The 72,089-nt window shown below is 37.4% G+C and overlaps 2 protein-coding genes and 1 pseudogene across 3 annotated transcripts; all 3 read left to right on the top strand.

Moving 5' to 3' along the window:
- The first annotated feature begins 9,369 nt into the window (after positions 1-9,369).
- LOC113749770 lies at positions 9,370-20,038 on the top strand. Of its 2 annotated transcripts, none has more exons than XM_027293609.1 (9): positions 9,370-9,656; positions 10,288-10,409; positions 14,172-14,379; positions 14,465-15,038; positions 15,115-15,366; positions 15,453-15,644; positions 15,716-15,790; positions 15,889-18,306; positions 19,366-20,038. In XM_027293609.1, exons 1-9 carry the CDS (start codon positions 9,490-9,492, stop codon positions 19,660-19,662), a joined length of 4,305 nt encoding a protein of 1,434 aa, XP_027149410.1. In that variant the 5' UTR covers positions 9,370-9,489; the 3' UTR covers positions 19,663-20,038. The 2 variants fall into 2 exon arrangements, with proteins under 2 accessions (XP_027149410.1, XP_027149412.1); XM_027293611.1 differs by lacking the exon at positions 19,366-20,038 and adding an exon at positions 18,593-19,056.
- Positions 20,039-32,752: 12,714 nt separating this feature from the next.
- Positions 32,753-33,169, top strand: LOC113750517. Its single transcript, XM_027294485.1, has one exon. The coding sequence runs from the start codon at positions 32,753-32,755 to the stop codon at positions 33,167-33,169; it is 417 nt and encodes a 138-aa protein (XP_027150286.1).
- A 5,530-nt stretch (positions 33,170-38,699) lies between these two features.
- Positions 38,700-41,107, top strand: LOC113750518 (annotated as a pseudogene).
- Positions 41,108-72,089: the final 30,982 nt, after the last annotated feature.

A 72,089-nucleotide genomic window follows, 5' to 3' on the forward strand; every position in this document is an offset into this window, starting at 1 on the left:
ATTAAACCCAACATGCATAGTGGAATGTTCTCGAGAAACAGGAAATTAAAAGGAAAAAATGCACTTTTAATCCCTAATGTTTGGGATGTTAGATAATTTTATCCCTAAAGTTTCACTTAAAATACATTTCATCCTCATAGTTTTATAATTTTGATTAATTTCATTCCTAAAGTTTCATGCAAACATATTTCATCCTCATAGTTTCATAAATTTGATTAATTGAGAACAATTGATGAATTGTCAAGTAATTTGAATAGAATATCATCACTTGACCATGTCCATTTGTAAAAAAACACTGAATCAACAAAAACCTTAAAATCTTTTTTTAAATTCACTTTCTCCTTTTAGAACCAACAAAAAGGAAAACTAAGAAAATTTTAGCTACCATTACTCTCTTCTTAATTACACATCAAACAAGAAGATCGAAAAGAAACACAAAGTCGTGGAAAAGAAATCCCATGATAGCCAATTGGAGAAATATTTCAAACAATCCCATTACAACCAATTGGAAAAAAATATTAATGTGAAATATGATTATTTTGATTGTTATTTATTTGCAAAATTTTGTTTTGTTGCATCATATACACGTTTGTGTAATTTAATCAATAATTGAATTAATAATCATTATTAATAACAATACATGCAGATCATATCATGATATTTTGTCCAAATTGATTAGCAAGTATTCAATTGTCCTCAATTTGTGAGAACTCGCAAATTTACCTATTTTAAACTCCTATTACTATCTTATTTAAATATTTAATTGGTCGTTCGCTCCGAATATTTTATTCCAACCTTCTTAGACCCAATTACATGGATCTATGGCTTACATGTATTTTTAAAATGACTTGTTACAAAATTTAATTTTGGGGAAGCTCGTTAGTGAAAATAGTGAATGCGCGTGTGGAGTTAATAATCGATTTGAGAGTACAGTGAACTTGAGATTGAAGACTCACACATTAGTCTTAAAATAGTTATTTTTATGTTTAAGTACTCAAGTATTAGTTAGTAATACTATCGTTGTGAGAATAGAATTTCTTAGAAATTTCACTTTATCGCGCACAAATCTGAAGTTCACATTTTCGCGAGCGCGATTAATTGAGGGACTTGAGACCTTTATTTTTAGACTATTAAGAGTGAATAATAATAGTATGGATGGAAGTGCATTAGAGGTTTAGTGCATAAGTGAAACAAACCCGAGAGGAAACGCGCGCGTACACGCACTATTCTTAGTCGACTTTTGGAGTAATTTTGGCCACAAACTCTTAAAGCTTCTCAAGGAAGCTTCACTATCAGTAAAACACTCTCTCATTTCTCTCTCATAGCAGCCGAAACACCAAGGAGGAAGAAGACCAAAGCTCTTCATCATCTTACTTCATCTCTTGCTCATTTCACTTCAAATTCCTATCACACCTTGCAAATAACTTGGAGATCAACTTGAGCTAGGAAAGGAGCTTCATTCTCACGGTTTTCTTGAGCTTCTTGTGGCCGAAAATTCTGGTCTTCATCATCTAAGAAGGTAGCTAATCATCCAACCCTTGAATCTTAGCTTTTGTAAGTTAGATTGCACTTAGAAGCTTGTAGTTTCATGTGGGTAGCTTTGGATTATTGAAAATCATGTGAGTGGGCTCTATGAAATCCCACAATGGACTTGACGATCTGACTTGATGAATTTGGATGTTATTTGTGTTGATTAAGTGTTAGTCTAGTGGATTTAAGTTGAAAGAGTGAAAAGAAAATCAAAGGAAGTGATGCATGTTGAAGGGCCGAATCTGCCCTGTTCTTGCCGTGCCTCTTGGTGTGATTTTTTGTGGTTAAATTGACTTGGTTTTGATGTAGATATGTTGTATAGGTTGTGTGGAAAGTTTCCACCAAAAATCACTTGATTTGGTTGGCCAAAAGTTGAATTTTCGAAATGGTTTCATGGCTGGAAAACGTGTCCAGAGTTGCTCTGAATTTCAAATGACTATAACTCTTTGCTCCGACTCAAAATTGAGTGCCATTTATGGCATTAGAAACTAGACACTTCCAGTTTTCTAATAGTATAAAATGCATCCCCTGATTCCGCTTGAGTGAACCGTACTAGCCTTTCAAAATCACCTGTCCTGTTTCTCGGCTGTGTTAGAGAGCCTGTTAAGTACTGCGATTTGTTGCTTGAATATGAGCTAGTTATGAACAGAATTTTAAAACGATTCCTTCTGTGAAATTGTATCCGTATGAGTATATTTTTGAACGCCATCAACCATGCTCAATTCTAAGTTGAATTGAGTGAGTTGTGGCCGAATTACGAAACTATCTCAGTGATGGAAAACCCTCTTTTTGGCTAGTTGAATGCCTTAATTTGAATTGGGACTTGTTATTTTGAAATTCTTGGTGTTAACCATCTACCAAATGTATTTTGGATGTTCTTAGACCTTGTCTTCATAAATGAACCGGATTTGAGTCGATTTCATTGGCAAAAAGTTAGAAAAAGGAAAAAACGGAAGTACAAGGCAGATTTGCCTTGGAAATTCTTGGAACTTTAGTGGCTTTGTTAACTGACCTTCCGTACGAATTTTTTTGCATGAAATTTAACAGAGGAATAGCCCTTATATGGTAGGGTAATACTATCAAATTTGGTGCAATTCCAAGTCTATTTCGATGCTCAATCAAAGTCTTAAATTTCATGTTTTAAATTTGGAAAACCCTTGTTCAGTGAGAAAATTTCAGCAACTTTGAGCTGCTATATCTTGGTGCTCAAAACTTTGATTCTTGTTCCACTTGTTGTGTTTTAAACTTTGATTGCAATTCTAATTGAGTTTCAAATTTCAAAGACTAGTTCACATTCTGTGAATTTGCCGAATTTCCAAAGTTGGCCAAAAACCAACCTCGAAACTGTCTTGGTATTCCAAAACGGCAACTTGAAGCCGAAATTTGAATGTATTCCATTTGGAATCATGAAAAAGTACCTTTTAAGAACTTTTAGTACTCTAGAAATAGTTTCCAACGGTACCAAGTTTTTCAATTTTGGACTTTCAGAGAGTGAGTTATGATTTTTCAAAGAATGCCCTCAAATTCGATATTTCTTGACCAATTTAGAAAATTTTCGTGCGGGAAAGTTTTCAAAAAATCCGGCTGTATATCCGGCTAGTTCTTGGCCGGATTGGTAGTGAAAGTTGAAAAAATTTTTGGATCCCTCTCTGCCTTGAATCCGGCTAGATATCCGGCCAATTCTTGGCCGGATTGTGACGTGGCTCTTCGAAGTCCGTCTTCGATCGCTCGTTTGAAAAATGATTTGTACGATTTCATACCTACTTGTTTCCGTCCAATAATTTTAAAGATGAAAATCAGATTTTTCTTGTGTTTTTAAACCCACTTTTGAGTCTCGATTTACAAGCAATTAAGGCTTATTTTCATGATATTTTTCTAGATTGTACAAGTGTGCAATCTTCCGTGATAATTGGGGTTTCTAAGTGATAGTTCATTATTAATTGCTCAAACACTCAAGAGGACCTTCAAGAGGATCCCACGGTGGACGCCTGAACCCTCAAGTGGGCATTACTTCTTTGTTTTGATTAGTAAGTGTCAAGTGTATGCGAACTTGACACCTGCTTAACTGCTATTAATGATTGAATATTTTGAAAATGGAGTCGAGTGTGTACTTTATTACACTCGTTCTCATTTGAAATGAATGACTCATGATTGAATTGATTGAAATGAAATGAATGAATCATGAATGACTTGATTGAAATGAAACAAATGATTGCATGAAATGAAATGGTATGCTGTGGCCACATACGTCGTTGGAGTGAATCTCCTTGATTGTCAAATGTTACATAGGGAATGCCCAAACTCATAGGCCGACCTTGGAACTCGAGCCGGCATGGGTTTGGTTGGGAATCTCGGTGAGTCATGAGAATAACATGATAAGCTTAATCTATTGGAGAGATCTCGCTTGACATACTCGTGGAGTATCGCCTTATAAATGTCGTGCGGGCCTGGTGCGGTGTACGGTGGATGGACATGAGAAGTAAGTGGAGTTCTACGGATTGGAAATATCGACCCGGTTGACGGAGAGTCATCACGGAAAGGTATACGAATGAGATTAGCAAGCAAGTGGAAATTAGCTCCTGAGAGCTACCATATCTTTGAATTGTTTCTGTTTAAATTTCACTGGAATTGTTAATTACTCGAATATTATTGTTTTACTTGTTAATTGGGATTGGTACTTGGACAACGTGCTTGCATGTATATTCTTGGCCTCACGAGCAATTGTTCATCTCGTAAATTTGTTTTTCCTTAATAGGAACGGACTTGGATTGAGACTCGAAGAAACTCTTGGGATGTACTTTTGTATTAGGGTTTCAAATGTAATCGACTAGATCTTTTGACAGTTGTATATTTTGGAAATTGATGCATTTTGAACTTGTGGTGTGAGATCGGATATTATTTATAGAAGCTTCCGCACTTCCTTACTTTGTCTTGTCTGATTGGTTACTATTGTATTAAGATTGAACGGGAATTGTCTTGAGTCCTGGCGAGAGCTGGCAGGCGTTCCGCGGATACTGTGACGACCCCACTTCCCCCTAAGGCGAACCAGAGGGTTGGCGGGCCGTCTGCCCAACTCTCGCCAGGACTCACGCACGCACACTAACCCGGATCCTTCCGAAGAATAACCTAATCTGTTACAAAACAACTTTTCCCATATAGGATCATCCTTAAATCTACATTAACTTCAGAGATAGCAGTAAAGAAGATAGCCAGTCGACGGCTCTTATACATCTCACGCGTTACCTCTAAGGTATAAGGTCGTACCAATCCGGATATATACTGTCACACACCACGATTACAACCATACAAGCCAAACATAATAATTAGGGTTTAAACATTTTCCAGCTTCAAGTGGCAATCCAAAATAACCAATACGTTTTTCAATTCACAATACAATACAACGGTAAACTGCAGTCTTAAGATTCAAGTACAAATTAAAAGAAATCAGCACTGCTCAGATTTCTCAAACTTCAAGACCTGTCAAGGAAAACAATTAAACGTGGGGTGAGCTAAAGCTCAGTGGTGCCCCAAAAACATGCAATCAATTAAAACAATTAGCACGTATTGATTCGACTGAAGTAAACAAATAGGAAGGCGATAATACCCAAGTGTACCTTAGACTGGTCGAGGGATTCACCCAACGACGTTACGTCCTGAACTTACATTATTATTATTGACTCGTCGAGGGATTCACCCAACGACTTTACGTCTAGCACTTGATTTACTATTATTGACTCGTCGAGGGATTCACCCAACGACTTTACGTCTAGCACTTGATTTACTATTATTGACTCGTCGAGGGATTCACCCAACGACTTTACGTCTAGCACTTGATTTATTATTATTGACTCGTCGAGGGATTCACCCAACGACTTTACGTCTAGCACTTGATTTATTATTATTGACTCGTCGAGGGATTCACCCAACGACTTTACGTCTAGCACTTGATTTATTATTATTGACTCGTCGAGGGATTCACCCAACGACTTTACGTCAAGCACTTGGATTCACAAAAAAAATGCTTTACACAAGTCACCACTCGAACGACTAGTGTGGTAAAGTACACACCGCTCACTTCGATGGATCAAAACCAATTTTTGCGATTATCACACTTAAATTCAAGGAAGCACTTAATCATGTAAGAATAGAACAAACAGGGACACTCACCAAGAGTGAAGTTCAGATGTCAAATTGGGATTCGAGTTCCACTTCCTCACGATACCCTAAAATAACAAATATTGAAACTATAAGTTTTTACTCCGTTTTTAAGCTTATAGACATTGAGGTATAATTACATACTACTAATTCACTTTCCCTTAGGAAATCAAGAGTCCCTTGGGTTAATACGTGACAAAGTAGAAGGATTGTTTCCTATACTTTTCATTAAGATACTTTTCCTGAAAAAAATAACTTGTATTACTTTCTTGAAATAAATCGACAAATCTCTTAATATCCACGTTAGGAAGTTACTTTGAACATTTCTTTAAAGCTATGGTTTTTGCAAAATTATTACTAAACTATTTTACCTAAAAATAAGGTTTCTTGCCGAGTAAGTTTCTCAAGCTTTTCACTAAAATTAGTAAAACTCGTATTTTGGGACTTTTCCTATAGTTAACTATCCAAGTGCAAAGCTTAAGGAAAGAAAAGGAGTTAAAATAAGACTTAAAGTTTTCAAAAGCTATAGAACTTATTTACTATAGCTATCAAGGCTAGTTTGAGCTAAAGGAAATTATCGAGTTGGAAAATTTTTAGGCAAAGCACTAGATATGGAGTTTTATAATATAATACTAGCTGGAAAAATATTTTTGATTAATTTGACCACAGTTACTCGAGTTCGCTAAGTCGATACAACTTCCACAGCTCCGATTCCGTTTCGAAATCATAATATGAATCAAAATGTGGTAAAAATCACATAACAAATTACTAGGACTTCGTCAATCATTAGCCTTAAATTTCAACAAGTGCATTTCCGAATAAACTAAAATGATCAACCAAGGCTTCATCAATCATTAGCACTTGGTCTCAGCAAACCCAACATAAGCAAGTAAAAGTAAAAGTAAAGCTTCCAAGACATTCCAGCAATTCACTTTCATCACACCGTGGTACTTATAAAGTCATTCAAATGGCCAAGGGCTTCATCAATCATTGGCCCTTGACGACATTAGTTACTTCCAACCACAATTGAATCAAGAATTTGAACCACAAGTAAGATAAAATCTCAATCCAAATTCAAGTTTAGTTTCTCAAAGAAACAGGATATTCATGCAAAACAGTCTACTTTAAACATTCACAGACAGCGATACACATGGAGGAAAAATACGAAATCTCTATAGGTCAAAGGCCTATGATTCTAGTTTCAAATACCACTGACGGCGCCTTAAACGGATTTTCCTACACCAAGATATAAACATTTTATCGAGACTGGTCAGGGACATCCGAAAATCTGGAGTTTCATTTTCCACTAATGAAAAACTCCTTTTTTTTTTCTTTTAACACCAACATGTTTTTATTTCAAACCGTCCATGCATTCCTTATAGATTCCCAAACAACATATTCCAGGCATTTTAACCATTATATTTTCAAGAAAATTTCCAGAATCCAAGTTGATAATTCAACTCAATATTCGGCAATCACAAGAGAATTTCCAGCAATTGTATACTAGCGTTTTTGGTTCCAACTTTATATGTACTAATTGGTTCGTTGCTAAACAAATTGTATATCTTGAAATTTGCATCTCTTATGAAATTCTGAGCCACCATAATCCAAGGAAATAAAATAAATTTCCAGAAACAAATTACAATTTTCCCAACGATATTGAAATTCTGGATCATACCCCTTCGGCTATCACCCAAAATTTCCAGCAACCAATCTACTTTAGTTCGAATTTTTCCTTGGTTTAAGTATGGTATTAGGTACTCAATTCAGCGTTTAAACACTTAGCTAACTAGTTGACATTTTTAACTCAAAAATTGAATTCAATTAGCAACTACAAATTTCCCAAAAATCCAGAAATTCTCCCATGAGCCTCGGTGATCATGCATGAACCACTTTCAAATTTTCCTTTTTATTTTTCTGGTTTAGGCCATCTCATTGCTACATGCACAGCTTAACTGATTAGTTATTGACTAATTAAGCACAGGGATCAATTCAGAGGGTCACATTTAGGCAAGTTAAACTTACATTTTCTGCTCAAGCTCACGGCAACATTACTACATCAAAACAGAATTTCTTATGTTCCTTGGTTCATCATCCGAAAGTTCCAAGTTCCCATGCAAAGCTTTGAACAATTTAATTAGTTAGTGATTAGTTAATTAAACATCACAACAAGCTCAGAATAACAGAGTTTGATCATCTAAGGTAGCATCATTCCAATCAGTCTCGGATGAAGCACTATCGCACATCAGAAAATTTTTGCTGTTTTTGTAACTACCATCCGAAGTCTAATAATCAACATGCAAGATTTTAAGTTAGCTCCAGAACCCTCTAATCAACTCAAACTAGATCAAGAAGTACCTCTGCTAATGCTCCGTTCACGCACGAACAAATCTGGGCAGAATTATTTCCCTAGGCTCGCGACTGGTTTGGGGTTGTCTTGGCTGAGCAGATGGTGGAGCTGTGGTGGTTGTTGCGGCTGGAAAACTGGGTGTAGCTTGCGGATTTCAGCTCTCCTACCTTGCTCCAGCTGCTGATCCGAAAGGGAAATGGTGTTGTGGAGCTGAGGTGAGAAGTTGGATTGTGAAGAAAAGTGGAGGTGGAGCCGCGGTTTTGGCAATGGAGGTAGAGTGCTTGTGCGGTTGTGTGTTGGAGTGGGAAAGAAATGTATTGGCCGAATGTGAGGTGGTGACAGACGGTTATTTCGTGAGGTTGTGAGGGTAATTTTGATCTTTTCACTTGCTCTCCTAATATCCACTCCTAATATCCACTTAAGTCCCTATTTCTAACTTAATCTAATTCCAAAATTTATCCCAAATGTAATTTGAATACTTAATAATATACTAATCTCGCAAAGATTTGATTATCGAGATTTTAACGTCCTAAGTATACTAAGTGTACTTGTAATGGTTTTGTCTAAAATTATCAAATGCAACTTAATACTAAGGTTCCTATTAACTCTTAACATTATTAACGATTAAATTAGCTATCGGAATTCAAAGAGTTTGTTTTTAAGCAATAAAATTACTCTAACTCGAGAAATATTAATTTAGTGTAACAAAACCGAATAATTCAATATTGGGCACAATTATATTATTATTTTTTTTACATAGAAATTATCTTTACACTTTTATTTCAAAACAATTAATTACAATACTAGAATTCAAAAAAGAAATTTAATTCTTAGATCAATGAAATAGTTTACCATCGAAATATGAAGTTAATGTAACAAAACTAAGAAGTTTGGTAGTCTAGCACAATTCTTTTATTTTGCACATAACGTTTATTTCTATGTACTTATTTAAAAACAATGGGACTTAGTGCTAAAATTTATTAAAGAATTAAAATGCAAATAAAATATGCACTGATATTTATATGTATATTTTCAGGGTTCTCACAGATACTCTTTGGTTCGCCTTAGGAAGAAGTGGGGGCGTCACACAATTGGCTAAATTTATGAAATTATGAGAATGAAATGTGTTTTAATGAAACTTTAGGAATGAATTGATCGAGATTATAAAATTATGAGGATAAAATGTGTTTTGATTAAAACATTAGAGACGAAATTGTCCGAAACCCCAAACATTGGGGAGGAAAAGTGTATTTTTCCCAAATTAAAATAAGGAAGTAAAAACAGAAAAATCATTTAGAATAAGACGACCTCAAGCTCTTCCTCTGCAAAAACTCTCCCCCATCACAAGCGTCACTGCCACCGTCGTCGCTGGCACCCTCAGTCAAAGTGTAAGATGATGAAAAGCCCAAGGCCCTAGGGTTTTGTTGAGAAACGCCGAAAAAAGGAGAATTACAATGGAGAAACCAAAAGCTCCACCACAATCAATGGAGCTGCTGTGCGTGGGGAGACTAGAAATCGTGAGGCCAAAACCCGTCGGTTTCCTCTGCGGTTCCATCCCCGTCCCCACGGACAAAGCTTTTCATGACTTTGATTCCGCCGCCCTTATTCCCTCTGCACAAACGTACTTCCTCAGACTAAAGTCCCAATTCTCTTTTTCAGTTTGTTATCTTTTTATATTCATTTCTCTCTTTTTTTTTTTTTTTCGTTAGAACCTGTTTAACCTTTATAATGTGCGAGGTTGAGTATGTACGCAAGTGATTCTGCTGAGTTTCAGTTTTTGAATTTTTTTCCCAGTTTTCGTTGCCATTTTACCTTTTGGATTTTGATGTTGCTTCGGTTGCTTTGAATTGCATTTTTCTCTAATTATGGCATGTTTGGTCCAGGATTTTTTTTTCTTTTCTAGGTTATAAAATATAGAATTATAGTCGGCACGCCTTTATTTGTTAATGTTAATGAGGTTAATGAGAACGACACTTTCTTCAACATGTTTGATCATGTCGAAAGATAAATGTAACCTTATCTTTCATTGCATTTACGACCTCTCCATGTTCTTGACATTGTATTCAAATGATTGATTGGAATGAAAGATAGGGATACTTTTGTCTTTGCTCATGACTAGGAAAATAGAGGGGGTCTGGCATTTACAAATAGGGATTGTCAATATTAGCTTTGAAAAATTGGTTGTGTTTCTATTTTGTGCATGCGATTTTTGAGTTAAGAGAGTTTATTGTGACATTCTCATTTTGATTCAGGGTGCAAGCTCCGAGATATCGGATGATTCCTACAGAGACTGATCTTAATATGTTACCTATTCCACAAACACCCCCGGATAAGATGCTTCCGGTTGCTGCTGCACAATCAAAGACAAGTGGAGGTGATAGAACTGTTAGCTTGTGAAAATGTCTCTCATCTGCTATTTTGGTTATGTAGTACGACAAATGAATGATGTTCTGCCCAAAACAGAAGAAAAAGGGGTTAGATTAAGAAGAAGAAGAAGCAATTCCCTTTGTCAAAAATATTCTTCTCATCAATTTTTGGCCTGTCATAGTTCCTATTTGCTATGCTTAGAATGGCATTCTATATCTTGTCTTTCAGCATTATTTGTTTACCAGTCTTGAAAGGGGTGTAGCTTGATGCCTTGATCAAGTTGGATTTTGTTATAATGTTTTTGGATCATCCTTGAATTCAAACTTAAACTGGCAACCACCTATGCTTAAAGCAAGTCAGATGTTGGGAAAAACCTAAGCTTAGATCTCAATAAGCAATACATATGATGTATGGTAGCATGAAAATGTTGCAAACTTATTGGTCATGTGAGGTTATTGGCAGAGCCTTTGTTATAGACTAACAATCATATGTACACAAATTTGGGAAGAATATTCTTGATGCTAAATGACTTGAAGGTATTCGAGTACTATGAAATCGTGGTTAGTTTATATTCAGAAACCCTATATGACAATTTGACACATTTTATGATGTTCTGTGATTGTTCAAACTGAAGTCTTTCATAATGTGGAAACACATGCTAGCAGTATTTTCACAAAGAACCCCAAACATTTGTTTCTCATGTCCATCCACTGTAAATTGGAAAGCAAAAATATAATGGTCCAACTGTAATATTATACAATTGACACATTTTATGATGTTCTGTGATTGTTCAAATTGAAGTCTTTCATAATGTGGAAACACATGCTAGCAGTATTTTCACAAAGAACCCAAAAAATTTGTTTCTCATGTCCATCCACTGTAAATTGGAAAGCAAAAATATAATGGTCCAACTGTAATATTATACAATGTACAGATCTTATGGGACCAGAATTTCTTTTGTTGTGGCTTTGATGCTTAGAAATGAGAAAAGCTTAAAGGGACAAAGAAGAGGAGAAAAGGACAATAACATAACTGCCAATGATCTTTTGTCCTACTGTTCTGTTGGCAATTTGATTTTGACTATAACATTTGGAAACCTTTTAATGTCATTGAAAGAAGTGGTAAAGGAATGCAGATGGAAGGTAAACCCATATAAACAAACAGACAACTTTTTAGAGTCTATTTTACTTGGACTCAGCTACAGAATCCCTCCAACACGGCTAATCTAGTGTAAAAATGATGGGTTGGACACGGGTGTGGCAGGCTAAATGAAGAGTCCGATTAACATAGTTTAGAGTGTCTGGATGTGCTTAGGCTACATATAGAAACTTTCATGTCATTGGTATGATGCCAATTGAAACTGATTATTAGTTGTGCTGTCACAGGAATTGACATCTTTCTTGGCACAATATGCTTTTTATGGTAAATAATGCTTTATATGTTGAAATTGTAACCTACTTGCTTTGGCTGTGGAGCATGTAATGCACCTGTAAGGTGTGGAAATCGATTACCTAGGTGTTCTTGTAGACCATATTATAAGCATATCACACTTCCCAGTAATCCAGAAAAGATTTTAGCTCACTTGTTAAGATGCCATCTTGAATTTAGGAAAATTTTTTTACTATAATGATTGGAAAATACTCCTGAATCTTAAGTATTTTAATTAATTTTCTTCTTCTGTGTTGGTTAACATACGCTAGGTTATGCAGTTTGAACTCCTGGGAACCTTCATTGGTTGAAGTGCACTATTCTTTTTCAATGGTTGGATAGGTGGTATTCATGCTCAGTTGCATGCATATGATGTTTTTGACTATAAGCCATAGATAGGGGAGGCTGGTTGGGCAATTAATTACTATGAAACATGGATAATATTGTGCTCAGTTTACTTTCTACTGTTTCATGACTGAAGCTGTTTCTTGCTGAAGTCAAGAGATCAAAGTATCCAACTGACAGCCATTATAGCTAATCATGATAGTTGTTGGTGCTTGGCTACAAATTCTATGTTCTCCGAGTGTGACAGTACTGTTATGTGCAGTTCACCAGCCGATCAAGTTTCCTTGGGAAGGATTTGAATTGGTTAATTCAAGCTGCAGGACTCAGCTTCTAGCAATATGTTTTCTGCGCATTAAAATAAAAAAAGATTGTCAATTCATTTCTTTCTTCTTTCTTTGGTGTAGGGGGTGGAATGTCTTAGCATTTTTTTACTAGGATGCTTGAATATGTCATCAGAACTCCTGGTTTAAGAGTAATATAGCTGCGTAAACAACTAAATCATCTAGAGAACTCAAGCTGCAGACAGATACCGTGTAAAAGTTGAAACAGTTCTAATAGTTTTCATATTTGTAACATATTCAAGTAGCCTAGTTCAAACTGTCATATGTTGTTAAATGGTACCTTGTGTTGATTGCCCAGACTAGTGTAATTGATTGAAAATTTTTCTTGATGTTGCTTTCATTTCATGGTCTTAGCAATAACTTGTATCAAAGCAATTGAATAGCATGTGGCCTTGATGTGACATGTCTGTTCAATTGATGTACCCTGAAGTTGTGTGATTCACTATGTATATCGTTGTGGGAGATGTTAGTTGATTTGATAATACTGATTCTGGCGATATATCCAACTTCCTTTTCATGAATCTAACTTCTGTAAGTGACTTGATAGCTGGGATTGACAAATAAAACTTTTCATTTGTTTTGTGGTTTATGGATCCAAGTGAACACAAGGGATTTCTTGTTGTCTTTTCTCTTAAATAATCCTCATTATTAACTTCTATGTGATCTAAAAGTTTAATCTGTTACATTGGAGATGGAATATGTAGTATGTATATATAATGCAATTTCTGTATACATGGTCATATGCAATTCTTTTTGAAAGGTGTGATAGTAACAGGTGAAATTATGAATTTAAGCAATTGTAGCGGAATGTAACATTATACTTTAGGGTAATAACTCCTTGGGTCATTCTCCATGTAATATGTGCTTCCATTGTTGGAAAATGGCATGGTAACTTTTATTAGACCCATTTGATGCTAAAATGCTTTTCTGACAAACTTTTTAGTTGTATAAATTGTCTTCTACTTTCCAGTGCTTTGCTTCCGTGGTTATTGTTGTTGCTTTTGTGGACCTTTCAAATGTGAAGTTTGAAATTTGACTTTTATAGCAAGAAAGTAACCAAAACAATGGCATCAAGAAGTAGCATAGCAATGGTGCCTGGTTCCACTAGGATTCAGTTGTAATAAGTAAGGTACCTATCCTGTTTCATTGGACAAATACAGATTAAGTAAATCCTGTTTGTACAAATTACGTCAGACTGTTGTGGAGAATGTCTTTTGATTTGGAAAGTCCAAAAAGTTGTTTAACTTGTTTTTGATTGAGTTGTCGTATGAGGATCCTCACTTTAGATAATCAAGATTATTTGGGGCATGCATTACATGTTTAATTTGTTTAAATGCAGTTAAGTGTGTAACTTACCATTAGATGGTATATTTGAATAACGGTCATGATATTGGTGCACTGATTTGGCCTACACAGTGTACGGTGTATATATAGCACCTTGGGTTATGAGATGAAAGTTGTGGGCCAAATGGTCCTTGCAGTAACGCTAACATATTCTTCACCATTTTGGCCAACAATGTTGCATGATTGTCTTGTTAAGGTGCATTCTTTAGGAAAATGCACAATTTTTTTTAAAAAAATTTTTCTGGTTACCATTTTGCTGTCTACCATATTGAGCATTTTTCAAAGTAAGAAGGTTTTCTTTTGTTTTGCAGATTTATCATGGGAAAATGGGATTATTACTCCCAATGTTACACGAAAAGGAGAGGTGCTTGCTGTGTCTGGCTTGGCGGAATATGGAGACGAGATAGACGTTATTGCCCCAGCTGACATTTTGAAGCAGATTTTTAAGATGCCATACTCCAAAGCTCGATTATCTATTGCTGTACAACGTGTTGGACAGACTCTAGTTTTGAACACTGGGTAACCTGGATTTTCCTTTGCTGTTCCATATTATTTGGACTGTCTTATGAGTCCTTTAATCAATTTCAAGCACTATGAAATACAGGCCGGATGTTGAAGAGGGAGAGAAGATAGTTAGAAGACAGAAGAACCAATCAAAATCTGCAGATGAGTCCTTGTTTCTGAACTTTGCCATGCACTCAGTTAGAATGGAGGCCTGCGATTGTCCACCAAGTCATCATACGGCAACAAAAGATAAATCAGATTCATGTGTTCTTCCTGGAAGATTTGAGTCTGGGGAGGAGCCAGTTGAAACGTTGAGAAATTATATGCAACAAAATAATTCATCTGGACATAGCCATGACATGTCTGAGGATGAAGACTTTAAGCATTATCAAGAATACTCGAAGGTCAAAGAGGATGAGGTCTTTTGGGGAAAAAATAAGAGTAAGAGAAATAAAGGCCAAACTGCAGTTAAAAAAATTTCACAAGTTAAAGAGAAGCCTAATTGCACGGTTAAAGAGTCGGAAAAACATAGAAGAGTTAAGGATGATAGTTTCTTGAGGGTTTTGTTTTGGCAGTTTCACAACTTTCGCATGCTTCTGGGCAGTGACTTGCTCATATTTAGCAATGAGAAGTATGTTGCAGTTAGCTTGCATCTTTGGGATGTTTCTCGACAGGTTTGTAATGCAGCTAATTCAATTCTTCATTGGCTGACATCAATCACGTCTCATTTTCTACTATTAATTGTGGTAGGTTACTCCCCTAACTTGGCTGGAAGCCTGGCTAGACAATGTTATGGCCAGTGTGCCTGAATTGGCCATATGTTATCATCAAGATGGTGTTGTCCAGGGCTATGAGCTTTTGAAAACGGAAGATATATTTCTACTGAAAGGCATATCAGAAGATGGCACTCCTGCTTTTCATCCCTATGTTGTCCAGCAAAATGGTTTAATGGTATTAAGGTTTCTTCAGGACAACTGCAAGCAAGATCCTGGTGCTTATTGGGTATGGTTCCTATTTGTTTCTATGAATTATTTTACTCCAGGTTTTACCTCAAGTTTTTTCTCATTCTTTGATTTGAACGTCTTCAGCTATACAAAAGTGCTGGAGAAGATGTCATTCAGCTTTTTGATTTATCTATTATGCCTAAAAACCACTCTCCTGAAGATTGTGATGATGCTGAAAGTGGTCTGCCATCTTTGATTCATAGAGGGAGAAGTGATTCGTTACTCTCTTTAGGCACCCTGCTTTATCGAATTGCTCACAGGCTCTCACTCTCAATGGTATATATTATTTATTTATAAATTTACGACTGTTTTTTTAGCTACTGCTAAAATTGAGTATTTTGGTGCAGTCTTCTGATAAGAGGACAAGGTGTGTGAGGTTTTTCAGACAATGTCTTGATCTCCTTGATGAGCCTGATCATCTGGTAGAGTTCACCTCTTACTTCCCTGTTTCCTTCTATGGAGAAATTTGTTTTAAATTGGGAAACTACAGTCTGCATTAATATGAAAGTATGTTCAATAGGTTGTCCGTGCATTTGCTCATGAACAATTTGCAAGGCTGCTTTTAGTTTATGATGAGGAACTGGACTTGACATCTGAAGCAGTACCTACAGACTATGAAGTTACAGTTGCTGATGCTGAGGAAGATTCCTCTGAGGCCTATCCTACAGTTTCTGAATCTGAATTTGAAAAGGTTGATCCAGAAGAAGTGCAAATTTTGGATCTTGAAAATTCTGTTGCAAAGACAGAGAATGGTAACATATCTTCTGTTACTGTATCTGGTGACCCACCCTTGGTATATCCTCTTGATATCCCAAGTTCCAGTGGTCAGAGCTTTTCGATTTGTGATTCATCAGATTCTACTGGTCCTGTGGTGCAAGCAGTTACAGATCCAATCTCCTCAAAGCTGGCTGCTGTACATCATGTTTCTCAAGCTATCAAGTCTATCAGATGGAAACGCCAACTACAGCATACTGAAGTAAACATGGACTATATTAGCAAACTTCAGGGTGGTCTTCATTCACCAAATGATTTTTCAGTATGTGCATGTGGGGACCCTGATTGTATTGAGGTCTGTGACATTTGTGAGTGGCTTCTGACGTCAAAATTGGATGATAAGGCATGGAAACTTGTTCTATTGCTTGGAGAATCCTACTTATCTTTGGGACAAGCTTACAAGGATGATGGCCAGCTCTTTCAAGCTTTAAAGGTCGTAGAGTTGGCATGTTTGGTTTACGGGTCAATGCCACAACATCTTAAAGAGACAAGGTTTGTATCATCCATGGTTTGTACCTCACCAAACCAGGTGGAAATTATTGATAGAACAGAAAACAATGAATCCATAACTGGTCATGATGGTTTTGCTTTTGAGCAGTCACCTTCCTGTTACCTATTTTGGGCCAAGGCCTGGACATTAGTAGGCGATGTGTATGTTGAGTTTCACTTGATAAAGGACAAAGAGATCTCTGTCAAATCAGAGAAAAAATCATTGACGAAGGAACTAAAAATGTCACCTGAAGTTTTGAAGGAGGTTGAAAGGCTTAAAAAGAAGCTGGGACAATGTAGCCAAAACTGCAGTTCCTGTTCGTTAGTGAACTGCAGCTGCCAGAGTGACAGGGCTACTAGTGGTAGTAGTGCCAGTAGTAGTTCTGCAAGTTTACATCCATCAGCTTATGGCAGGAAGATGAGTAAGAAATCAATCACCAAGGGTACCTTGTATTCAAATGCCAAGTCGAATGAGGATGCTCGAGCTCATCAGCGAGCAGAAAAAAGTGGATACTCAAAAGCCAACAAATATGAGATGTTAACAAACACTTCTGGTGTGAATGCAGATGCTGGCGGTGATAAAAAGACTGTCAAGTGCGATGTTGAAAGAGCTGGTACTACCATGGAGATGGAAATTGGATCCAGAGTAGATAGTCATTCTGAAGCTGTTGGAGAAACAACCCAAGTTAGGGATGGAGGTATATTCAAGTATGTCAGGAATCCAGTAATTAGTGATGGTGATTACAATTTGTCTATTGCTTTAGAGTGTTATGAAGAAGCTAGAAAAGCACTTGGTAGAAATCCGCGTACTGTAGGAGAACTTCGATCTGTAACTAAAAAGAAAGGATGGGTGAGCAATGAATTAGGTAGAAGTAGGCTGGAAAAAAGAGATCTGGATGGAGCTGAAATTGCTTTTGCCGATGCAATAAGTTCATTCAAAGAAGTATCTGATCATACCAACATCATCCTGATTAACTGCAATCTTGGCCATGGCAGACGGGCATTGGCTGAAGAGATGGTATCAAAGATTGAAACTTTCAAGAAACTTGCTGTCTTCCATAATGCATACAGGCAAGCGCTTGAAACAGCTAAACTCGAATACAGTAAAGCTCTCATGTATTATGGAGCTGCAAAACTGGAAGTAAATGCTAGCGCTGAAGATGCAGATTATGCATCAAGCAGCTTGAAGGATGAAGTGTATACACAATTTGCTCATACATACTTGAAGCTTGGCATGCTTTTAGCAAGAGAAGACACAGTTGCAGAGGTTTATGAAAATGGAGTCCTTGAGGATACTGCTGGTCCAGCTGTTACTAGACCCGAAAAGGAGTATAGAAAGCATGAGATATCAGCTAATGATGCCATCAGGCAGGCTTTGTCTGTCTATGAGTCACTGGGTGAGTTCAGGAAACAAGAGGCTGCATATTCATATTTCCAGCTCGCTTGTTACCAAAGAGATCGGTGCTTAAATTTTTTGGAGTCAGATATGAAGAAAAATAACATGTCTAGAGGTGAAAACCAAAGGGTAAAGCAGTATGCTTCATTGGCAGATAGGAACTGGCAGAAGTCTATGGATTTTTATGGGCCAGAAACTCATCCCTGGATGTACCTGAATATTATAATGGAGAGATCAGCTCTCTCTTTGAGCCTCTCGTGTTCTCTGCATTCAAATATGGTATGCTTTCAGATCTTTACAACTTGTCCTGTTATGTTATTATAATTTTTAATAGTGCTAGGGGATTCTATACTAGGGTAAATGCAGTATGATGTACTTGCAATCTATAGCCTTTTAACCGGGAATGCATGTCTTAATTGATGTTAATGCCTTATAAATAGATTTCTTAAAGTTGTACTCTAAAGCAAAATGATCCTTGTCTGATTTTTTGAATTTAATTTGCCCAATTGAGTGTGCTTTTGAAGGGAACCAAACCTATTTGGTGTTTACAATATATATTTTGTAGATTAACATTATTGAGGAGAATACTGTTTGAGGCAGTAAAGTCCAACTCGCTTGGAGATTTTTTGGAGCACAAAGTTCTTGGCTGGATCCTGGCTTTAATGTAATCAGACTCAGACCTGCCAAATGAAGAAGAAGAATTCAACTTTTGACATGTTATTCTGATCAAACAAACCTGCAATGAAATAGTAGATATGTTTCTAGCATTGTTTCCTGTTTGTGTGATTTATTTTTTTTATGATTAAAAGATTTGCCTTATTTCTGAACATATTTTTGTTGTGTGCTATGGATGTATTAGCATTGTATCAAAGTGTGACTGTATTAATGGTGAAGAGTGCTGAATATGACCATCTTATTTGATTCTCATATGCATGACGAATATGTATATGCATGCAGTTACTTCATATGCGCCATCCCTACAGGCTTTGCCTTTGTAAGAGGTTTCACTGAGATGCATAAACAAGTTATGATGGGTTGCTTATTGTTAACCTGAAGTAATGTTTGGCATCCAACTTTTTTGAGTGTTAACTGGCTCTTGATTTTACTAGGAGCCACCATGCTTTGCGGACAGTGTTTGCATTGTTTGCTTATCTGTTCTGCTACTTTATCTCCTGGCTACCTCTTCTCTCAGACTCATAATTTTAACTCGAAGAGCACTGCTAATGATAGTCTTAAAGAGTTATGTCAGCTTGATTTTTTTAAAAGTGATTAATATGTCCCGAGGAGTTATTTTCTCTTCTATTGCATATTTTGATGGCGTCTCTGCCTGTTCAACAGTTCCTGGAATCTGCTCTTACTCGCCTACTTGAAGCCCGCCATTTATCTATAAATGAGTCTTTCGGCAAGGAGAATCCTGAAATTTGTGCTAAGTTCTGGAGTCAGCTGCAGATGGTGTTGAAGAAGGTATTGTCAGCAACACTTCCAATGAATTCACAGAAGTCTGCTGTCAACTCTCTGCAAAACCCGGGGCACAAGTCTGGAGAAGTTGCAAAGTTGAGGGAGCTCTACAAAATGTCTTTAAAATCTTCTGATTTCAGTGAGTTGCATGCCATCCACTGCTTGTGGACTTCGTGAATTTGACAAGGGTCACATTCCCCACTAAAATCATTCTCTTTTTGTATGTAAAAGGTGATATATTACTGGAAAATTGACAAAATAGTACTCATAGTGCTGTATGTATGGTCTACTACTACTCATATACCCTTTCTCGCGATATCCTTGACTACTAGAAATATGAAATTACTATACTGTAAGCCACTGTAGACTGGTGAGTTTTCCTTTTGTTCAGTGTTGAGACATCAGTGTCTTAACTAAGAATAATAGTAAATGGCGCATGAATTAGTGGAATACACGCGTTCCAGAGTTCACCAAACTTGAACTGCTGATGATGGACTGGATATTATTACTGTTATTATTTTAATGGAGATGAAGAAATGATGTCAGCCATAAATTACACTGTTAGCTCGTTCTTAAAGGCTAAATTATTATTGGAAAATTTTATCTCAGTCCGAAGTAACTTGTCAATAGAAAAGTTTCATGTGTACGAGTGTCTCACTTGATTATATTTAATATTCCAAGTGGATTTTAACTGTGAATTAGCAAGTCATGTTCTTATATATCCATATGGAGCTTTTCTATTAGTCTCGAACTAGCTACTAGGCATGTTCAGGATCAACATACAATTCCTCAAGCATTATTGGACACAATCCTGTAATGAAGTGAAGAATTAAGTAGCAACTGGCAATGAAGAAATAAGGTAAAAGTTGGAGAAGGCGTGGTCACAGCACACTGAAAGTGTGGAACGAATGAAACAAGCTGCGAGAAGGCATGCTGACAAAATCACACCTTTTTTGGGTTCTTCACGCATACAGCTTGAGTTGAGGACCACTACAACTGAAGATCCTAGAATGACACGTGTTTTAAACTTATTGTTTACGTTAGAGTTAGTTAGTTTGGGAATGATATAAGCATGAAGAATTTTTTGTAATGATTCTGCTATTGTCATTATTCCAGATTTAGTTTGTAGAGAGATTTGGCATTGCCAACCTCATTGCCCCATTTCCACGTTTTTCCTTCGCCTCTTTCCCCTTCTTTCCTAAATCCATAAACTCTATTCTTGTAATTCTGTTATTGAAGTCATTAATGAAGAGCTGAGGCTATCTTTTGAATTCATCCATTTCACTGTTATATTGTCTACTGTAGAAGGTTAGAGTGCATTGTTCCAATAATTCTTCTTGTTGCTGCAACTTTGGTTCAGAACCACAACAGTGGTATCAGAGCTAGTTATGAGCCATTGGGAATGACTAAGACACAGGATGAAATGCTGAGGAGAGACTTAACTGAGCTAGGTAGTGCAGTAAGGATGTTTGCTAATAAAAATGATGGTCTGGAACAAGCTATCAAAACAATGGAGCACAAGCAAGAGAGCACTGAAAAGGCTCTTAAAAACCTGGACTAGAAATATGAAGAGATGATGAACATGATGGCACAAATGATGGCGAAATTGAATGATAAGGGTAAGGATGATGAGGGCAGTAGTTCTGGATCAGGACACAGAGAGAGACAAGAATTGGGAGGTACAAAGAGAAGCTCAGGGCAGATCTAAACCTAAGGACAATAAAGCAAACACCAGGCTGCCAAAGATGGAGTTACCCAACTTCACTAGAGAGAACCCAAGGGAGTGGGTCAGGAAGGCTAACAAGTATTTCAAAATCAATGGAGTTGAGGAGAATATGAAATCAGAGATTGCATAACTTTACTTCAGAGATAGGACAAACACAGTTCCATGGAGTATTTGGAGGCAGAGAGGCACTCCTCTGGAATGAGCTGTCCAATGCTTTGTGTGAGAGGTTCGTTGATGGCACTCCAGAAGAAGCTATTGAAGAATTTAATAAATTGATGCAGACAGGTTCTATAGCATACTACCTGGAGAAGATCGAAATGCTCAAACCTCTGGTAATGCCTTCACTCCCTCATTTACAAGATTCCTACTACAAAGCATGTTTTCTTAGTGGTTTAAAGGAAGAGATAGTCAATATGGTGAAAATGGCTAAACGAAAAACTCTAGCAGATGCAATAGATGCTGCTAAACTACAGGAGAGAAACCTGAGAGCCTTGCAAAAGATCCAAAAATCACCCACTCACAACTAGGGGTGTACGCGAGCCAAGCTACTCGCGAGTAGCTTGGTCAACGACTTGGCTCGAACTCGGGTTGACCGAGTTCGAGCCGAGTTTCGAGTAGCTCGAATGAAAATCGAGTCGAGTTTCGAGTCAAAAATCCCCGGCTCGAGGCTCGTCGAGCTACTCGTCGAGCCGGGGTTATTTAAATAATATATTTATAATTTAAATAATATATATGTATTATAATTATAAAATGACCATTATGGGTATAAATTATATGGAATTTACAAAATACCCTTCGTTATCAAGCCTTATCGAGTCAAGTTTCGAGCTTAGAGCGAGTACTTCGAGTCGAGTTTCGAGTATCAATTTTTTTGACTCGATCGAGCTCTAGGGATATATGAGTCAAGTCGAGCTCGAGTATAGCACTACTCGAGCTCGACTCGGCTCGATTACATCTCTACTCACAACCCCTATCTCCAAAAACACACACCTAAACCTCAGATTCACTCAAAATGGAACTCAGCTAATACTAAAACTTTAGACAGACAGGCCACCAGAGCCTTCAATATGTGAGGCCCCAGTTCGTACTACGTTGATATATTCATTAATTTGGCGGTAACGTTTGGTTTTGGGAGTATTTCGAAAACCCTAAGTAGGAATTACGATTTAAACCCTAAGTTCCGGTTAAGATTGAAAACCCGTTTTTTTCTACATTTTCTTTATTAGAAAATTCCCCAGATAATTTTTATGAGTAAATATAGTTTTTAGATGATTTTTCTAGTATTAGTTAGTTTTTGAGAAATTAAGAACGTATATCGGACGTGGGACCCACTAGTGCGAAAAGTTCGGAAAAATTCGGCCAATTAGGTTAAATTCCGGATACTGTGTAAAATTTATCGGGTGTTAAGAGATAAGTAGAGAGTGAGATATGATTGATGTGAGAGAGAAAAGAAAGGATAGGAATGCATTAATGGTGGTGACAAGTGTCACCATTTCATTGGAGAAGACTTAAGAATTACTATTCACTTTCTTGACTTTTTTTTGACCAAAAGATTAAATATTCAAAAATTGCTCAAAAATCACCATTTTCTTCCTTGTGTTGGCCGGCCCTTTCTCTCTCAAAGAAGAAGGAAATTCTTCAACTTTCAAGCTTCCAATTGGACCAAAATCCACCAAATCAAGAGTTTAAGTTAGTTTTACTCCATACAATCTTTCCTTTTGGTGATATTGGTTGGTTTATTGAAGCTTTTTGGAAGAGCTAAGGTGTCCATCATCTTCCTCTCTCTTGTTATTAGGTGAGTGATGCTTCAACCTTTCCCCTACACCTAATGATGGTTATATTATGCTTAGAAGTGGCTTGAGTGTTGGAAAATGTGATTTATTTCTTGATTTGAAGAGTTTTGGTGAAGTTTTCCATTTTATGATGAATTTTCTGGTTTCATATGATGTTGATGTTTTGGACTAGTATGATGGTTGGTAATAAGGGGCTTTGGCTCTAGTAGGTGTGGATTGTTGTTAAATGCAACCAATTTTGGAATTGGAATGAAATGTGAAAAGTTAGGGTTCTTGAACCCCTATTCTGTCCGAAATTTTAGGTCATAGCTAGAGGCCGAATTGGACTTTTCTCAAAACATGAAAGTTGTAGGTATTGATGAGTTTAGTGTGCCTGCAAAATTTCAGGGCAATTGGACTAGTGTAGAGTGAGTTATGCCGTTTTTACTGTTGCTATTTTTGGTGCACAGAATGTCCGAACTGCGATAGTAATTGCCTGTTTTGACTGAAATTGGTTTGGATTTGGATGTTGGTGTCTTCTGATGAAATGTAGCTGGACGTTTTAGCTAACTTATGCCTTTGGAATTTCGGCATTTGGACTTGTATGGACTGAGATATACCGATTACAGTTTTATGTGATTTGCAAACCTGTTTTGGTAATTCTGGATTTGTATTTTGCATATTTGACCTAGTTGTGCTAGGATTTGGACTGAGTGGCCTTCTACATTGTTGTACTCCTGTTTCTTAGCTTCGAAACGGTGGGTCTTACACCCCCATCCGATAACCGTAGTGAATTTGGTGCCATTACCGCATATTGAGGTCAAATACGGTTTGTGATTCTGGTACGTTTTTGGAAAGTTTATGGCTGGAACTTTGGCTTCACATTTGACTGAGTTACAAGCTGTTTGGGCTTCCGACCAAAACACCAAACTTATAGCCCTATATCAGAGCTTTCTAACCCCCTTGGAATTTCATGAATCGGATTTATAAAACCTGAGATATAGCCGAGCAAACAAGGCCTGCCCGTGAAAATGACCAGAAATCTGTTTTGGTCCTGATGACCAATTTCCGTTCCGAATTTGGGTTGCCGACCTTCATGAAAGTTGTTCCATTTGGAATGAACTATCTAACTGCCAATTTTCAGCTCTTTTGACCATGTGTAGCATAGAAAACAGTTTGCACTCAAAACTGACCATTTGTGCATTTGCCAGATTTCGTAAGTGATTGTGTTTGGTTCATTTGGGACTAAAGCCTCCAGTTTCAGTTCTGGATGTCTTCATAACAGTTGTTGTTCATCCTTTAAGCTTCGATATGGCGTCTCATATGCCTTAATCCGATATTCGTAGCTCAACTTATGAGTAAACTAGAAACGAGTGTCAAATCTGCCGTTTCCGCTAACGGCCGTCTCCGTTTCCGTTCGTCATATTTACGTGCGCGCGTGCCGTTTTTGCCGTTTTGCTTGTTTTAGGCACGATAGTAGTCGTTTGCGATATTATGTGACACAATCTTCTATTTCAGACGGTGGTGAGCTGGGCGGAACTGGTGGGGCCCACTACTAGCTGTTCATTTCGATCCGACTTCGTACTTTTGCTATTTCAGTTTCTGAGTAAGTATTCAGGCCAGTTTGGTGTGTTTTCTTTGCTATGTGTTTGAGATATGTGAAAAGGGCACTTAGGCGAGGGTGTACTTTATCGCACTCGACCTAAACCCTAATTTGAATGTATAATTATACTTGGCATATGTATATGAACCTTTTGGAACCAAAACCCTTGAGCTTGTGGCTCGGGGCGACTTTCGAATAAAGTTTGTAAAGTTTGCAAAGTTTGTGATTTTGAATAATTTTGTGAAGTTTGTGAGTTTGGGGCGAACTCTTGACCTGGTTGGACTATTCGAGCCGGTAAGGGCTTGGTCGAAGGCAGTCCAACTTAGTCTGAGGTCACCAAGTTTGTGGGTTCATGTTATGAACCAATTTTGTGAATCCGGTTCACCGAGAAGGTGACCAAGTTTGTGACCCGAGCTTGTGACTCAAGCTCAAGTTTGTGATTTCGTTCGCCCGGGCAAGTTTGTGAGGTGACTGGCCAGTGAGGGTGATAAGGTGTCGGTGGGTGTACAAGTGAAGTTCTACGGACTATTATTTGCAGTCGACGGAGTGTTGGCAGGAGATCACGCATGGCATATGAGTTGGCTTTGGAGCCACCTGTATCCTTATTATGTGATGTTACTTTTCTGCTTTTGCTTTACTCTTATTGTGTAACTGTTATGTGAAATTTATGCTTTCGCCCCTGTTTACTTACTAAGCATATAGCTTACCCCATTCCTTTTGTTTTCCTTAGCAGGGGCCGACGCGGGGACTTTTGGCTCGTATACTAGTATAGTTAGATTGGCTTGTAATAGTTGAATAGTTAGAATGTTTGTTTTTGTTTTGGTGGTTTGTATAAGGACCCTTCTTAGGGTCTATCTTCTGCTGGTTGTGATTGTAGTATATTAGAGTAGTTTGACTCGAGACTTTTGAAGATGTGAATATAACTTTTGGGATTGTATATATTGTATTTAGTGCTCTTTCGAACTTTAGGTTTTGAGTCCTGGCGCGAGCTAGGCAGGCGGCCCACCGATACCCTTGGGTTCGCCCTTGGGAGAAGTGGGGTCGTCACAGTTGGTATCAGAGCTTAGGCTTTCGATCTCTGTAGTGTATCCTAGGCTTGAAGTTTAGGATGCCGGACTGTGGGATACTTGGCTATTAAGGTAAATATTGAATGCTACGATTGTGATATTGACTTTTGTAATTTTCCATAAGGCAAAGTGGGGATTGAGTTGATTGCACTTGGAGATGGCCAGTCCCAGTGTGAATCGATTTGGTTCTTACTTAATATTGAAGTTAGCTATTTGGACCTATTCTTTAGGTTTGCACCCTAGGGCCGCCGGGGCGGTGCTGGTGGATTAGGTAGGTTCCGTAGGGGAGGCGTGTAGGACCGTTGATGGAATTTCCTTTTGACTATCTGATATGTTTAATTTGTTATATCTGCCATGTTTATTTTGTTATAACCAGTATGCCTGGCTTCTTTTGTTACCCAGTGATTGACTACATTTTTGGAGCCGTAGTGCTCACGTAAATAATGGATTTTGCACCGACCGGATGTCGGATAACTTGTATATTTTTAGTGTGACTTTGTAAAAATATGTATATTTGAGTATAATCTTTTGAGCTTATTTGTTTGAACCCGGCTTTTGAACTTATTCGTACTTGTGTGGTTGTAGACCGGCTACTACTCGAGTGGTTGAACTTTTGAGGCATTGCCTGTTGTGTACTTGACTGCTTTTGAGGATTATTTGATCTGATTAGTGCAAGTTGGAATTTCGAGGACGAAATTCTTTTAAGGAGGGGAGATTGTGAGGCCCCAGTTCGTACTACGTTGATATATTCATTAATTTGGCGGTAACGTTTGGTTTTGGGTGTATTTCGAAAACCCTAAGTAGGAATTACGATTTAAACCCTAAGTTCCGGTTAAGATTGAAAACCCGTTTTTTCTACATTTTCTTTATTAGAAAATTCCCCAGATAATTTTTATGAGTAAATATAGTTTTTAGATGATTTTTCTAGTATTAGTTAGTTTTTGAGAAATTAAGAACGTATATCGGACGTGGGACCCACTAGTGCGAAAAGTTCGGAAAAATTCGGCCAATTAGGTTAAATTCCGGATACTGTGTAAAATTTATTGGGTGTTAAGAGATAAGTAGAGAGTGAGATATGATTGATGTGAGAGAAAAAAGAAAGGATAGGAATGCATTAATGGTGGTGACAAGTGTCACCATTTCATTGGAGAAGACTTAAGAATTACTATTCACTTTCTTGACTTTTTTGACCAAAAGATTAAATATCCAAAAATTGCTCAAAAATCACCATTTTCTTCCTTGTGTTGGCCGGCCCTTTCTCTCTCAAAGAAGAAGGAAATTCTTCAACTTTCAAGCTTCCAATTGGACCAAAATCCACCAAATCAAGAGTTTAAGTTAGTTTTACTCCATACAACCTTTCCTTTTGGTGATATTGGTTGGTTTATTGAAGCTTTTTGGAAGAGCTAAGGTGTCCATCATCTTCCTCTCTCTTGTTATTAGGTGAGTGATGCTTCAACCTTTCCCCTACACCTAATGATGGTTATATTATGCTTAGAAGTGGCTTGAGTGTTGGAAAATGTGATTTATTTCTTGATTTGAAGAGTTTTGGTGAAGTTTTCCATTTTATGATGAATTTTCTGGTTTCATATGATTTTGATGTTTTGGACTAGTATGATGGTTGGTAATAAGGGGCTTTGGCTCTAGTAGGTGTGGATTGTTGTTAAATGCAACCAATTTTGGAATTGGAATGAAATGTGAAAAGTTAGGGTTCTTGAACCCCTATTCTGTCCGAAATTTTAGGTCATAGCTAGAGGCCGAATTGGACTTTGCTCAAAACATGAAAGTTGTAGGTATTGATGAGTTTAGTGTGCCTGCAAAATTTCAGGGCAATTGGACTAGTGTAGAGTGAGTTATGCCGTTTTTACTGTTGCTGTTTTTGGTGCATAGAATGTCCGAACTGCGATAGTAATTGCCTGTTTTGACTGAAATTGGTTTGGATTTGGATGTTGGTGTCTTCTGATGAAATGTAGCTGGACGTTTTAGCTAACTTATGCCTTTGGAATTTCGGCATTTGGACTTGTATGGACTGAGATATACCGATTACAGTTTTATGTGATTTGCAAACCTGTTTTGGTAATTCTGGATTTGTATTTTGCATATTTGTCCTAGTTGTGCTAGGATTTGGACTGAGTGGCCTTCTACATTGTTGTACTCCTGTTTCTTAGCTTCGAAACGGTGGGTCTTACACCCCCATCCGATAACCGTAGTGAATTTGGTGCCATTACCGCATATTGAGGTCAAATACGGTTTGTGATTCTGGTACGTTTTTGGAAAGTTTATGGCTGGAACTTTGGCTTCACATTTGACTGAGTTACAAGCTGTTTGGGCTTCCGACCAAAACACCAAACTTATAGCCCTATATCAGAGCTTTCTAACCCCCTTGGAATTTCATGAATCGGATTTATAAAACCTGAGATATAGCCGAGCAAACAAGGCCTGCCCGTGAAAATGACCAGAAATCTGTTTTGGTCCTGATGACCAATTTCCGTTCCGAATTTGGGTTGCCGACCTTCATGAAAGTTGTTCCATTTGGAATGAACTATCTAACTGCCAATTTTCAGCTCTTTTGACCATGTGTAGCATAGAAAACAGTTTGCACTCAAAACTGACCATTTGTGCATTGGCCAGATTTCGTAAGTGATTGTGTTTGGTTCATTTGGGACTAAAGCCTCCAGTTTCAGTTCTGGATGTCTTCATAACAGTTGTTGTTCATCCTTTAAGCTTCGATATGGAATCTCATACGCCTTAATCCGATATTCGTAGCTCAACTTATGAGTAAACTAGAAACGAGTGTCAAATCTGCCGTTTCCGCTAACGGCCGTCTCCGTTTCCGTTCGTCATATTTACGTGCGCGCGTGCCGTTTTTGCCGTTTTGCTTGTTTTAGGCACGATAGTAGTCGTTTGCGATATTATGTGACACAATCTTCTATTTCAGACGGTGGTGAGCTGGGCGGAACTGGTGGGGCCCACTACTAGCTGTTCATTTCGATCCGAATTCGTACTTTTGCTATTTCAGTTTCTGAGTAAGTATTCAGGCCAGTTTGGTGTGTTTTCTTTGCTATGTGTTTGAGATATGTGAAAAGGGCACTTAGGCGAGGGTGTACTTTATCGCACTCGACCTAAACCCTAATTTGAATGTATAATTATACTTGGCATATGTATATGAACCTTTTGGAACCAAAACCCTTGAGCTTGTGGCTCGGGGCGACTTTCGAATAAAGTTTGTAAAGTTTGCAAAGTTTGTGATTTTGAATAATTTTGTGAAGTTTGTGAGTTTGGGGCGAACTCTTGACCTGGTTGGACTATTCGAGCCGGTAAGGGCTTGGTCGAAGGCAGTCCAACTTAGTCTGAGGTCACCAAGTTTGTAGGTTCATGTTATGAACCAATTTTGTGAATCCGGTTCACCGAGAAGGTGACCAAGTTTGTGACCCGAGCTTGTGACTCAAGCTCAAGTTTGTGATTTCGTTCGCCCGGGCAAGTTTGTGAGGTGACTGGCCAGTGAGGGTGATAAGGTGTCGGTGGGTGTACAAGTGAAGTTCTACGGACTATTATTTGCAGTCGACGGAGTGTCGGCAGGAGATCACGCATGGCATATGAGTTGGCTTTGGAGCCACCTGTATCCTTATTATGTGATGTTACTTTTCTGCTTTTGCTTTACTCTTATTGTGTAACTGTTATGTGAAATTTATGCTTTCGCCCCTGTTTACTTACTAAGCATATAGCTTACCCCATTCCTTTTGTTTTCCTTAGCAGGGGCCGACGCGGGGACTTTTGGCTCGTATACTAGTATAGTTAGATTGGCTTGTAATAGTTGAATAGTTAGAATGTTTGTTTTTGTTTTGGTGGTTTGTATAAGGACCCTTCTTAGGGTCTATCTTCTGCTGGTTGTGATTGTAGTATATTAGAGTAGTTTGACTCGAGACTTTTGAAGATGTGAATATAACTTTTGGGATTGTATATATTGTATTTAGTGCTCTTTCGAACTTTAGGTTTTGAGTCCTGGCGCGAGCTAGGCAGGCGGCCCGCCGATACCCTTGGGTTCGCCCTTGGGAGAAGTGGGGTCGTCACACAATACCCCCACCCATAGCTAGAACCAATTCAAGAAAATCACCCAAGCTGAACTTAACCATAGGAGGGAGAAGAGACATTGTTTCAAATGTGCTGAGCCTTGTACCCTAGGACATGTGTGCAAGCAAGCCCATCTGAACCTCTTGTTGATGGGAGAAGAGGAGGGGTTAGATGCTGTAAAAAGGGAGGAAAATGAGGATGAATCTGATATCTTCTGTGATTGTATAGAGGGGAAGCTAGAAGATGAACATATGGAGATTTCAATCCATGCTCTAGCAGGGGGCAGTGAGCACAAAACTATTAGATTAAAAGGGATAGTAATGGGAAGGAGTGTCATTGCTTTGATTGACAGTGGTAGTACACACTATTTCCTGGATGAACAGGTAGCAAGAAGTTTGGGGTTGTATAGCAATGCACCCTCATTAGTAGTTAGGGTAGCTAATGGAGAGAAAATGTAGTCCAATAGTTTAACCAAGCCTGTGATATGGAAACTGCAGGGGTATGAGTTCCAACACCAGTTTAACACACTGAAGCTAGGAGGTTGTGATATGGTGTTGGGGGAGGATTGGCTTGCCAGATACAATCCCATGGAGTTTGACTTTAAGGGGTTAAGTATGAAATTTAAGAAGGAAAATCAATTGGTAGGATTGAAGGGGGAAAATAACTAGGTACAATTGAGACTGATAAAGGGAAGTAGGTTGCACAAATGGGCCAGAAAACAGGCCTATGGAATCCTAGCACAATTGAGTGAAGTAGATGGGGGCGTGCAAGAACAAGAGGCAATACCTCCAGAAATTGAAGGAATGCTGCAGAAATATGAGGATGTGTTCAAGGAGCCTCAAGGATTACCCCTTGTAAGGAGTCATGATCATGCCATCATCCGCAAGGAGGGTGTTGAACCATTCCAATCCAGGCCATACAAATGCCCCTATGTTCAGAAGGCTGAGATTGAGAAGTTAGTTCAGGAGATGTTACAACATGGGATCATTCAACTGAGTAGTAGCCCTTTTGCCTCTCCAGTGCTCCTAGTCAAGAAGAAGGATGGATCATGGAGATTCTGTGTAGATTATAGACAACTAAACGAACTGACAATAAAGAACAAATTCCTTATGCCCCCCATTGATGAACTGTTGGATGAATTGCATGGATCCAAGTACTTCACCAAGATTGATCTTAGAGTTGGATATTTCCAGATAAGGGTGAGGGAAGAGGATATACCTAAAACAGCTTTCAAAACTCGTCAGGGCCTCTATGAGTTTAAGGTCATGCCCTTTGGCCTAACTAATACCCCTGCAACCTTCCAGAGTCTGATGAACCATGTGTTTCAGGAGCAACTGAGGAAACATGTACTAGTATTTTTTAATGATATACTAGTACACAGTTCCATAGGGGAGGAGCAACATAAAGCATGTCATTGAGGTTCTGGGGATCCTAAGGCAATATCAGCTATATGCAAAAAGGAGTAAGTGCTCCTTTGCACAGGAGTAGGTGGAATACTTAGGCCACATTATCACAGTAGAAGGAGTAATGGTTGATCCCAAGAAGATTGACAGTATGATGCAGTGGCCAAGACCAAGAAATGTTAAGCAGCTGAAGGGATTTCTGGGTCTAACAGGCTACTATAGGAGATTTTTTAAGGGATATGGAGCCATTACAAAGCCGTTGACCCTTCTACTCAAAAAGGATGAATTCAAGTGAGGTGATGAGATAGAAGAAGCTTTCCAGAAACTAAAGTTGGCTATGTGCAGTATACCTGCATTGGCACTGCCCAATTTTTCTCAGCCATTTGTTGTGGAGACAAATGCTTGCTATGGGAGTATAGGGGCTGTACTGATGCAGAATAGGAGACCACTAGCATACTTGAGTCAAAGCTTGGGGCATAAGAACCTGGAACTATCAATATATGAGAAAAGGCTATTGGGCTAGTCACAACTATTACCAAATGGAGGCATTACCTAAAGGGTCATCACTTCATCATCAATACTGATCACCAAAGCCTGAAGTACCTATCGAAACAGAGAATCACCACTCCACTACAACAAAAACTAAACTGATGGAATTGAGCTATGAGATATGCTACAGAAAGGGGAAAGAGAATGTAGTGCGAGATGCTCTCTCCAGGAGAGAAAAGAGGGAAGAAAGTGAGTGTACAGCTATAACCATTGTAATACCAGAATGGATTAGGGAGGTGATAAAAAGTCATCAAGGCGATGACTAGGTTCAAAATCTTATCAGAGAAGCATTGGTACTCCAGGTAGTAGCACTGACTACAGCTATCAGAGTAGGGTACTGAGATACAAAGGGAGGATAATTGTTGGAAAAGGGGGAGATATAAGGAAGAAACTCATCTTTGCTCTCCATGAAACACAGCTAGGGGGACACTCAAGTGTACAAGCCAGTTTCATGAGGGCTAAACGACTTTTCCACTGGCCAGGAATGTATAAGGAGATTAGAACAGAAGTACCACAGTGTGACACCAGTAGGAAGTGTAAAGATGAACATGTTGCTTATCCAGGCCTCTTACAACCTTTACCCATACCACAGCAATCTTGGAGTCATATTACTATGGACTTTTTTGAAGGACTCCCCAAATCTAAGGGGAAGGATTCTATCCTAGTAGTAGTGGACAGGTTCACTAAGTATGTTCATTTCATGAGCTTGTCACATCCATTTGATGCTCCTAAAATAGCCAGGATTTTCATGGATCACATCTGCAAGTTGCATGGAGTACCTCAGAGCATGATCTCAGACAGGGATAGGATCTTCATCAACCAATTTTGGACTGAGCTTTTTACCACTTGGAGCCAGTCACCCCCAAACTGATGGTCAAATAGAAAGAGTCAACTAAGTCTTGGAAATGTACCTCAGGTGTATGACACATCTAGAACAAAAAAGGTGGAATGCATGGCTATCTTTAGTAGAATGGTTGTATAATACATCCTACCACACTGCTATACATATGATCCCTTTTGAAACTCTATATGGAACCAAGCCCCTCCAACTGGGTTTAGGTCCTTACATGTAGTCTAGAATGGCAACAGTGGAGAAATATGTGAAGGACAAGAAGAAAATAGATGCAATGCTACAGCGAAACCTGAAGCTAGCACAGAAAAGAATGAAGAGGTATGCAGATGAACATAGGAGTGAAAGGAAGTTTCAAGTGGGAGATTGGGTCCACCTCAAGTTACAACCTTACAGGAAAACCACTGTGGTACTGAGAAACAACACCAAACTATTTGCCAAATACTTCGGTCCCTATCAAGTTGAAGAAAAGATTGAAAGTGCGGCTTACAGGCTTAAACTACCCGCTGAATCAAAGATACACCCTGTGTTCCATGTATCTCTATTGAAGAAGAAACTGGGAGGAAAGGCATCCCCTGTGCCTCATCTGCCAGCTACTGACGAGAAGGGGCAACTTAGGGTGGAGCTAGTGGCATTGCTAGGTTGAAGGATAATCAAGAGGAGAAATGCTGCAGTAACCCAATGGCTAATCCAATGGTAGGGCATTGAACTAGCAGAAGCAACCTGGGAAGATGCAGTGAAGATAAGAGAGGAATTTTCACATTTCCAATCTTGAGGTCAAGATTTTATAAAAGGGGAGGGCACACTGTAATGGAGTGAAGAATTGAGTAGCAGCTGGCAATGAAGAAATAAGATAGAAGTTGGAGAAGGCGTGGTCACATAACACTGAAAGCGTGGAACAAAGGAAACAAGCTGCGAAAAGGCATGCTCATAGAATCACGCCTTTGCTGGGTTCTTCACGCATATAGCTTGAGTTGAGAACCACTGCAACCAAGAATCCTAGAATGACACGTGTTTTAAGCTTATTGGTTACATTAGAATTGGTTAGTTTGGGAAATTATATAAGCATGAAGAATTTTTGTAATGATTCAGCAATTGTCATTATTCCAAATTTAGTTTGTAGAGAGATTTATCATTGCCAACCTCATTGCCCATTTCCCACATTTTTCCTTCACCTCTTTCCCTTCTTTCTTGAATCCATAAACACTATTCTTGTAATTCTGTTATTGAAGTCATTAATGAAGAGTTGAGGCTCATCTTTTGAATTCACCCATTTCACTGCTATATTGTCTACTGTAGAAGATTAGAGTGCATTGTTCCAATAATTCTTCTTGTTGTTGCAACTCTGGTTCAGAACCACAACAAATCTAGTTTTAGAAGTTTGTCCCCTTCATGAATTTCATTGCATTCAGTCTTTTGGACGCTTCTCCATGTGAAAGAAATTGTCTTCATCTTGATTACACTCTAGTCTGTTTATCTGTCTTCTAGTCTTTCTTAAAAAAAATTTGTCTTCCAATCTAGGTGTCCATCGTTGCTTTCTTATCAAACAAAAGTTATGGAACTTCTTATTTCCCTTCTATTTCTTTTCTTCGCTGATGTTTCCTTATTTCGATTGACTTTTTAGATCAATTTGTAAATTTTCTTTCCTTCTTCTCGTTTTCTTTTAGGTGTAGATGAAGCAACTTCTCCATCATTGATTCGTGTGCAAATTGGGAAAGAAAAATATATACATACGTTATACATACATACATACATCTATACACACACACATATATATACATATACATGTGTATGTATATGTATATGTGCATATATACATGTGTATACACACACACATATATATATACATATACACATACACACATACATATATATATTAATGGACAAAAAATGTAGAAGCATAGGAAGTTAAAATTCGGGTTTCCAGATCCGATTTTCCCAGTTAAACCCTGAATGAACCCGATTTTTTATTGGATCTTTGCCAGTCAATTTTTTTTATAGTAACATGGACTAAACACCTATTTGGTTCCCAATTCAACTGGTCTGCCATGGTCCGAATTTAAAAACATAGCATCTCACCTAGGGGTGATATTGAGTCGAGTCGGGCTCGAGCAGAGTATAACTCTCTCAAGCTCGAGCTCGACTCAAAGCAATATATTCCAGATTCGAGCTCGCCTAGTTGGAGATCGAGTCAGTATTTGAGCTCAATATCGAACTCGAGTATTCTAGCTCGTCAAAGAATTTCCAACTGAAGGAATAATTTAGTTATTTTTAAAATATTAATTAAATATTATAACGAGTACTCGATAGAGCTCTCAACGAACTCTCGAGTACATAATATCCCTACTCGAGATTTACTCGTAGACTCAATTGAGTAGCTCAAACTCGACTTTGACTGAATCCGAGTCGAGTAGTTGACCGAGCTGCTCGCGTGCTCGAGTCAAGTTGCTTGATTGAGTTGCAACCCTATCCCTACCCCACGCCTACCAAAAAAAGTTGGTTAAGTTTGTTTGCGATATTTATACTTTCAGCTTGTTAGCGAGAGGATGCTATTCAAGTAACATTTGAGTCCAAATCAGACCATCGTAATTGGTTGGACCAAATTTAGTTTGCAATTTAAAAATTTGATCCATTAGTAATTCACTAGTAATTTGTAAGTTTAAGCTTATAGCTTGGCACTGTTGCCAATCTTGATCTCATGGGGACCTAAATTGCTCAATAGATCAGATCACGACATATTGTAGGATAATGGTAGGTGTGTAAACATGAAGTTGGAGATACCAAATTGGTTGCCTACAAACACAAGAAGGAAAAGATATAGGGTTAGTGCTAATTCGGGAGAAGTCCGATACCTAAATTAGTTACTCTTGGATGCGGGAATAGATCGGTATTTACAAACCCAAACCCGAAGGGCCAGTACAAACTACAGGAAAATGAGTTGCATTAATTGTCACAGGGTAAACCATAGGTTAGACCTTACATAAGTTGTCTCTACTACTGTTATATCAATGGTAGGAGTCACGTCAATCACTATCTATAGAACAAGCTAGAAAATGCTCTCGGGTAGGTTAAGCTTGGGAACTCGAGGGTGGCCAATGTGGCACTCCAGGTTCCCACAATAGGATTCAAAAATAAAATTTCTTTACAAAGGGGAATAGTCACAAGTCACCAACTTAGTTTTTATATTTGGGTCCAACAATAATGAGAAAAAGAAATTGTAAGTCTTCTAGTCTGAGTCAAGTAGTTGACCGAGCTACTCGCGAGCTTGAGTCAAGTTGCTCGATTGAGTTGCAACCCTACCCCCACCCCATGCCTACAAAAAAAAAGTTGGTTAAATTTGTTTGTGATTTTTATATTTTCAGCTTGTTAGCAAGAGGATGCTATTCAATTAACATTTGAATCCAAATTAGACCATCGTAATTGGTTGGACCAAATTTAGTTTGCAATTTACAAATTTGATCCATTAGTTATTCACTAGTAATTTGTAAGTTTAAGCTTATAGCTTGGCACTGTTCCTCCTTTTTTGTTGGTGACTTCTTAGTTACTTGCCAATCTTGATCTCACGTGGACCTAAATTGCTCAATAGATCAGATCACGACGTATTGTAGGATAATGGGAGGTGTGCAAGCATAAAGTTGGAGATACCAAAATGGTTGCTTGCGAACACAAGAAGGAAAAGATATAGGGTTGGTGCTAATTCGGGAGAAGTCCGATACCTAAATTAGTTACTCTTGGATGCGGCAATAGACCAGTATTTACAAACCCAAATCTAAAGGGCCAGTACAAACTACATGAAAATGAGCTGCATTAATTGTCATAGGGTAAACTGTAGGTCAGACCTTACATAAGATGTCTCTAACTACTGTTATATCAAACAATAGGAGTCACGTCAATCACTATCTATAGAACAAGCTAGAAAATACTTTCAGGTAGGTTTAGCTTGGGAACTCGAGAGTAGCTGAGGTGGCACTCCAGGTTCCCACAATAGGATTCAAAAATAAAATTCCTTTACAAAGAGGAATAGTCAGAAGTCACCAACTTAGTTTTTATATTTGGGTCTAACAATAATAAGAAAAAGAAATTGTGCGTCTTCTAGAATCTTAAAAAAAAAATATTTTCCTTAGTTTCTCCATCTCTTTCTTTTTCCTTAGTTTCTCCATCTCTTTCCTTCTTTAGGTACAAATAGATATCTTCTTATTATTTTGCAGCCACCATTCTTTAAGTTTTTCCCATGTTCATTTGGGATCCAATGCCAGACCAATTGTTCTATTGTCAGTGCAAATTTTGGTCAGACAAATAGTTCTACACATGTTGACATCTATGCATGCATTTCACATATAGAAAGTGAAGGAAAGTCACTCCTTAAAGATGTGCAGAAATATAAAAACAAAATGTGCACTCGTGATTTTTGTTGGCACTTGATATCAATTTGTTGGAATTTAGAGATAAATTAAGAAACAAGACTCATATTTAGTGCTGAAAAAAATAGCTTATAATAAAGTCTTCTATTGAAGAACTGGAAAAATGTTTTCATTCTTTAATTCTCTATTTATAAAGCATATGAGAAACAAACCAACATAATATATTACTAAAAAATTTTCTAATGAATCACAACAAAAGATATTTGTAATTCAAATTACTTGAACTAGTCAAAGGACACTATGGAACTAATCCTAATGGCTATAACAACTTAACTTATTAATTAAATTGACATATTCTAAAGCTGAAAAGTTGAATTATTCTGACAGTTTTTCTATGTACACATTTTTTTGGTGGTTAAAAACCATGATGTTTTACATATCCAATCCTAACCATGAGGGTGGAACTAAATCCACACCCTTTACACCAAAATGTCTATAAACCCCACACTATTTATTGGAATTTGATAGGAACTTCTTCAATACCAAAACTAACCTTTTGTGGTGGAAAAAGATGGAGCCAATCAAGTTCATCTTTTTCCCCACTTTACTACATCCTTTTATCATCCCCCATCCTTACCTTCCAATACTGAAAACTTATAGTAGCAACTATCATCATCAACTAAAATGTACCAGAGCATAGCAAAAATTTACCAGAAAAATATTATTGATAATAAAAGAAATAAAAATTTCAAGATCGAAATTGAAGAGTCATACTTGATTTTCAAATATTTATTGATAATAAAAAAACAAATGATGATCATGGCAATGATTTCATATTCACTTGAAACTAGAAGTTCGAAGTTCTCCAACTGATGATAATAGTTGCTACTATAATTTGTGAATATCAGAAGGTAAGTAATACGGATGATGAAAGGACGCAATTCACTGGAGGAAAAAATAAACTTAATTGGCGCCATCGTTCTGATCACAAAAGGTTAGTTTTAGTATTGAAAAAGTTTCTATGAAATCCTATAAATAGTATGGGCTTTATAGTCATTTTGGTGTAAAAGGTGTGAATTTAAACTAGAGGGGCGTGGATTTAACCCTACCCTAACCATAAACACCAGTCTAATGTTTTTTTCGTATGTCCTTTCAATCCCTGATTCAAGATCTAATTAATAGCTCATATACTATTACAACGTCTCTATTATAGATATGTTGCTATATACTTATGTATGAACTAATTTTGATTCCATAAGTATAGCGCAACTAACTAAACTTATTTTTGTTAAGGTTACAATTTTCTACTTAAGGATCAATCAATTCCTTGGTTTACACTTGAAGTTTGATTATCTTTACATCACTAATTTATGATTTTACATTAGAATTACAAGAGTCACTCTTTATAATTTTTTGGAGAAGTAAATTCTACTATTCACTCTCTGCTTAAGTCATTTCTTACATCAAACTAATGATTTCTAAATAACAAATAAACAAACATTTGAGTAATCTATATTTTTCAGCCAAATATTTTATTGCTCTCGTTCCAAATTTCAAAATTGAACAATCCAATTTAATAAATGTTCCAAACTCAAAAGTGGTGCATTTTCAACATGGAAAAACTATTTTTTAAGTGTCAACCTTTTGCAACTCTGGTGGAGTAAGTTCAATCCAAAAGCCATTGTCTCCCCCAAAATTATAGATATAATTGGGGTGTTGTTTAAATAATCACCAAATGTGTTTATCCTAAAGACAATAATCACATTTCCAATGAATTGTATATTGCAAGTGTACTCCAGTATATCACAATGAGTGATGTCTATAAATAACAATGTGCAGCAGGTTGGCCACTCACAAAAGGCAAAAATGAAAATGAGTCTAACAATTTATGTTCTTTCTTTACAGTTCCGGATCACCTTCAATTGGTTGCTGTTCACTGACCATGCTAGAGCAACCCTTTTGGAAAGATCGATCTACATAATTCATATAGATAATTCTCTCATGCCCAAGGCCTTTGCAACCCACCACTATTGGTATTTAACAACAGTTGACTCTCTTCAATCAGCAAGTCCAAGTACTAATATGCTTTACACATATAACCATGTTCTTCAAGGCCTCAGTGCTCTTCTTTCTAATGATGAGCTAGATCACCTCAAGAAGTCCCCTGGATTTGTGTTAGCTTATAAAGATAAAGTGATTACATTTCACACCACACATAAAAATGAATTCCTATATCTAAATCCCTCCACAGGAATATGGCCGGTTTTAAACTTTAGCAAGGATGTTATTATCAGTGCCATTAACTCTAGCATTTGGCTAGAGAGTGAGACCTTGAAAGATGATGGGATGACTCAAATTCCAGCAAAGTGGAATGAATTTGTGAGGAAGGTGAAGAATTCAATTCATCAATGTGTAACAAGAAGCTTGTTGGTGTTCGATACTTTAACAAAGCTGTAATTGCTTTCAATCCTGGTGCTAACATCACAATGAACTCGCCTAGGGACTTTTTTGGTCATGGTACTCACATGGCATCCATTGCTGCTAGAAGTTATGTAGAAAATGTCTCATTTTTTTCTATGCTAAGGGGACGGCTAAAGGGACTGCACCACATGCTAGAATAGCCGTTTATAAGGTCTATTAGATGGAAGGATCCTACACTTCTGACTTTCTTACTGGTATAGATCAAGCTGTTGCTGATAGTGTTGATGTACTATCTATATCTCTCGGTTTATATGGCGTTGATCAATTTTACGAGAATCCAATAGCAATAGCTTCGTTTGTAGCAATAGAGAAAGGGGTGTTTGTTGCTACTTCAGCAGGAAATAATGGCCCTGAATCTGCAACCTTGCATAATGATATTCCATGGGCCTTGACAGTAGCAGCAGGAATTGTTGATCGTTCCTTTGTTGGAACATTGACCTTGAGTAATAGACTAATAATTATTGAATAGATAATATTCCCAGCAAATGCTTTAGTGGAGAAATTTCCCCCGTTTTACAACAAATCATTAGCTTTATGTGATGACTTTCAGGCATTATCTACATGTCCCTATGCCATCATTATATGCGATGACACCAGACATATTCTTGAACAATTAGTTATAGTTGCTTGGTCAAATTCTGCTGGAGTAATATTTATATCTGATAATATAGTTTTGTTCGAAAAAAGAGGTGTTCCATGGCCTGGAATTGTGATTAGCCCAAAAGAAGCACCAACAGTGCTCAAATATGCGAAAACTAGGAATAATCCTTTGGCAACCATGAAATTTTAGAAAACCATCATAGGCAAAAAGCCTGCACCTGCAGTTGCCTTGTATTCTTCAAGAGGCCTTTCAAAGAACTGCCTTGAAATTCTGAAGCCTGATATAATGGCCCCAGGGTCACTAGTCTTGGCAGCTTCCATTCCTAACCAAGCTGCAGCTATGATTGCCTGCACCTGCACCTGCAGTTGCCTTGTATTCTTCAAGAGGCTTTTCAAAGAATTGCCCTGGAATTCTGAAGCCTAATATAATGGCCCCAAGGTCACTAGTCTTGGCAGCTTCCATTCCTAGCCAAACTGCAGCTATGATTGGTAGTGGTACAGCCTCATCAAGTGAGTACATAATGATGTCTGGAACTTCCATGGCTTGTCCTCATGTTGCTGGTGTGGCTACATTACTGAAACGTGCTCATCCTGAGTGGAGTCCAGCAGCTATCCGATCCGCTATGATGACAATAGCAAATCCACTGGACAATACTAATAATCCTATCAAAGACAATGGTCACAAGTTGAAAATGGCTTCACCACTAGACATAGGAGCTAGTCAAATTGATCCAAATAGAGCCCTTGATCCAGGTCTTATATATGATGATACTGCGGAGGCTTATGTGAATCTCTTATGCTCCATGAACTACACCAGCAAGCAAAATTTAGCAGTAACAAGATCAAAAACTTATAATTGCATAAAGCCTTCTCTTGACCTTAACTACCCAACTTTTGTGGCGTTATACAATAATCGATCAACAAGTATGATCCAAAATTTCAAGAGGACTGTCACAAATGTTGGAGGTGGTGCAGCTACTTACAAATCTAAGGTCACAACCCCAAAGAATTGTGCAGTCAAAGTCTCACCGGATACATTTGTTTTTGAAAGGATGCTTAAGAGACAAAATTTCTCTTTGACTATGCATTATACAGGAAGGAACATTGGCATTTGGTTGGCTAGTTTGGGTGGATTATACTGAAAAAAACACACAATTAGGAGCCCCATTGTTGTGCCACCAATGGTGACCTTCTGATCAATTGTACAAATTTTTTTTCCTTCAATTCTCTTCAATTTCTTTGATGTTGTAAGTGAATTTCCTACAATTTCTATTTGGAGATTGGCTTGTCCTAAACTTGGTTGCATGGAATTTTTTTCCTTCGATAATAGATTTGAGTTTTAATGACTGTGTCTCACAAATGAAGTAGGTCCGAAGTACATCTTCCAGTGAAATGCATAATTCATTATTAATTCATGTAGATCACGATTTGTGATGACCCCATCTCCGCCTAGGGCGTACCCCAGAGTTTGGCGAATCGCCTGCCCAACTCTCGTCAGGACTCGTTCATTCTTAACAAATAAAATAAGGTATAACCTCAAGAATAAGTGAAATAATAGTTTCCAAACTTGGAATGTGTACTTCCATTCATATCTATCCCAAACATTCATACAATCCCAAATATAACAAAAGTTGTGAATTTCACATACATTCAACCCTAACCGAGCACTAACGTGAGTACAATTGCAAAAATTCAAAAACTAGACTATGCTAGCCTGTACCAGTCTGACGCCCTCGCTCGCATCCCCTGTAAGGAAAACAAAAACTAAAAGAATGAGTTAAAAACCCAGTGAGGTTCCAATACACATAATCAAGCAATTGAAAGAAGGACATATCGAAAAAACATTCACAATACAAAAGCAATAAAAACACACTCATTAAAAGGATACATGCTCACGTGGAGCCATTCGTTCATTCATTCGCCAACCATTTTCCTTATCCCTCCAAGATTTGAAAACATTTTTTTCATTTTTGCAAGTGAAAACTCCTTCAGTGTTCTTGACATTCATTCATTGATTTCATTTCCCACCACTAGCAAATTCACTGGCCAATTTTCCACCAACCTTCGTGGTCATACTCGAGTATACCAAAATACTGTCCCAGGATCACCAGCCGCCCGATTGAGTCCGCTTCTGGCTCGAGTCGGCTGGCAACGTAAGGCAAGGGCCTAGTTCAGCCAAAAGGCTTGCATTCATGCACAAGTAGTATTCAATCATTGAAAATTCACTTTTTGGCTTGGGTCGAGTGCGATAAAGTACACACTCGCCCCTCGAAAATCCATTTAACAATCATTAGAAAGCATTTAACATGCAAACAATCACTCACAGATATTCACATAGTCACTTATTGCACAAATATACAAGGAACACTCACCAATATGAGCAAGAGATATGTCAAAAGTTCCCTTCCGGGTTGTACTCTGGATCACCAAAGAAACCTAGATTAGTCAAAATAAGGTATTATGGTTCAACTAATCAAAATCTCGATGAACCATAAAAAATCCAGAAATTACTTGTGCAAATATGCAAATACAGTTTTAGAGTGAATAATAACATTTGAACTTCGAAGTCACGAAAAATCTTGAGTCATTTCTCAAATTCAAACATAACGAAAGAAAATTCCAGGAATCAGTAGTTGAAAGAACAATGAATCCCAAATTGAATTGAGTAAATGTAATTCAAAGTTTTCGACAGAAAACTAACACTTTTCATCTTAGTTGATACCAAATCTTGATAAAAAATAACTCATATACTACTATTGAAGTGCATTCAAGGATATATATGTAACTTAAGATCCAACTAATTCTAAAATCAAACCTTACATCTCACTAATATTCATAAGAGCAAGTAATAGAAATTTGGGCAGCATTTTCCCTATTTTCTTACTTTTCCCATCCAAGTACAACTTGGATTCACAAACCAACAATCCACAAGTGATAACCAACAACATTCATCTATTCAAGGCCTCAAAACCAACCAAACAAACCAAATAATAACTTATCACCATGGACCAAAGCTGGTAACCAGTTTAAAGAAGAACTGATAAATGACCGTTTTGTCATCCTTCGATGTTTTGGTCGTAACTGTAGCTAGGTATATCAGATCGAGGCAAATTTTATGACGTTTCGAAACTAAGACAGAGGCCTACATTTATTATGAAGATCTCCAAAGCCAAATCATACATTTTCATCGTCAAAAATTGAAATTTCAGAGAAAATAGAATGCTGTCGGTTAAACAGGATATTTGGGCAGTTAGGGGTATTTTAATCATTTCACAAGTTACAGTACTCCGATTGAGCTGAAAGTTTTATGTTTTGAGGAAGAACTAATTTGGCCTTTATCAAGGAAGAATATGCAGTTCCATTTGGGTCCAAAAACAGGGCAGAATCACTACCAAATGCTGGAAATTAACTACTAAAGCTGGAAAATCGTACATAGAAGCTAGAAAATCTCGTTCCAAAGCTTGTAGGTTCATCCAACCTCATATCAAAGCTAAACCATTCATATCAAGTCTTGCCAACACATTCCAAAGCTGAAAATTTCAATCTACTAAGCAAAATCATGACGCCTTCCATAAAATCTATCACAATCAAATCATATGTTGCTTAAATGGCAAAATAAGAAAGAAAAAGAGAGATTTCTAGTATAATACCTCAAAACCCCCAAAATAAGTCGTAAGACAAGAACTTTCTTCCTCCCAAAAGCTCTACCAAGCTCACCTCCAAGCTTTCCCAAGATTGATCGGAGTGGATTCGAGTTTCACGTTGATTTTCTCAAGAATCAAGCAAGATATCAAGTTGCAAAAAATTGGAAATTTTTCTCTCTTCTCCTCTCCCTAGAGTTCAGCCACCAAGAAGAAAAAAAGTGAAGGTTTTGAGTAAATTTTTGGAAGATAAACACAAGTTTTCTCTTGGTCCAAGTCTTGGTCAAGACTTCATAGATGGTTGACACTTAGAAAGGCATGGATTAATATCTAGTCAATGAATTAAATATCTCTCTTTTCTCTCTTCAAAAATTTCGGCCAAGAAGGTGGAAAAATGAAGGAAAATTGTGGCTAGAGGAAAGATAAGAAAGAAGAAAGTTTCTTAGTCAAAAATTGTGGCTAGCTAATGACACTTGGCACCACCAATTTTCCTCTTGTTTTTAGGTCAAATATTGCGGTTGGATTTAGGGTCAAATGAGGGAGGATTCAATGAAATAAAACAAGGAGATTAGGGTAAGAAAGTATTGGTTAAGTGGTGTACCCAATCGGAAACAAACGGCGCACGTCGATTCAAGCCTACTTTCTTAACTCTCTTGTACTTTTGTTTTAACTTACGATTCACTAATGTACTCTTATCACTTTTAATCCCACACTTCCTCTTACTTAGAACTCATTCTTATCCGTCATATTTAGCACACACACCTTACCGATTGATTACACTACCAAAATGCACCAAAACCCTAGCGTACTCTATGTTAAAAGTAAAAGTAAAACTTTTGACTCAATTAATGAAATCACCATGAAATTTAGAGCTAGTAAGTAGTTAAATAATCAAGTAAAGAAATATAGAAGAAAATATAAATTAATCTTTCAAAAAAAAATAAGAGAAAATTCTAAAGGAATTTTCGGGTCCTCACACGGTTCATAAAAATTTTTTAATTGCACCCTAAAGTTGGAAGAAATAGAAGAATATTCTATTGCAGAGGTGGCTAAAATCAATAATTTAAAACAAATTTATCACAACTTGGTTTAGAATGTATCTTTCTCCTTTTGTAAGAATGACGATAGCAAAAACCCATCAATCTCTTGATGAGAATCAGAACATTAAATATAGCATTTGAACCCCTACTCATTAGTGCTTATTCATAATAGAGCTCAATTCATAAGTTAAGAGTTATTAATGGAAAATGGACGTTAATGGAGCATAAATTTTGGGCATTAGAACATGGACAACTTTTTATACACTGTCAGTGTAAAAAATTTTTTACACAAGCAAATTTAGATCATACTATTAAGAGAATATAAATATTCTTGTAGATAATAAATTAGTAAGTTTATTCTTGTAAATAGTTTGTTAGGCTTATACTCCTATAAATATTAGTTGATCACTCATAATACGGTGACTAGATGTTTTTCTCCCAAAATACATATTCTCATGGTATCAGAGCTAAAATCCTAGGGTAAGGGTTAAACATCTAACAAAAGACCTGTTCACGTGACACTGCTCATCGCGCACTGTTCACGCGATACTGTTCATGCAGTACTATTCACGTGTACTGTTCATCACGAGTTTTGACTATTTTTTTTTTGTTTGAAGTGCTATTCACTATGGCTGAAAGTTTATCAAAAAGTATCGTGCCATCCACTAATATTATGCCAATGGTGATGTTTCAAATCACAAATTGGAAGTTGAATAACACTAATTATCAACAGTGGTCAAAAGCCGTTAAAATTTATTTGACAGGCTTAGGAAAATAACGATATCTCACAGATGACTCTCCTATCAAGGACAACAAGAGACTAATATAGATTCAAGAGTATGTCCAAATTCTTGGAGCAATATGGAATTCTATGGAGCCACGAATTGCTTCATGTGTTCTTGTTGTGAGACAAGAAAAGAAGTTTGGGATTATGTCCAATTATTATACTGTATGTAATCTTTTACGGATATATGATATTTCTTTGGAGTATTTTCAGTTGCAACAAGATAACAAGACAGTAGCCGAATACTTTGCTGATCTCAAGCGAATTTCAGAAGGATTAAATGTTGTAATGCCTCTCTCAAATGATATTACAGTTATGCAGAGGCAAAGAGAACAAATACTTGTGCTCAAATTCTTGGCTGGCCTTAAGCCAGAATTTGAACCAGTCAAATCTCAAATTTTAGTAGGTGAACAATTACCATCCTTTGCAGAGGCATATGCTCGGGTCTTACGTTCTGCATCTAAAGACAATGCACAGGGTGATGGTGCTCTAATTAATGACAAATTCGCTTTGGTTGCTAACAACAATCGGATAGAGCAACTTAACCCTAGACGTGACCAACTTAGTTTTGGACGTGGCTCTCGTGGATGAAGAAGTAGAGGAGGTCGTGGGCTCGTGGAGGTGGAGGCACTCGTGAGTGCACTCATTGTGATTTGAAGAATCACACTCGTGATACTTGTTGGGATTTAGTTGGAAAACCTCCTCGGTTTGCTAATGCAGTTACCACTGATCAAGCTGAATCAAGTTCTTTAGCACAAGGGTCCCAAAAGACTTTTACCATATCCTTGAAAGATTATGTCAAATTTCTGCAGTACCAAACTGCAAATCACGCATCTCTTGCCTCTGCTTCTTTAGCACAAAAAGGTAATGCTATGGCTTGTCTCTCCACATCCTTTAATTTTTCTCATGGATTATTGATTCCGGAGCTACTGATCATATGTCAGGTACCTCTAAAATTTTTTTTAATTTTCAAGAGTCTACTTCCTTTTCTCATGTTACTTTACCTGATGGCTCTACAACTAAAGTTAAAGAACTAGGTACTGTAGAAATTAACCCATCTCTTCCGCAGTCTTCTGTTTTTTACGTACCTAATTTGCCTTTTAATCTAATAACCGTTAGTAAACTTATTAAATTTCTACAGTGTTCAATTACTTTTTTCCTGATTTTGTTGTCATTCAGGATTTGAAGATAAAAAGGACGCTTGGTGGAGGGCATAAGCATAATGGTCTTTATTTTCTCAACTGCAATGGTCCGATTATGTGTCTTGCTACTGTTTCTCCTTTTGAAATTCACTATCATTTGGGTCATCCGTCTCTACAAAATTTGACGAAGTTGGTTCCTACCTTCAGTCGGTTGTCTTCATTAGACTGTAAGTCTTGTCAGTTAGGAAAGCATCATTGTATTTCTTTTGTCCCTAGAGTCAATAAACGGGTTTCGGAGCCCTTTTTATTAGTTCATTCTGATGTTTGGGATCCTAGTCGAGTCATTTTAAAGTTAGGTTTAAATATTTTGTAATTTTTGTTGATGATTTTTTCAGAGTTACATGGCTTCATTTAATGAAAGATTGTTCAGAACTATATTCCATTTTTTGTGCATTTGTTACAGAAATAAAGAATCAATTTGGTGTACCTATACGTATACTTCACAGTGATAATGCGAAAGAATATTTTTTCACTCCTTTTGATACCTTTATGACTAAGTCTGGTATTCTCCATCAGTTCTTTTGTCCCCACACTCCACAACAGAATGGAGTTGCTGAAAGAAAAATTGGACATTTAATCGAAATTGCTCGAACACTTTTGTTGCACATGAATGTACCCAAACAATTTTGGAGTGATGCAGTTTTAACTATATGTTATTTAATTAATCGCATGCCATCCAATATTCTTGGAGGTTAATTACCTCACTCTATTCTTTTTCCTCATGAACCTATATTTAAATTACCTCATCGTATTTTTGGGTGTGTGTGTTTTGTTCATCGGTTTGCTCTTGGGGTGGATAAATTAGATCCTCGTGCTATTAAGTGTATTTTCCTAGGATACGCACAAGTGCAAAAAGGGTATAGATGTTACAGTCAAGTTTTAAATCATTTTTTTACTTGTGTTGATGTTATTTTTTTTTAATCCACTCCTTATTTTATGAAACAAGGTATACCTTATGAGTTAGTCCAGTGTTCCTCTTTTCATTCTCCTATTTTACTAGTCCTTTCATTTTTATTACCTGAGTTATTTAGTCCACCAGATTCCATAACTCGATTATCTCGTTCTAATTTTCAAGTTTATTTTGGTCGTTCCGTAGTTGAGAAAGTTCCTGATATGTCACGCACTTCACCAATTAACTCTCAATCTTCAAATCCAGGTATGACGCCCTCTTGTGAGTCAGATCTTCCTATTACTTTACGCAAAGGTAAGAGACATTGTACTTCTCATCCTATTTTTAATTTTATTTTTTATTCTTGTCTCTCTCTGTCATATTATTCTTTTGTTGCTTCCCTTGATTCTGTATCCATTCCTAAGTCTATTACCCATACTCTCAGCCATCATGGTTGGAGATTAGCTATGCAAGAAGAGATGTTTGCTTTGGAGAAAAATGGTACTTGGGATCTTGTCCCTCTTCCTTCTGGTAAGCCAGTTGTTAGTTGTAAATAGGTGTACATTATAAAAATGTAGCCTAATGGTTCTATTGATAGATTGAAAGCTCGTCTGGTAGCTAAGGGATTTACTCAGGTGTATGGAATTGACTATTTAGAAACATTTTCTCATGTTGCAAAGATTACCTCTGTTCGTCTTCTTATCTCTTTGGCAATAACTTATAATTGGCCATTGTATCAGTTGGATGTGAAAAATGCGTTTTCACATAGAGATTTGGAAGAAGAGGTATATACGGAACAACCTCCTAGATTTGTTGTTCAGGGAGAGAATTTCCAGTTGGTTTGTCATCTGAAAAAATCCTTATATGGATTGAAATAGTCTCCTAGGGTTTGGTTTGGCCGGTTTAGTAGTATTGTCATGGAGTTCGGTCTGACCAGATGTGGAGTAGATCATTCTATATTTTATTGGCATTCTAATACTGGTAAAATTTTGTTAGTTGTTTATATGCATGATATTGTGATTACAGGTGATGATGTTGTGGAAATCCAGAAACTTAAATCCAATCTGTAGGCAAACTTTCAAATAAAGGATTTAGGTCATCTATAGTATTTTCTGGGTATTGAGGTAGTTTGGTCTAAATATGAGATTTATTTATGTCAAAGTCCTATGGATCCTAACGTGAAATTAGTAGAAGATCGAGGTATATTACTTGGTAATCCTAGGCAACATCTAAGACTTGTGGATAAATTAAATTATCTCACTGTAACGAGACCTGACATTTCGTTTGCAGTGAGTGTTGTGAGTCAATTTCTTGATACCCTTCGTACTAGTCATTGGGATGCTGCTATACGGATTCTCAGGTATCTTAAGAGTACTCTTGGAAAAGGGTTGCTGTATCAAAATCATGAATACACTGATATTGAAGGATATAGTGATGCAGATTAGGTTGGTTCTGCCTCAGATCGAAAACCGATCACAGGATATTGTGTGTTTGTTGGTGAAAATTTAGTGTCGTGGAAGAGCAAGAAGCAAACAGTTGTCTCCACATCAAGTGCAGAATTTGAATACCGCATTATGGCTCACATTGTGTGTGAGTTGGTTTGGTTGAAGAGCATGTTACTTGAATTGGGTTTGAACATAAATAGCCTATAAATTTAGTATGTGATAATCAGGCGGCTGTTCATATTGCGTCTAATCCAGTGTTTCATGAAAGGATAAAACGTATTGAAGTTGATTGTCATTTCATTCGAGAGAAATTACTTGATGGAGTCATCAAGACATCTCATGTACCGTCTGTAGATCAATTGGCTGATTTGTTTACCAAGAGTTTAGGGGGCTCTGGGGTGAAATACATTTGTAACAAGTTGGGTGCTTATGATAAATATGCTCCAACTTGAGGAAAAGTGTTAAGAGAATATAAGTATTCTTGTAGATAATAAATTAGTAAAGGTATTCTTGTAAATAGTTTGTTAAGTTTGTAATCCTATAAATACTAGTTGGTCACTCATAATACGGTGATTAGATATTTTTCTCCCAAAATACATATTCTCACATACCATATGTCGCGCCCCATTTTTTGATAAAATAAAATAAATAAATGGTTAAAAAATGTATTTTTTGATTCAATTTGTGATTGGAAAATGAATTGTTATTTAAAAGAAAAATGGGTCTAAATGGGGGTTTAAGAATGCGACGATTTGACCCAAAATTATAGTTTAAAAAGGGTTTTTGAAATAAAAAATCGGAGTCGCCACTTGGTAATGAGTTAAGGTGTACCAAGTCACCTAAAATGAATTTTTAAAGAAAAATAGGAAAAAATATTAAAAAACCCCTTTTAAACGACTCCTAATCCACGTAAACCAACGAAAAAGGTTCGGGAGTCACATTTGACGAAGGGGAAGGCAAGGATAAAAATCCAAGGCACCCCTTCGACCTAGCCAAGGCTAGTTGCGTGATTTAATCAAATATTTTCTTGTTTTAACCAAAAAATTTATTACATTTGGATGTACTATATGAATGCAAACCCCAGGCCTAGGGATATTGGGGGAAATTTCTCTTCAAAGGTTGAATGGTGCCAATCACATTAATTGTGAAGCCCAATAATGACCCTTTGGAGAGGTCACGAATAATGCGAGTGGGATGCAAATGAATGAAATGCATGTATGCAATGTGAGGACATGAGTTTGAAAAAGTAATAAAAAACAATAAATATGTAAATGAAAATGTGCACGTGAGCGGGCAAGGTATGGTATGTGAAATGATAATATGAAGTGCATGTGTGCAAGTGATGATAAAAGTGTTCGTGTGCAAGTGAAGAAACATAAAGGTGCACGTGTGCAAAATGGGAGGAAAAATGAAAGTGTGATGAGGGTATAAAATGGTAAAGTGGATTTGAAAATGCATGAGCCTAGGGAATTCATGCATATTGGGTGCGGGGAGACCTAAATCGTGACTCAATTTGCCCTTTTATAGAGGGAATACAAGCGTGCTAAGGCTTAGAAAAAGCCACACTCGTCTATATCCCATATTTAAGGGGGTTTCTCAGGCAAATGGACCCTATAACTAGCATGAAATGCAAAGGCCTAAAATGAAAGGGAAAAGGTTAGAGGGACATGCCAAATGCCATAAAAACTAAAAAAATGCATGAAATGTAGTGAACATGCAAACATGTACTAACGAGGGGAAATCCCTAAGGGTCTAGCGTTGGACTAGCCCATTCTATGAATTCCGACTAGCGTTGGACTAGTGGAAACGTACATTCATCCATTCCATTCATCTACACTACAGAAAGCTAGTAGACATGCCAAACACTTATAAACACATAGCACATAACATTTAGCATGCTCGACTAGATGCAAGGCCCTAACAAAGCAAATTAACACGTAGCAACTAAGCATGCAAGACACATAAGGCAATTAAAGCCCTAACTATTACATTTGCTAGCTAGGCACACGCCTTCGATAGGTCCTCATCGAATGCGCCTCCAAGCCCTATCTATTACAAGCCAAGAGGTGTACACATACCCCATAATAAGACTTCAAAAGGGGGAAGGGGAAATGGACCAAATTGCTCGCCAAGCCCTATCTATTACAAGCCAAGAGGTGTACACATACCCCATAATGAATAACTTAAATAAAAAAAACAAAAGTAAATGACATAAATAAAAGAAATTAAAGAAAGGCTAGAAAAGCAAAGTAGACATGTATTTCACTTAGCACGTTGGAGCACGTAGGAAAAATAACGCAAGAATATAGAAGTTACCTCCCTTGCAATGGAAATCGAGTAAATGAGATATTAGCTTCAAAACAATAAAAAAGGGTCAAGGCACCAATTTATTTGACAAATAATCACAAAGGATAAAAATAAACATGAATTTGAATCAATTAAATCATGTCAACAACCCACATTTAAGAAGTCAAGAGAAGAAAGGACCTGATTGCAAAGATTGACAAAAGTTTGGGGCCAAAATTAAAGAAAAATAAAGTTCAAGGACTCATTTGCAATTAAAGTAAGGACCCAATTGAATGAAACTGAAAGTTTTTGGGGCCATAGTGAAAACACTCGAAAGTCAGGGGACTGGAATGAAATTTCATTATCAGGCTTCTTGGCATAACAGGCTATTGGGCCATTTGTATTTATTTCATGGGCCAAGGCCTTCCTAGCCCAACCGGAAAACCCAAGCAAAAGGGAATGGGCCATTGTCACCTTTCTTGGGCCAAGATCACTTGGCCCAATCGGAAGTCCAAGGAAAAACAAGTGGGCTAGTATTATTTTGGCCCAAAAATTAGCCAACCAAAACACATGGGCCATGACCCTCTAGCCCAAGCCAAAGACCCAAAAATGAATTAATCCCTCTTACACAAACCCAACTAAAAATCATTAGCCAAACATAAGTCTAAGCTTAACAAGATAACAAATCAACTAAAATTATTTAAGCCACAATTATGATCTAAAACCCAAAATTAATTTATCCCAAAAAGTCACATAAAATAGGCAAACATAGGATTAAGCTCAAAAAAGGCAAAATGGATTTGATTTTTCCAAATTTTGAGGCCGCGGTGAACAAGGGGGACTTGAGAGATTAAAATGCAACAAAAGCAAGGATCTAATTGGAGGACTTATGAAGGTGTTGGGGGCAAAATTATGAAGTCCTAAAATTCTGGGGTTAAATCATAATGGAAAGGGAAATTGAGGGACTGGAATCATGAATTTAATCAAGCAATCCTCTTCTTCCAAATTGGCTCAACGTTCACTGCTATTTCATTCCTCTTTGCAACCTGAAAATTCAACTTGGGACTCCAATCAACAAAACAAAACAAAAGCAAAACAAATGACTCTCCCATGAATCCCTTCGCATGCCATTTTATGTCATGAATTTAAATCCATACAAGAGGAACACCAAACAAACGAGAAGCGGAGTAGATTGCCAAAACAAACGGACGCCCAAACAAACCCATTCGAATCAATTATTTTGACAAGCATGAAACAGTTGAACGTATATAAATCAGAAATTAATCCATTCTTCAGGCCGAACTTTCAGTGAAGCATTCTGTCGAACAACAAACAACCATTAAAAAACTTCACCAATTTCTCGCCCAATTGACATGAATCAGCACCCAAAATTTCATCAAATGCAAGAAAAACTCCAGTCCAATCGACATTCAAAGCATACATACTTCCAATTAGTGAATAATTCAACAGAGAAATGGCTACAAGCCACAACGTGAAAAATAAAACATGCTTCGAAAACTTACACGAAAACTGAAATTTGAAGGATGATGGTGGCTTACCGTTTGTTTCTTGGTAAAAATTTTGCGGGTGCTGATGTCGGATTTGGTTGCTGGGGCAGGCGGTTGGCCACTTGTTTGTGCCGGCAGAGGGCAGAGCTTGAACTATGATGGAAGAAGCGATGAAGCTGGCGTCGCGCGTGACGGAAGAGGGCGGCAAAAGCTTCCCGCGAACGGCAGTTCCAGCTGCTCTGCTTCCTCAGTCACAAGCTCTTTGCCCGCTGCTACCCTTTCTTTCTCTGTTTCTGATTTTTTCAGCTTTTTCCTTCTTCCGCCGCCCTTGATTTTTCTCCTCCTTTTCTGATTTTTCCTCCTCGGCTCTCTACTCTCTCGATTTTGTGCAGAATGCAGCTCCCTCTACCTCTCTGGTTTTCTCCCTTCGATGGTTCCAAGGCAGAGGGTATTGTTGTGGTTGAGGTGAGTTAGTGGAGAAAAGGAATGCACTTCGGCAGAGATGGGAATGTTATTATTATTATTTTTTTTAATTAATTAATTAAACAACAAAAATGATAATAATAAAACAATAATAATTAATGATGAAAACAACTTAATTAACATTAGATAAAAATAAACTAAAAACAACAAAAAATGCAAATTTCCATTTTTTCATTTTCATTTTTCACTTTTCTTTTGTTTTCGAAATAACCTAACCAAAAAATAAATAAAGTCAAAAGATTGAATTTAAAAAGAAATAAACCTATTTTGTGAACAATTTTTCCTTTTTCTCTTTTTTCATGATTTTTCTACGCTAAAACTTAAAAAATAAAATAAAAATAAAAACTAGAAACTGAAAAAAAAAACTAAAAGCAACCACGAAAATGAGAATAAAAAGTAAAAGAAATTATACAAAAATTTTGGTGCTACAGTTGCCCCTCTTTTGTTTCCTGAGTTTGAAAACTTTGAAGACAAAGAATTAGACACAAAATACTTCTGTGTTATTTCGCTGGCAATGGACGCTTCTGAAATGAGGATCCGACTCTTTTAACATTTTTTTTTAAATGGGATAGACCCAGACAGAAATTTAAAACGGGATTGATCCAAACAGAGAAATTAAAATTGGGACTGACTAGAGAAGGAAATTCAAATCATGGGACTGGCCCGAACAAGCTTTAATCGCGGGACTGACCCGAATAAGCTTTGAATCGTGGGACTGACCCGAATGAGCTTTTGATCGAGGGACTGACCCGAAAATGCTTTTGATCGAGGGACTGACCCGAAAATGCTTTTGATCGTGGGACTGACCCGAAAATGTTTTTGATCGAGGGACTGACCCGAAAATGTTTTTGATCGAGGGACTGACCCGAAAATGTTTTTGATCGAGGGACTGACCCGAAAATGCCGAATGAGCTTTTGATCGAAGGGACTGACCCGAATGAACTTTGAATCGAGGGACTGACCCGAATGCTTTTTGATCGAGGGACTGACCCGAATGAGCTTTTGATCGAGGGACTGACCCGAATGAACTTTTGATCGAGGGACTGACCCGAAAATGCTTTTGATCGAGGGACTGACCCGAAAATGTTTTTGATCGAGGGACTGACCCGAATGAACTTTTGATCGAGGGACTGACCCGAATGAACTTTTGATCGAGGGACTGACCCGAAAATGTTTTTGATCGAGGGACTGACCCGAAAATGCTTTTGATCGAGGGACTGACCCGAATGAGCTTTTGATCGAAGGGAACTGACCCGAATGAGCTTTTGATCGAGGGACTGACCCGAAAATGCTTTTGATCGAGGGACTGACCCGAAAATGCTTTTGATCGAGGGACTGACCCGAAAATGCTTTTGATCGAGGGACTGACCCGAAAATGTTTTTGATCATCGGTCAGTGGGATTAAACCCGATCCTGCCGTGACGAAATTTGATTCGATTTTGGTTTTTGATTGATGATTTTTGCTTCTTTTTGACTTTTCAAAATCTTTACAAAAAATTAATTTGCCCCAGTATGATGAATTTTTGCTATTTGAGTCCAGAGTTGATTCTGTATCGCCATGCTGTTGCATTTTTTGATGAAATTTGCTTGCGACATTTTCAATCTGCCTTTGTTCATTAGGACTCTTTCCGACACCGATTTCAGTGCAAGGTGTGATTGTTTTCATCCATGCATGAAATTTCCTGCAAAAGAGAAAAAACAAAGGAATTGCCACCATTATTTGATCCGTTTGTCCTTGAGAATCGTGTAAACATGAGTCTTTGGGTGCCTTCGTCAAAGTTGACCGTGGCATCTGACTTGGTTGGATTTGTCATTTCTAAACGTCTCTGATTTTTCCCGACTAACCAAGCGTGCATTTTGCCATATTGTGAAGCTTGCGTAACCGACCTTGCTGAATTTCAACCATTTTCGCAAGATGACTGAACCCAAGTATGCTTTGAATAAACCATGAGGTTATCATTCACCAAAATTCGATGATTAAAAAGTAATTTCACCTATCATGCAGAAATGAATATGTGAAAGAACGCAAACACAAACCATTTGTGCTTAAAGCCTACAAAAATGCCATGAATACAAGCAATTGAGAAAAAATGAGCTTCCTAAGAATGAATTTGCTAAAGAAATATTTTTACAAAACGACACAGTTTTGGCCAACGGATGTCATATTCAATTCTCTGGATATCTTTGCTCTGGAATTCAATGTTGCCAGAGGTTTGACAAAAATGAGAAAAATCCGAATGAACCAGGTCACCAGTTGTTCCTCCTCGTGCTCGTCTGTTTGAAAAAAAACGCCTTGGCGCCCTTTCGGGTTTTCACCAAAGCTACCCCCAATCTTTTCTGCTTTTGTTTGTTTTTTTGTTTTTGTTGTTGTTGTTTTTTTCTTTCTTTGTTCTTTTCTTTTTTTTTCTTCTTCTTTTTTTTTCTTTTTCTTTTCCCTCTTCTTTTCTTCTTTTGAGGTGACCTTTCGGGTTTTCACCTAAAGACGCAAATGAAAGAGCTCAACCATGATCGACTCAGGAGTATGAGTTGAAGATTTCTGGCATCAGTAAAATGCACTTCCCTTAGAAGTTTAGGTGAAGGCATTATAGACATCACTTGCCAATTGATTAGCGAAATTCCTAATAGAAATACAGCAAGTGACGAAAGCCAGGACTTTTGGGCTTTTGTAATGAGGTCAGGTGGGGTGTTTTCAAGAAAAGTTGAGGCCTGAAAGCAAGTTTGATGAAAGGTGTGAAATAACCTGAGATTGCACCATTTTGAAATCATCTTCAATTTCGAACGAAACTGAGGGAAATTTGCCCCAGTTTGATTGAATTCTCTCTCTTTGCATTTTTCATTGCATTTCTCACTTTTGCATTTTTCGTCAAAACTAAATTTGCCCCAGTGTGGGGTTCCTTCTTTTCCATTTTTCTTCTTCTTTTCTTTTTTTTTTTTCTTTTTTTTTTTTTTTTTTTTCAAAAAAAATAAAAATTTGCCCCAGTTTGGGGTTTGCCTTGATCATTTTTTTTTTCAAAATGAATTTGCCCCAGTGTAGGGTTTGCAATCCTCAGGGGCTGCCAAACGAAAATTATTGTTCTGATAGCTCAAAAGGGATGACTAGGGATAAAATGTTTCAATTGGAAAGGAAGATGGCCTGACTTTTGCCTCGTCTCTTGCTTGATTTCCTAAAAGAAATTTGCGTAATCAAATAAAGAATTTCTTACACATGTTTGAGTTGATAGGTTGAGGGACTGTTTGTCCGTCCATCTCTTCAAGGATAAGTGCTCCACTCGGTAGCACCTTTTTGAATGACAAATGGCCTTACCAGTTTAGGCCAAATTCGTCTTTGATTTCATCTTGCATTGGCAAATCTCGCTTTAACTCTTTGTCCTCCTTCTCTAAAGGCTCGGAGGCGGACCTTTTTTGTTATGAATACAGGCCATACGACATTCAACTGCTTTTCATCCATCAAAATCAATCGTCGGTGACGCTGCTTTAACCAATCAGCTTAGAACTTGGCAGAGGAGGGATTTCTTAATGAAAGGCTTTCTTAACGAAAAGATTTTCAATGAAGAGCTTTCTTAATGAAGGGATTTTTCATGAAGGGGTCTCTCAAAGAAGAGGTTTTTGTCCTTCTCAAAGAAGGGATTTTTCAACGAAGGGATTTTTGGCATTTTCAAATGAAGGGATTTGTGGCCTTTTCAACAAAGGAATTTTTCACGAAGAAATTTTTGAATGAATGGTATTATCGGAATCCAGAACAGTGATATTCAAATGGTCAAATAATTCCATCTTTGGCCATCTAAAAGAATTAAAAATTCGGGACAATAATCAAATAAACAGAAAAAACAAATTATGCATTTGATGGAAAAACTAATCAAAACGGAAACAAGACAAAAACTTAGTTGCAAAAGATGTTTTCATTAAGCTATTCACATATGCAAGAAATGGTTTTCGTGAACCTTAGTAAATAACAACCCCTAGATTTACCGAAATTCCCTTCGAGAGGGAAGATACTCGGCCATTCAAATTATGCAAAGCTCCTTCAGGATTTTCAAATTTCGTCATTGGAGGTGGATGCTTCGAAGGTGTCCTTGTGTTCAGGGAAAGGATTTGTACTTATGATCGGCCCTTGTTCACCTCTTTTCCTTAGCACTATTTCTCCTGCCTCGATCATGTCTTGGACTTTGTGCTTAAGTGCCCTGCAATCGGCGGTTGAGTGGCCAGGTACTCCCGAATGATAGGCACAAATAGCATGTGGATTGTACCCAACAGGCATGCCATGAAGGTAAGTTGGAGGGGGAATCACGCCTATTTTGTTGGCAACCTTCAATTGCTCATACAATTGGTCCAAAGGCCTGCCTAGGTTGGTGAAGGTTCGGGTACGACTTTGATTGTAGGTTTCAGTGGGTCGGGGATAGTTGTAGGTGGGTCTATTTGGTGGGGAAAATCTTTGGTGGTAAGGAGGTCGAGGACGAGTTTGTTGAAAGTTTGGTTGAGATATTTGGAAAGGGGTTGTAGGCGGGTTGGCATAATTTGGGCGAGGTCGAGGATGAGTGATATTGGTGTGGTAAACAGGATGAGGATTTGAGTAGTAGGGGTAAGGGTTTGAGTAGGTAGGGTATTGTTGAGGTCTGGGTCTTGGGACAGGGTTTTGATTCCAGGTGAAGGCAGTTTCCCCCTCTTTCTTTTTAAATTGCGGGTTCTTCTCACTAGTCCCCTGTCCTTGCAAAGCATCCAACTGGGATTTGAGGGCAGAGACATTAACAATCTTCCCAGCTTTCACGAAGTCATCGTACTCCTCAAGTTTATTGACAATGGCGGCGAACGAGCATCCAGTCATGCGGAAAATTTCTTCAAAATACGGGGGATCATGTGCTTTAATGAAAGTGCGTATGATTTCGTCCTCAGTCATCGGTGGCTCGACTTTGGCAGCTATTTTCCTCCACCTCTTGGCATAAGTCTTGTGATCCTCGGAGGGTTTTCTTTTTGTTCCTTCCAACGTGGTTCGTGTCGGAGCCAGCTCGCAGTTATACTCGTATTGCTTTACAAAAGCATTGGACAAGTCAATCCAGGTTTTTACTTCTTCGGGCTTCAAATTTGAGTACCAGTCGAGGGCATCCCCCTCCAGACTTTCCGGGAACAACCTTAGAGGCAGGTTCTCGTCGTCTACAGGCTTTCCCAACTTGTTAACAAATAGTCGGAGGTGTGTCTTGGGATTACCCGTCCCATCGTACTTGTTAAACTTCGGAGTTTTGAACCCCTCAGGCAATTGCACATTGGGAAAGAGACAAAGCTCATCGTAGTCCAGGACTCCTTGCTTGTTCAACCCCTGACTCTTCCTCATAAACTCATCAAAACGATCAAGGCGTTTGAGCAACTTTATATCAACGGGAGCAGAAGATTCCCCCATTTCTGCCTTGGTTTGAACAATATGGTCTGGTAGGAATGGCTCAGCAACAGGGTGATAAAAGGTATGTGGCTCAGGTGGTATATTTGAAGTGATTTGGGGTGGTGGACCTCGCGTGTGAGTAAGAAAAAATGAAGGATGAGGAGGGTAAGTGTATGGCAAATTTGTGGTGGGATAGGTGAAAGTTTCTTCGGGTGCAATAGGAAATGATGGAGTAACAGTGGCATGGGCCGAAGGTAGGACAAACGGCTCTTGCTCAGGCTGTCTGGCGGGTACAGGTTCGGGTTGAACTCCGCTACTAATGAGCTCATCATTCAACTTCCTTTGGGCGACCATCTCAGACGCCATCTCTCCAAACTTGGTAAGCATCTCAGTCAACTGAATCCCCGAACTTGCAGTCTCGGGTTGAGCGGTAGTAGCAGACCTATCTGACTGTTCCGGTTGTGAACTCATGTTTACACGACTCCTCTGGGCTTGACTACGGGATCGCGTTATGATGGGGCTTCGACGAGAAGCTATATTTAAATATTACCTGAGAATTTTTGAAAGATTGCCTTTAGATTTAACCCTCGCTTAGTTATTCCAATAAAACAAAGAAAAAGAAAAGAAAAAACAAGAGTTAGTAGATATTCAGAAAATTCGGATGCATGTCCTATGGGGGAACCCTTTTGTGCCAAGGGTAGGCCTAGCATGAAAATGCAGTCCTCCAGAGCAGGCACTATACAATACCTGATGGATCCGATCGACTGGTCGTGTGAGGAATGGTTTGAAAAAATTTGGCCACTTGGAGTGAAAAGAGACATTTGCCCTAAAACATGAGGACGAAGTCGGAACGGATTGCTTGCTTTGATCTACACATAAAATGACTTGTGAAAGGGATTGCCATGTCTCGATTAATTTACTCAATGAACCCTAAAGGGGAAAAAGCGAGTCAAATGGATAAAATTGGTGATTTATTCAAAATCGACTGATTTACCTAAAAATAGGTAAGTTGGATAACATTGACGATTTATTCAAAATTGATCGAATAGATAGACTTGGTCAACTGAATTGAATGAAATTGATGATCTCTTCAAAATCAACTTGATTTTGCCCTAAAAATGGGTAAATTGGCCAAAGAGATGAAATGGAGTTAATGATTTATTTTAAAAATCGGCCAAATCCCTAAAAGGATAAATTGGTCAAATGAATTGATGATTTATTCAAAAATCGACCGGGTGACCCTGAAAAGGGTAAATTGGTCAAATGAATTGATTTATTCAAAAATTGACCGGATGACCCTAAAAAGGGTAAATTGGTCAAATGAATTGGATGAAATGAATTTACTCAAAAATGATTAGATTGAACTAAAATTGAATGAATTGACAAAAAATGGATTGGGTAAAATGGATGATTTGTTCAAAAATCGATTGAGTTCTCTACCCATTAGGTAGTTTCAAGAAATCATTACAATGCCTTAGTCTATGAGCCTCCTAAAATCAAGATTTGGCCTCCATTGACTTATCGTCTCAATAGTGAAGAATTATTTGGGTTTCTTCAAATTAATGTCCTTTACGCAAGAGATTTTTACCAATTTTGATAAAGTGGCCAAAAGGTGATTATTAGACGCTCATATTCCAAAGATCGCTCTATGAAAATGATCGGATCCTACCTTACCTTGTGCACTACCCCTTTGGATGATACAAAAAATGTAAACGTGCAAGTCTCCTTGGATTAAGTATCCGAGACATATGGTGGCTTATTCCTAAACACGGGATCCCCTAAATGGCATTCCCTTCCTAGGGTGGATGCGTGATGCCAGTTTATTAAAAGCAGTAAGATATGCAATTTGAAATGAGACATGACCTAAGGAACCCTTTATCTGCCAGGGTAGGCCTAAAATGGTATGGCATTATTAATTTATGAACGAAATATACCACAATTTTTAAACATGCAATAGCCTATCTATAAGGGTATGTCCTAAAAGAAGGTCATGCCCGACCTCTTATTTCCTAACGTTTGTGAATGCAAAGGCAAGAGACAAGGAAAGTTAGTTCAACACATAATCACATAACACGTTGGACAATTAAATGATATAAAAAGTAGGAAAAGTAAATAAGGAAAAGGGTGGGATCCCTCCCCTCGTGAATGGTGTCCCTACTAGGGCAAGGCAGACTCTACCCTAGGTGAACTATATGGATGCATGCGGTTGGGGTTCACTAATGCATCTAGACTCGATAAGCTCAGGTCCCCAAGCCTTCAGACTCGTGGCCAAGGGTCATCAATCCCAAGGCCCTTTGTCGGTGGCTCGAGCGATTCCCCAAACACCGCTACGCACACGTCGTGTTACGGCTGCATGTTTGAGTGAATCTATAAAAAACCCTCAACCTTCGACTAAAAACTAAAGGCTATCAACCCAAAGTTTAAAGCGGAAGATTGAGTGACCCATTGGATCGTGCTACGCACACGTCGTGTCACGATCACACGTCCAAGTGGGTCTCCTAATCCTAATAGGGTGGAGTGGCGTGACAAGCCACTAAAAAGAAAATAAAGAGGGATGAATAATAAAGCGTATGCGCGTATGATAGTATACGTTTTGGAGGGGAGGGATCGAGAACCAACGCGTGGCTCTAAGGGTGACACACCCCCCCCAAAATGCAAATGCAAAGCGCGAGATAAAGCAAGTACAATCATACATCCAATCATCCAATCATACATACGTGAGTGAGGGAGTAGTTTGATATGCGCGTACGTGGCAAAAAGTCCTAGAAAGGGAAAATGCAATCCTAATATCCAAATGCTATACATAAAAAGGGTAGAAAAAAAAGGAAAAGAATGGCTAAATCAAATGCTTGGACCCACTTAGGAAGTCCCCAGTGGAGTCGCCAACTGTCGCGCCCCACTTTTTGGAAAAAATAAAATGATTGTTTTTTGTTGAATTTTATTGATTTGGGAAAAATGAATTTTGTTGATAAAAACAAAAATGGGTCTAAATGGGACTTTTGAAAATGCGACGATTTGACCCAAAAAAAATAGTTTAAAAAGGGTTTTTATAAAAAATGGAGTCGCCACTTGGTATAGAGTTAGGGTGTACCAAGTCACCCAAAAAAAATTGAATTTTTTAAAGTAAAATAGGAAAAAGTAAGAAACCCTTTTTAAACGACTCCTAGTCCACGTAAAACAAAGACAAAGGTTCGGGAGTCACATTTGACGAAGGGGAAGGCAAGGATAAAAATCCAAGGCACCCCTTCGACCTAGCCAAGGCTAGTTGCGTGACTTAAACCAATTCTCCCTAATTTTTCTACCCAAAGTATGTATTTGCAATTTGGACAAAGACTAATGAATGAGAAATGCAATCTTAAGTCTAGAAATGTCTCTGATGAGGCTTTTGATCCCATTCACATGGATTGTGAAGGTCAATAAGGAAAGACCTCATAGAAAATCATGAATGATGCAAATGAGGACTCAAATGAGAGTGTAAGTGTGCAAAGTGTAGAAAAAAAGGTACATGTACGCAATTTGAAAGTGTTTGTGTGCAAATGAATAAAAATATAAATGCTCGTGTGCAAGTGAATGAAATAGTAAATATATAAGTAAAATAGGTGTAATGTGTGAAGTGAAAAGTAAAGAAAGTGAATAAGTGTGTGAATATGACATGTGGATTTAAAATATATAATTAGTGAGGAAAATAGTGAGAAAATGATATGAAAATGCATGAACTTAGAGGAATGCATCAGGTCGGGTACGGGAATGACCTCTAGTTTTGTGATTTTAATTTTCCCTTTGATTAGAAGGAAAAACTAGCGTGCTAAGGCTATTTTGAAGCCACACTCGCTCGTTTCCCTTACCCAAGGGGGTTTTCACGCAAATGAACCCTAACTAGCATGAGATGCAAATCCTAAAGTGAAGGGAAAGGGAAACAGGGGCATGCAAAAAATGACAAAACTAAAAAGAATGCATGACATGTAATGAACATACAAACATGTACTAACGAGGGGAAATCCCTAAGGGTCTAGCGTTGGACTAGCCCATTCTATGAATTCCGACTAGCGTTGGACTAGTGGAAACGATAAAAGAAGCCACAACTAGCGTTGGACTAGTGTGGTGACGTACATTCATTCATTCCATTCATCCATACTATAAAAAACGAGTAGACATGCGAATCACCTATAAACACGTAGCACATAACACTTAGCATGCTTGACTAGATGCAAAATCCTAATAAAGCATTTAACATATAACACATAGGCATGCAACCATTACATTTGCTAACTAAAACAAAAGGGAAAGGGAAAATGGACCAAATTACTTGCTACGCCCTATCTATTACAAACCAAGAGGTGTACACATACCCCATAATGAATAATTTAAATAAAAGCAAAAGTAATAAAGCAAATGAAAGGAATTAAGAAAGCAAAGTAGACATGCATATTCACGTAACACGTAGGAGCACATAGGAGAGAAGTAAAGAGGATAAAAGAAAGTTATACCTTCTCCTAATGGTAAGCAAATGAAGGAAAATGGCTTCAAAACAATAAAGGGGTCAAGGCATCAATTTAAAAGTAAAGTATAAGCAAAAATATCAAAAACCACCTAATTGCAACTTGAATGAGCTCAAAAAATGCTTAAAGACCAAGAAAACGGAATAACCCGTTCAATTTCCAAATATAGCATCTACTAAAGACCCAAAACAAGCATTACTCAAACATTCAAGTCCAAATAAATCGTTTAAGCACTTCAAAGATCTTAAAAATAAAGGAAAAGTCAAACAATGATTGAAGTTGCAATGATTTTAGGACTTAATTACAAGATACTAGAACATGCTTGGGCTCTTGTGGAACAAAAAGAAACTTAGAAGGATCAAATTGATTAAATGTTCCAATTACTTGGGCCCTAGTGAAATGAGAAGGGACTTGGGGGGACAAAGTGCTAAATTTTTGAAAACCTTTTTCCATGCAAATCTCATGCAATCACCGAAAATACTCTCTGCAACAAAACCAGTATTGAAGAAAGCTTTTGGCCATTAATCACCTTTCAACAATGAGTTTTACATAACACTCTTTGAATTAAATCCAGCCAAGCATTGATTATCATTCCTTAACAATGCAATTTATGGAGAAATTTCATGCCAATAACAAGCACAAAACCAGTTTCTGCAATCGAAAATGAAACCTGTTGTGCGAAAAAGCTTTGCTAAAAAAAAAATTCATGTTTCAGATACAAACACATGGCTTTGCTCGAAACTTTTCCCAACCCAAATCATGATTTCTAACTAGACAATAAGACACATGATTCCGCCATCCAAATAAAACAGAAACATAGAAGAAACTGATACAGAAATTCTGGACAGAAATGTTCATGTGAGCAATTGCAGGAAGAAAAAGAAAAACAGCAAAAGCGTGAGGATGAAGTGCAGCTTTTGGACAAAATATGCAGCCTGGCTCGAAGATTTTTCAGATAAAATCATAGTTTGAAGCCATACAACAAGACACATCACTTCAACATCCAAACAAGCAACAACGTAGAGGGGACTGATGCAAAATTCTGGAAGCATACTCACACAAAAAAAATGGTTTGGCAATCTGAAATTTATTTTTCAGCATGCATTTGATCCTAGTTCAAGTATTTCAACTCCCAAACATGCAAACCCAACACCTCTTATCTAAAAAATTCATTAAATAGGTGAGGAGACCCACTTGGTAGACTGAGTTGTTACAGAAAGGAAAAACAGCAGCAAACGCAGCTTTCTAGCTACTCCAACCCTTGTGTATTTGGGTGTTAGAAACTCAAAACCCATTCCTAGTTGGACAAGCAAAAGCAAATGCTAGGCCCTCATATTATTGTCATTAACATGGTCATCTATCCTAGGATATCCACTAAAAATAATTAGACCAGAGTTGCGGCCAAGCAACGAATCAGCAAGCATCAAAGAAACATTTTTTCTGCGATTTTTCAACTGCAACTTTTGCTGCATTTCCTAAGTTCATCCTTAACCAATTTAGCATGATTCAACCCAAACAAAGGAACTGACCACATTATGAATTCAGTCGAACATGACAACAACCAATTGTAAATCTACACAAGACAAAGACCAGATGTAAAAACAAATTGAGAGAACAGGCAAGAAAATCTGATTCATGACTTTCTTCTCTTTGCAACTTCAGAAGCTTATTTCAGACTTGCTTCTTATGGTCATTCATGCCAGACGCGAACAACATTCAATCAAACATCAAACCTCTAAACCAAAGTACCAAGACCTTGCAACTTTACTCCTTGAAAACTTCGACAACCCAGAGCAAAAGAAAACCTCACTGCAACAAACCGAGACATTCAAGCTCGTCGCAGCCAAACTCCTCTATCCGACTCTAAGGATCTGGACAGACTCAAGTTATGCAGGTAAGGACCCAAAAGACAACCTTTAACTCACTAGATTGGAGAAAGCTGTGATCTTTCAATCACTCAGTAATCAAAACATCATGCAGGCTACTGTTTCGGCAATCGGAAGGAAAGCAAACTAAATGGCAAAAAACAGATTGCAACAAGCCGACAAGTTCAATCTTGTTGCAACCGACCCTTAATCTAAAAAATCTTAACGTGTTATACAAGCCCACACTCTCAAAAGAAAACGCAACATCAGCCATCAAAAACACCGAATAAAATCCATGATTTAAAAGCTATCTGTAACAAGAAGGCAAAAAGAGAATCTTACAGCGCCCTTTTGGTGAAGTTTGGCAGCAACAAACGGTGGTTGACTCTTGTAAGTGACTGCAGCCCCAAATGACACCGGATTCCTTTCTTCTCAGCTTCACTACCCAGTTCCCGTTCCTTTTTCTCTTCGCTCTCTCACTCACCTCAGCCGTCTGCCAGCCTCTCTGTTTTCTTTCTAGCTCTCCCGCCGTCAACCCCTCTCGTTGGTCCCTTTTCCTAGCCGTCTACTTCCTTTTGCCGTATGCTTTTTCCGTTAAACCCAAAAACTCCCTCCCCTCTCTTACTTGGTCGATGATCCCAAGGTAATGTGTTGTGGTAAGTTTAAGGTGTGGTGTGGAGAGGAAATGGTGCACGGTTGAAGGAGGTTGAGTATTGAAGTGAAGAAGAAAATGATGTAGCGTAGTGGGATGTATATATTGAGGTATTGTGAGTGAAGTGGAGTCGGCAATAACAATGGAAGGTGCTAGATTGAGAAGTGGAAATGGAATTGTGATTTTTTGATTTTTTTTTATTTTTTTGATTTTTTTGATTTTTTTGATTTTTTTTTTTTTTTTGAAATTAATTAAATAAAACTGATAATAATAGAACAATAATAATTAATGATGAAAACAACTTAATTATCATTAAATAAAAATAAACTAAAAACAACAAAAAATGCAAATTTCCATTTTTTCATTTTCATTTTTTCCTTTTCTTTTGTTTTCGAAATAACCTAACCAAAAAATAAATAAAGTCAAAAGATTGAATTTAAAAAGAAATAAACATATTTTGTGAACAATTTTCTTCCCTTTCTTTTTTTTTCTTTTTCCAAGACAAAAATTGAATTTTAAAACAACTAAAACATATTTTCTTTTTTTTGAGAAATTCTACATTAAAAAGACTAAAAATAAAAATAAAACAAGTAAACGACTAAGGAAAATAAAAAGAATAACTAAGATAAACTAGCATGAACATAAATAAATAAATCGTACCAAAATTTGGTGTCTACAGCTTTTATATGGGATCAAGGCCCGTCTTTCAGACCCAGAAACCATCCCGTCTACTCTGTTCCTTACCCCTACTACCCTAACCCTCAACCAGTCCACCACACTACTACCCAACTCCATCATCCCCGACCAAGTCATTTGAATATCTCACCGTTACCTCCAACCCCACAACCTATCTTTCCAAATCAATCATGTCCCATTTATCATCCCAAACCAACCCTACAAAATAATAACCCTTCTCAAAATCCTTTTCAAGCCAATGGAGTTCAAACTCAAAGGCAATTTCGAACCTTCACCAATTTGGGCCGACCCATTGATCAATTGTATGAGCAATTAAGAGCAGTTGAAAAAATTAGCACTGTTCCCCCCAAACTCTATCCTAGAGATCTTCCTGCGGGTTATGACCCGCATGTAATTTGTGCTTAACATTCTGGAAGTCCAGGTCATACCACTGGCAATTGTTGGGTTTTAAAATATAAGATTCAGGATATGATTGACTTTGGAGACATCCTTCTTAGAAGAAAGGGAGAGTAGGGATCGAATGTCAGTAAGAATCCTTTACCTGAGCATGGAAGCACTGTGGGAGTTATCATCGCTGATGAAAATTTTATCGATCCCACTCAGTATATTATAGATGAAACTGAGGTGTTTGGCGTAATGGAGACTGACCACGCAAGAATGAGGAAATCGCTGTCTGATGAGAAGTTCATGACTAACGATTGTAGACACCAAATTTTAATTTAGATTTATTTATCATTATTTTAGTTATTTTAGTTTTTATTTGTTATTAATAATTATTAGCTATTTTTACTTATTAATCTCATGATTTTGTTTTAGACATTTTTAGCATTTTAGATACCAAATTTTTAATTTAGCTTTATTTATTATTATTATTATTTTTATAGATTAAATGATAATTATTATTCATTTTTGCTCATGAGTCTCTTAATTTTTATTTTAAGACATTTTTAGTATTAAAATTTATCGAAAAAAGAAAATTGTTCACAAAAATATGCTTTATTTCTTTTAGATTCAATTTATAAAAGTTATTGTTGGTCTACCTAAATTAAGTGAAAATTAGGAAAAATCATCAATCAAAATCAATAAATTTTTTAGCATTTCATTTCATTTGATTTGCTTAATTTTGTTTTATTTTTATTTTTTATTTTTTGTTGTTAAAATTACTTCATTATTTATTTTTTTTAAAAAAAGCGTGAGCTGCAAACAAAACAAACATTTTCAAGCTGAAACATGCGCGGAAGTACAGAAAAATGCATCGCTCGGTTTCATCTCATTTTTCATCATTTTTTCCGTTTGATTTTTCCTTCACCATTGGATTATGCTAACCTCATCCCACCTAGCTTCCATCTACAAACCAAGAAGAATCTAGAAAGTGAAACCAATCTGATGGCTGAGAGAGAGGCGATGAACCGAGGTTGTTTGTCAACCATTGAGATGAGGTTTTCGGAGTTGCAGCTGATATAAAAGAAAAATGCAGCAAGAGAATGAGGGGACGGCTGAAAGGTAGAGGGCATAGATAGAGAAGTGACGGCTGAAGTTAGAGAGAGAGTGGGAGGGAGTGACAGCTGAATTTAGAGAGAAAATGAGGAGGGAAAAAGCTGAGAGAAAGCCGAGAGAGCTAAGAGTAAGGCTGAGAGAGATTCTAAGCAAAAGAAAAGGGAAGGCAGCAAGTGAAGGGGAAACCCAACGCCTCCATCGTCGGCTTCCATCATCGTTGAAAGGCATGAGTTTTTTGCAGCAAACTGTCCGCTGAGATCTTTCCAAGCTGCTTCCTTTTGCTGTCTAGGTATATTGATGTCTACTTCCTCTCTTAAAATCTGTTTAATGTTAACATTGTAGCCTTGCCATGTTTGTGTTTGAAACCTTTGATTTGGTAGAAGGTAATGGGAAGAATATTGTTGGTTTATGGTTTGTAGCTTAAAGCTGTTGTCTTTTGATGTTATTTTGCATGTTGGGTATGGTAGGGTTTGAAATCTGTTTGGTGTGCTTCTTAGGATGTGGTTTAGTAGTCAGATGTTTGTCATGAAAAAAGAGATTGACGTTTACATGGGTAGCTTGTTTGAGAATGTATGCGATGTTTATGTGTTGGATAAAGATGGCAGAAATTTTTTATCTTTGCATGTTTTGTGTTATTCTGAACATACTCCTAAAGATTTAGGTTGAAGGGTATGAGGGATGCTTGCTGATTTTTGTTTCCTAAGTTTAGATCATGTTCGACTTGTTGCAACAATATGGGCAAGACATTTTGTGCTCTCTTTGTTGCTTTGTCCTTTTGGAATGGCTGAAGTCGAATCTTAACAGATGTTCAAATTACATTTTGCTATGCTTTATGTCCGAAAGTTGTTGAATGTCCCCTCTCTCCCTGCCCCAAGTTTCTTGCATTCATGTGTCTAACTAAATTTGGATAGGCATTGAGTTTTTCTTTTGGTTAAATGTATTAGATTTGGCATGAGCACCTAAAAGCTGCTGCAACAAAGTTGGAACTCCTTGTTTTGTCACAGCAATGTTGACAGATTGGAGCTCTCTTCCTCGTTGCAGTCATGGTCAGTTTATTTGTTGCTGAGGTTTTTGATTTGTTCAAAGTTTGTGGTTGGCCATTTGTTGCTGACTTTCTTTTGTTGAATGTTCATCGCACTTTTTATCATATTTAGATGGATTGTGTTTGTGTTTTTTTTTTTCAAAAGTTGATGCTTGTCAGTGATGTATCTAGTTGGTAATGAAGGCCACATGTTGCAGCGAAAGGAAGCCAGAAAGGAGAAGGCTACAAAAAAGCTTCGTGATCCTATTCTGAGCTTCCTTTTGCATGTTTTGAATGTTAAATTCCAGTGTTGTTTAATTCAAAGCTTAGATGTTGGATTGAGAAAGTTTAGAACAAACCTTGTGTATTTGAATTTGAAATCCGAGTTTGGAAGTAAAAATGCAGCAGGCCTGCACTTTCGGTTGTTGGAGCTCTAGTTTGTTTGGAATTTGTGGTTCAGTTGATATGCCATATACCCGTTCACACTAAGTTTCCTTTTCTTGTATCTTTGCTGCATTTTAGACGATTGCACTTATGAGTCTGTTGAGAAAGGTAAATGTTTTTACAAGCATAAGCTGAAGTTTCTTGCATTTATTTTCAGTTGTTGAAGTTGATAGACTTTGTTTGAGTCTCTTTAAACACGAACACATTTAGGAGAATATCCCAATGTCGTTTTGCGGAAGTTCAAACCATTAGGAAAGTTGCATTAGTTCAGATTTTGCAGAAGGTCGCATAAATCAGTCCCTGTTTGCTCTTCTGCAATTCTCTTTTTCACTTGTTGGGTGTTAGTTCGCACTTTCCTTTCATCATTTTGAAAGGAGTGGTGTCTTGGTTAGTCATGGAATTCTGTGAGTTGTAGAAGCTGGCAGATAAAAATTGCAGAAGAATAGCTTGTTGTCGAAAGTCTTCTTGTTGCTAAAATGTTTCGTAACCTTGCATGAAGATTGCATGAAAAACTTTCTAAATTACAATCTAACCCCCCAAGTTTCCCCTTATGCCATTATGGCCTATAAAATTGGAAAAACTAATCGATTTGGTCCCTCTAACATGTTACTTCTTTCTTTAACATGACTTAATGTAGACTTTGGATTGATTTTAGTGAATTTGTGTGATGTTTTAAAGGTTTAATATTTGTTAATAGGTTTATGATTTTCGATTTGGTTTTTTAGTAGAGTTTTGGATAATTTGTTGTTTAAATATAATGAATAGGTTTCAACTCCTCTTTTGTAAAGTTTAGCATTTGATTTTGGTAGATTCCATTTTGAGTCACTAATTTTAGTACCTCATCTTAGAATTTCTTAATTATTTCAATTAGGTTCTTTTCCGCTCTAATTTCTTGCATATAGATGATTTCTTTTATAAAATACTTTAAGTAATTCCATTTTGTGTTGAATTTTCATTTTTGTGTTGAATTTTCGTTTCATGTAATTAATTGTTAATTAAAATGATACCTTGACCCCTTTTTATTATTTTGGAGGGTAAATAAGTAACTCGTTCCATTAGAATATCAACTCAAGGGAGGTACACTCTATCCCTTATTTCTAATTTATTTAACCCTATGTGCCCCTATGTGACTTTATGTGCTTAATTCCATACTTTTTGAATGTTTTATTTTATTTATTTATTTACTTTATTTGTTGCAATTTTGTATATTTATTTAAGTTTAATTTGTAATTATTTGGCAAGGCAATTAAATGCCACAATTGTAATAGTTTTGTATTTCTTTTAATTATTTATTTTATCTCCCCTTTTAGATTGTAGTAGGGCCCCCCTAATGTAATAGTTAGGGCTTGTTTGCTTTATTTGTTTGGTATGTCTTGCATGCTTATGTGTTATGTGTTATCCGCTTTCTTAGAGTCTCGCATCTAGATATCATGATTATGTGTTATGTGTTTATGTGATATTATGTGTTTACTTGCTGTATTATGCTTTATATCATTGGCTTAGTTATAATTAATTTATGACGTAATATCACACTAGTCCAACGCTAGTTGTGATCCATTTTCCGATGCCACACTAGTCCAACGCTAGTTATGGTTTTCTTGTTCGATTTTCCACTAGTCCAACGCTAGTGAGAAAGTAGAGACATGGGCTAGTCCAACGTTAAACTCTTAAGAGCCCTTCGAGCGCTAGATCATGATTGTGTGATAAAATCACTTTATCTCATGCATATTTTCACATTCTAGGGCCTTTTATCATTTTGCATGTCTCCCTTATATATGTATATTTTTAACCTATATTCCCCCTTGTACATATATCCTTCATCCTATAACTTCCTCCCGTATATATATACCCCCTATCCCATATTCCCTCTTATATGCATATCCTTTATTTATTTTTTCCTTTATATAATCCTATGCATGAGACATGACATTAGATTTGCATTTCATATAAGAAAAATTAGAGATATGTTAGTACATTTGCTTGATTAGATAGAAAAATCCCTTAAATATGGGATATGGACGAGTTTGGCTCTCTAGCCTTAGCACGCTCGTATTTCCTCTATTAAAAGAAAAATTAAGTCACGAATATTAGTCCCCCATAGCCGACATGATGCATTCCTTTAGGTCATGTATATTTGTATAATTATAATTATTTTATTCCTTTTCTTTTCTTAGAGTCTTCTTTTTTTTTGCATTATTCATGACCTCTTCGAAGAGTCCCTATTGGGCATCATAATTAATGTGATTGGTACCAATTAAGTTTTGAAGAGTTATTTTGACCTCCCGATACCCTCTTAAGTCTAGGGTTTGCATTCATATAGTACATCTAAATGTGATAAATTTTTAGATTAAGATAAGAAAATTTTTTGACTAAATCACGCAACTAACCTTGGTTAGGTTGAAAGGGTGCCTTGAATTTTTATCCTTGCCTTCCCTTTCTTCAAATGTGACTCTCGAACACGTTTTTCTGATTTTTGTAGACTTGTAGTCGTTTAAAAAAGGTTTTCTACTTTTTCTTTGAAAATTCATTTTTAGGTGATTTGGTACACCTTAACTCGATACCAAGTGGCGACTCTGATTTTTATTCAAAAACCCTTTTTAAATTATAATTTGGGTCCAAATCGTCGCACTTTCAAACCCCATTGAGGCCCTTTTCATTTTTTTATTTATTTTCATCAAAAACCAAAAACTCATTTTTGTATAAAAAATAAACCAAAATTCATTTTTATAACACTTATTTATTTCATTTTTTCAAAATAGGGCGCAACAATGATGATGTTGAGAAAAAGTTGAAATCTCTTG

Source organism: Coffea eugenioides, chromosome 10, assembly GCF_003713205.1.
Source record: "Coffea eugenioides isolate CCC68of chromosome 10, Ceug_1.0, whole genome shotgun sequence".
NCBI classification, from domain to species: Eukaryota; Viridiplantae; Streptophyta; class Magnoliopsida; order Gentianales; family Rubiaceae; genus Coffea; species Coffea eugenioides.

Coding starts and splice junctions, on each gene's coding strand:
- LOC113749770 (XM_027293609.1), top strand. CDS start 9,490: ATGGAGAAACCAAAAGCTCCACCACAATCAATGGAGCTGCTGTGCGTG. Junction 10,410..14,171: donor ACAATCAAAGACAAGTGGAG/GTGATAGAACTG, acceptor TTTGTTTTGCAG/ATTTATCATGGGAAAATGGG. Junction 15,039..15,114: donor TTTGGGATGTTTCTCGACAG/GTTTGTAATGCA, acceptor TAATTGTGGTAG/GTTACTCCCCTAACTTGGCT.
- LOC113750517 (XM_027294485.1), top strand. CDS start 32,753: ATGGCAACAGTGGAGAAATATGTGAAGGACAAGAAGAAAATAGATGCA.